Genomic DNA, 60948 nt, shown 5'->3' with positions numbered 1-60948 from the left:
TTTGTCAGGCATTAAAGCTAAACTGGTCAAACTAAACTAAGACATTTTTGAAGACACTCTGTAAGTCAGTCTAATTTAAATGAATTAGGAAATGGGGGGAAAAAAGTGCCAGAGATTTTAATGAGCTTTGGATAAGGCACAAATGCCTCAAGGGAAAGATGTAAACTTGACTGAATGCAGGAAGGCAAACCCCGAGCTTCTCGAAACCACTGGAGAAGCGTAACACATCTGTCACTTTACAATAGGCATCGCACTGTGGAAAGAACCCTTTGCATCTGATCAGCAAGCAGATACAGAGGGCTCATAAGCAAAGACAGAAAACACCCTCCCACAATTCCAACTAGTATCAAATTTTCAGAACAATACATAAAGCAATAAAGTGACCACACACAGAATGATTTACGACCCATTGAGAAAACTATTGTTTATTTAGAAAAAAGGTTACACTGGTAGAATTCAGCAGATAAAAAATTTTTTTTTTTTTTTAAAAATGTCATTGTGAAACTTTTCAGATTAAAGTTCAGCAATACAAAGCTCCTGTAGCTGTAATTGAAACTTCATTTATTTCAGTTTTGAAGAGAGCATTTCCAATCAATCTAAAAACAACATGACAAACAAAAGGTGTGGCAAGGGACAACTGAGCACAGGTTTAGGTTGGGATGGAAGGGACAGGGTTCATTCTTTTGTTTCTTTAAACAAGTCAACGTTGTACACAATATACAAATAATCCCTAAGCCTTGCATGAAAACAGTGCTCCCACTTGACTTTTTTTTTTTAGTCACGGATATTAAAAACAGGCCAAGTAATAAATAAAAACTGAGTTTAAATGAGGTAAATCCAAAAAGGTTCAATAACTGTTTATTCATGTTTTTCAAACATCTAAAAGAATGCATTTCAGATTGAAAGAATTACTAAACTCAGGCAGTATTTTCGACAACCTAAAGTGGAACTCTGTACACATGAAACCTCATTTGCACTATGGCAACTGTTTGTTTGCAGCACATTGTGCTAAAATATGGAATAGGTAACACTTTCAGCCAGGTACTGAAAATAAATGTGTAAGAAACTAAGCAACAAGTTAAAATACAGTAATGTACAACTCAACAATTAAATCCTCAGCATGGGGAAATAAAGCAGAGAACTGAATAATTTAAGGAGATGCAGATGGGTCCTCTTCATTCACAAATTTCTGTGCAATCTATACTCTGGAAAATACATTTCTGGTCACAGCTGGATATCTTCCCATTTCAATCTCACCTACAACAAAGGCATACATAATTGGAATTAGATGTTGTTCAAATGAACACTGATCTCACAACCTAGCATTTTATTCCATTCACAATTCAAAGAATGAGGGGGAAAATAAAACGATTTTCATCAGTCAGTCATTCCCTCACTCTAGCTTAATCCACAGAACTATATTAATGTGAGCACAGCATTGTAAGTAGTGAAACACTAATTTAAAGATACAAATAAGAAACAAGTAGTCACTTGTGAAGGTAAAAACTCTTTTAGAAGTACAACTCCCTCAAAATATTACTATCTCTAAATGAGGCAAGAAATAAATGCAGTCAATCAGATGTTGTACATTAGGAAGAATGTTATAAAAGACTTAAACCGGAACACAGGATTACATTCCACAACCATGTTGCTACGAAAAGCATTTTTTCATACTTCACTATGCAAATGATAGGGTGTTGTCAGTATCCTAGGCCAGATGCTTCAGTTTGGCCCATTACACAGCTGGATGTGACTTTTACTGTGCAACTGACATTTACCTAAGCACTCGTTGCTTAAATCACAATGTAATCATAAAAACAGTTGTGCTTTTTCAATTGATGACAATCCTCACTTTATATTGCATTGTTGGTCAAGATAAAACTTCACACTTCATTATTAAAGAATCTGCAAGTCCTGAGTAGTGAATTTCATCTACCAAGATGCCTTTTTTTTTTTTCCTCTCAAACATAACATTTAAAGAAATGGGGAAAAAAACCCTGGGATGCATCCTCAGCGATCAGACAGTAACGGCTATGAAGGACAAAGAGTTAAAAAAATTCCATGATATTCCTTCCAAAGAGTGCTCATAATTTTCAGTTTGGAAGCTATTCACAGAAGCATCTTTTATTATTTCCAGAAGATAAAACAAACAAAAAAATAGTTCTAAGAAGCAATAACCTGAACTCCTACCCTTGTTTTCCCCACCAACACTCTCCAAAGAACACATGGTATCAGCATGAGCTTTGTTACCCAAAACCCCTCCACACATCTGCCCTCAGCTTCAGTGGCTGAACAAGCAATGTCACCAAATGAAATTCGAGATCCTTTTTCCAATAATCCCCGCTATGCTCTGTGAGGGCACAGTCCACGCGTGGAGACTTTTTTCAGGAGACACTTCTAGATGACTGGAAGATTTCAGAATTCAAATTCTGGGTTTTGCTTGTTTTGTTGGACCCTCATCGAAACACTCCTCTGTAAGTGTTATACAAGCCATCCTATAATCCTTAGGCCTCTCGGAAAAGAATTCCCAACAGCAAAGCATCTACACCTTTCAGATTTGGTCTCCATTGGTTTAGTTAGACAGAGACAAACAGAAGAACTTGGGACTATGTCAAGGTCTTTCTCTGACACCTAAAGTAGGAACAGCCACTACAAAGAACAAAGTTAAATTCAGAGTCTACAGCCAATAAATCTCTCCAGTAAGTTTTGCTATATAATATCACCTTAAGTATTCCCAAACATGATACCCATATAATTGAATTTCCAAAAAAATTACATTGGAAGGGACCTCTGAAAACTATGCAGTCCAACACCCTTGCACCAAAAGCAGAATTAACTAAGAGCAGGTTGCTCAGGATTGTGGCCTGCCAAGGTAAGTTTTGAACACCCTAAGGATGGCAGCTCTGCCACCTCTCTAGGCAAACTCTTACAGTTTTTGACCACTCACAGTAAAAAGATTCCCCCCTGGCTCAAATCTTTAAATGGAATTCACAACAAATCATGTTTGTGAAAGGTAGCATCACTTTCTAGACCAGCCAAGACAGTCATGAAAACAAGACAAATTTTCAGCCTCATCAATCCTTCTTCAAAATCTGAAACAAAGGACTTGCGCATTTAAAAACGTTGTCTTCCCCCTCTCTGTAACAGTATCAGTTTGATAGATAGTGGGATAGAACTAAAAAAAAAAACCCCAAAAACCCCCAAAACCCCCACCATACAAACAAAAAGACAACCACTCCCAAAAAATCCCCTCAAAACAACCAAAAACCCACCCTAGGTAATTTCAGCCCTTTCATACTCAGGCTGTTTTGTTTGTATATCCTTTACCAGTCAGAAGCCGCCACAGGAGGTATCGAGCCAAATGGAGTAAATCATAAAAATTTTTACCTTGACTGGAACAATCTTCATTATCTGTGCTTGTCTGAAGATTTATGAGTAGATTCAGCGTTAAGGAAAAAATATATTTTACTACATATAATAAAAAGGAAGCTCACTTTCTGTATTTTTCTGAAATGTTAATGTGCAAAAGGATATTGTTTCTTTTCTTCTTTCCCTCCAGTACTGTCTCGTTTTTCTTTCTTTTCTGGTTTTTCTTTATCATGTCTTGATTCCTTTAAAAAATACACATACAGGAAATACTTTATTATAGTATACATTGTACAGTCTGATTAGAAGGATTATACATATTTAAAGTTATAACTGGCTACAGCTAAAAAAAATCATCAGTCAGAATGACAGTAATTAGCTTCCATGATTTCTGAGGTTATTCTAACTTTGTCTTACAGTTCTATGATAACCACTAAAGAATTACAACTGGGAACTATTGTTTGATGTTTTACAACTATGACTACAACATACTTACCTGTTTTCACCAAAAAAAAGCTGTGATGACACATGCACTTGAAAATCTGAATACAAGCAGACTAGTTTATATGTGAATCAAAGCTGCTTTCACATACATTTTCACCAAACCAGTCTGCAAATATTCTAGATTATTCAAAACGTAAAGTATAAGTTCTGAATTTTCCTGGCTACTGCCAAAATGAACTATTCCTCCAATTTATCCTGCCAGGAGTGCCTCCTGAAATATTTAGAGCCACATGATACCGGAATTTCCAGAATAATTTTCCTACACATTCACAGCATATCTTTTTAACTTAGGCCATGAAGCAGCAATAAAATTTATGAAAAAAGAATTGGCTTGTTCTGTCGACAACAACAAAAATCAAATCAACAAAGTGCGAATAGCTAATTTTACCTTTTTGCTGCCAGAAGAGCTCTTCTCCATCTTTTCTGCTTTAATTGAATCACCTTTCTCTTTTCCTGAAGATTTTGATTTGTTCTTCTCCTTCTCCTTTTCATTTAAGCGAGGGGAATCAGAAGGACTTTCGCTTTTACTATGTTTTGAAGAACCAGCTAAAAACACAACAGAAAGTTGTAATTCACAACAAATAAAAGCCTAACACAGACACACACAAAATAAGATACATACTTGTCCCATTTTCCTCTTTGCGTCGTTTAGTTGAATCCTGTGGTACTTCTCGGTCACTGTTTGAATGATCCTGGCACCAAATACAATTATGCAGATGTTAGCAGACTAAAACATACTCCTGAAGTAGCACCTGCTTATAATGTTATTTTGGAAAACTAATTTTTGAATACTTAAAATGCAACTGAGTTATTACATCTTGCATAAAGTTTCTTGAGATCAGTTTCAAAGGGAAATTTTGAATACATTACTGTAAACTGACCTTTGAAAAAGTAACAGAGCAAAAGAAAAACAACCCTGATATGGATCACTTCTGCTTGAATAGGCCGTACAACCAGTTAATACTGCAAGGACTTTGAACAGAAAGCTTTCCAAGTATATACCAACTTTCTAAACTAGTTCATAAAAATTTCACCAACCCTTTTTCGATCTTTCCTGTCCTTTTCATCTTTCTTCTCTCTCTCTCTGGATCTTTCCCTTGACTTGTCCAAATCTTTCTTGTCCACTTCTCTCTCCTTACTCTTGGACAGTGTTGGAGTAGTGTGGTTAATGTAGTGCTGTTAAATTAAGGCAATATCACCAAATATTAATATGTATTTCTAGATGTGTAAATAAAAAGTCTTACTCTAATATAACAGATCTAGCTCAAAGAGCAAAATTAAACATTAGTACTTTACTAGCAAAAAAAAAAGTGATTGAAGACACTTTCAAACTTGTCATCTGTAATTTAACTTATAGCTTGGTTTTCTCAACTCCAGAAATGCAGGAACACTTTCTCTTAACTTAAACACTTACATTAAATACACACAGCCTTGTTCACCAGTATTGTTTGATACATTAAAACAAATCAGATGTCAGTACTATTGACGCAGGACATACAGTACTATTGAAACAGGATAAGCGGATTCCTGGAGTGACTTAACACTTGCAATCTTGCCTGGAACAAGTGAATGGAATCAGCTGCTTAAACAGGTTCTAGTTAATTTCTGGAGAATAATCTTAATCCACAAAGTATTTAAGCCAATACTTTGAATAATGTGTTTTTTCATCTAAAGTAATATAAAACTCCACCTTAAGCCTAAACTTCAAATGATAAAAGCAGATGAACATAGAAAAGAGTTATTTTTACTCTGTAATGTGTTCTAGATTGTTACTCCACTCTCTCTTCTAACCCATTTTGATAAGCTCTGTAAAACATACTAGTTTCACAAAGCTGAATATTTTTAATATAAACTGGGGTCCCAGGGGAGGAGAACAGAAAATCAGTCACAGTAATGTCAGGTGTAATACTTGACAAAGTTTAAATGCTAGTGTGTGTGTGTACACATATAAGGTAGGTAGCACACGTATCTCATAAATACCAATGCATTACAGCAAGTAATTCTGCCTTTTAAAATACAATTATATAGTTAGATCCAAGAAATATTTTTCATAAAATACCAATAAGAGCACATTTTAAATTAAAAACACCTTTTCTTGGTATTTTATATATTTAAGTTACAGCAACACACAGATTTAAATTAGTATATTTCAATCTTTCCCAGTTCCATAAGCTATCCATTTTATTTGGGAAAAAAATTAATATCTTTTAATTAAAATGTTCTCTGTATTTCTTTTTAGAGAGCCATCTTACTTAAAAGGACACCAAAGAAGGAGGTAAGTGGAAGATTAGTTTAGAACAATCTAGAAATCACTTGAACCAAATCAAGTGTTGTTTCAAATAATTTTATTCTTTTAATTAAATTAATCCTGTCCTTTTCCAGTTCTGGTAAATGTTTAACCTACCAAAACTTGATGTTACTGGGCCTATGTTAAAAGTCACATTGACAACAGTAGGTCTCTTTTCCTTTTGTTACTTAACTGGAATTTTTTTATCCTTCTATGCCAGAGACTGAACCTTCAATACTCCTTTCACTAGGTAATTTTCTTTCTGCTCTTTCTTGTTCCATTTCATACACTGCCATTGCACAAGTAAATTTACCCTTGCTCCCTTTTTTGATGCCAACACTTAACAGTGACTTGCAAATACATTTTTACTACACAGCCCCATTCAGTTGTCTCCCAGAGATGATTTCCATGTGAGAAAGCAAACACGTAGCTTTGCTTTCTCCTATTCCATTTCTTAAGTTCGCATGGCTGTTCATGACAGATTCCACTGCTCTTCCACCATCCCAATGCAGAGTTTTGGAAAACTGCATCCCTTCTACCCCACTTTACAAGAAAAGGCTGGATTTAGCTCATCAGGCTTTATCAACTTGCTTCTAGAAATGCTGCTAACTGAAACCACATCAAATTTTGGGCACTGTTTTATGTTGTGTAACTTGGGCAGAGGCCAAAGCCAGAATGAACACAAACCTAACTCAAATCTGGCACCATTTATTTTATAACCTGCAATGTAAACCAACGTTTCAATGGTCGGGACCCAGAAACTGGGTAAAGTCAGGCATAAAGAAAGCCTGTAAGTGTACAACAGCACTAGACTTCTACCGACTTTCAGTGGAAGATGAACTCCTAAATCTTACAGGCTTCTGAATATCCCATCCTTTCCCCAAACAAGCACATGGCAGTAAAGAAGAGCATTTAACTCGTCTTACACCATGTATAGGGAACACTGTCAAGAAGTGCCTTAAGTCTGTTAGAATGGCACTGAAGAATGAAAATTAGTTCATTAAGTGAGAAAGAATAGAAAACAGCATTTAGAAGAGGAACGAAAGGGTTGGACACCGCCCATCCCCTGAGCACTTAGACAAATCCATGAAAAAGTCACACAACTCAATATACTTCCAGCTAAGTCTATACAAACACATTATAGTTAATTCTAAAATTTAACTTCTCAAATTGACTAGAAAAATAAAGCCATTCACTCATCATTTAATTGCAAACAGCTTTGCTTGATTACCACATCAACATGTTAATAAGTAAAAGAAACAGTTTTAAATAAAAATTTAGCTTAACTAATGAAAACTTGAGTGAAGTTTCAATTAACCAGTTTAACCTCGACTAATACAGTAAGGGAGGGAAAAGTGAGATTATACAGACTACCATATACCACACTTCAGATAGATGTGAGCTCAAGACAAATATTATAGTCTTATTTCAAAAAACTTAAATATACAAGATACCATGACAATGAATTATAGATAATTTTTTGAAAGTATATGGATCCAATCTATAGACACTAATTTCATCAACTGTAAGAATCAAAGGATGCTTCCTATGCACACTTTCCCTATAAGCAGGTATGGTTGGTACTGGAAAGATTCAATTAAAAAAACCCATCAGCAAGTGTCCATTATAAAGTCAGAGCTATTTTGAATTAAAACATATAAAGTGTTCTGAACACTTTGTTTATACAAAGAGAGCTACAAGTAAAACAACAGTGTAAGTATAGAATAGGAAGTGATAATTCATTATGCACTTTTAAATTAAGTGAATATAAGTAATCCTAGATAAACCTGTTAAGTTATCCAGAAAGTTCAAATGGTCAGCATTTTCCAAGTGATAAACATTTGTGCTATTTAGTTACACATTAATACTGACTGCATAATCGAAAATCTTAATAGCAACTTTAAAAGATCCATTTCCTATTAGCCACATACCCTAATATATTAGCACATTTACAGTATTTGCGACTGTTTCTATGCAAGTGGTTGAGTTTTAAAAAAGCAACAGAATAGCTGCAGAATCTGTCTAAAATACAATATTCCAAAATGTCATTCAACTCATATCCCACTCTATTCAGCACTTGTCAGGCCACACCTGGAATGCTGTGTTCAGTTTTGGTCCCCACTATACAAAAAAAGATGGGGCCAGGCTGGAGAGGGTCCAGAAAAGTGTCACAAAGATGATCAAAGGACTGGGAAACCTGCTGTATGAGGAAAGGCTGAGAGAACTGGGTTTGTTCAGCCTTAGGAAAAAAAGACTGAGGGAAGAACTTATCACCACTTTCCAGTATTTTAAGGGGGGCTACAAAGAATATGTAAAAAGGGGGTGTCCAAGGGATGACATGGAAAAGACAAGGGGTAATGGGTACAAGTTACTCCTGGAGAGATTTCAATTGGACACCAGAGAACAATTTTTCACAATGAGAACAACCAGCCATTAGAATCATCTCCCCAGGAAGTGGTAGATTCCCCAACATCGGACACTTTTAAGATTAGATTCAGCTGGAGAGGGTGCTGGGCCATCTTGTCTAGACCATGCTTTTGCCAAGAAAGGTTGGACCAGGCGATCCTTGAGGTCCCTTCCAACCTGGTATTCTATGAACTCTTGAAAGCATTCTTTAACATACATTCTCCTGAGATACTGAATCTCAATTGCATTTGCAGGAAGCAAAAGCACAAAGATGATCATTTAGGAGGTTGTCTGTGATGCTCAGAAATAATAGCACTAAAACATCAGTACAACAGCAGTAAGAGGAAAGAGTACTGATACTCCGAGATAACGTCTCAAATATTTTTGGTTTTATATAACTTTTAAATGTTTTTTAATTGGTATCAAAAAAAGAACTAACTCTTCTAAGAACTATTTTAAGTATTCTATTACCTCTTCAGCCAAATAAATTGCTTTATCATAAGGACATTTCTACAAGTGTACAAGTTTCAGAGAGGACCAGAAAAGGTCTGACCCATTAAATCTCTTAAAAATATTGACAGAATGGTAAATTTCAGGGGATTTTCATTATGTTGCTTCCACATAACTAACCCTCTCTCCCATACAGAGCTGCTATATAGCAGACTGAAAAAATCCCTCCGTTACTACACTAGCATTTACAGGAATGGAATTTGAATTTTTCTGATGGGTTTTGCCACAAAACCAAAAGTTAAATTCTCTCTGCAACAAAACATGAAAGTAAACTTTGGTGGTGTCTAAAAGATTCAAACCTTTGCTGAAGATTCCTTGAGTTCGTTGAGGTTGTCCTGTAGAAAATGAATGGAGATGACACGTAAGCTGGAATAGTTTTCAGAAACCAGAGGAACTTTGGGAAGCATGGCCGTACCCTTGAAACAAAAAACAGCTACTCCTTCTGGAATAAATCTTATGTTAATACTGTACACTGAATAAAGCTAGGAACTGAAATATTTCTTAAAAAGAAAGAAGGAGAGAAAAAAAAAAAAAAGAGACAGTCAAATCTATTCTCTAGACCCAACTATTAAGTAAACTACAAAATGTGTTCATATCTAATTCTTCATAAAACACTGAAAAAAACACTCTCCCGCCAAGACAAAATATAAAGAAAAAATAGTCTTAACTCTAAATACAGATGAACCACAGGTGAAACAGGTTTAAAACGTTTCTAAACCTGTATCTTCTCCACTTTCAGTTAAATGTGGTAGAAGCCACTCCTGAATGACTTTACACTGCCATTTACAAAAAAACAGGCAAGAAAAACTTCATAATTTTGAGTAGTTATCCCTGTCACCTGCTTCCTCAAAACTAGTAACAGCTACTTGAGTTCTCCAAAATTAGCCTAAATCTTTCAAGCAAATCTTACATAGAAAAAGATGTACTCTTTGAAAAACCAGAAAAAAAGAAAAGCTTGTTCTAAAGTTGGTAAGATGGTGAAGTTTAAAGGCCCACATAATCCATCACAGTGCTCTTGATGAAGTATTAGTAACTTACAGTTTTAAATGTTCAACGTACTGCAAATTCAAAGATTCCATGAATATAGATGGTTTAGAAATAAAATAAATATGGAGCAAGGAATGGCTACCCTGAGTCTTCAAGTAGGCTACGCCCATGGTTTTGTGCTGCGCTTGAATGCTTGGGGTTTCTCTTTGCTGGGTAGTAGGCTTGGTTGCCACATCTGGTTTTATCGTAACGCAGGGCTCAACATGGTGGGAACCCATTGGAAATAAACAAACCTCGAAGGGAAGGTACAACAGAAGCTGCATGCGCACTGAATATACACAACTACAGGAGAACTGATCACCAAGGAGACTTTAAAATGGAACTCCTTTCAAGACTCCTCCTTAGAAGGCACATATCGGTATGATGCTCATCAAGAAGCCTGATGAATTCAGAGGTATCGTACATCCCGTATCATCCAGGAATCTTCAGTGCTATAGATTCTTCAATAGAAGTGCAGAAAAATATGCTCCACTCTGCTGCAAAGACTCATTTGCTTGTAGCTACCATTGCACTCCAAAAAAACTCACTGCTTAAAACAATGAGGCACTTCTGTGTAAAAATTCTCTTGCAATTTCCAAACACTATTTACAAAATTTGTGCTAGGTCCTTGAAGCATTATTTTGGTTAATTAAAAATATTTTTATAGAAAAAAAGACAGTCCGCCAATAAAGAAAAGGAATGCATTTTCTAATGCAACATAAAACCTCCAGTGGTTCCAGTGTATACTTGGCACAAAACTTGAAGGAAGTCGAACATTGGCATCCCAAACTTGTGAGCCTAACATGGGTGCTGCCTTCCTCAGGCTATACTAACCTTTACTGTTGAGGAATGTGATGGAGAAGAATGTGTATCAACTTTGCGGCGTTTTTGTTCTGAGGAAAGAAAAGAACAATAGCATTACTAAAACACATCTAAAGGAGGATAATGTAATAATATGGCTTTCTCAAGTACCAAAATAATTTAAGCTAGAATTCAAGTTTTACCACTACGTAAATTTTGTTTTTCTTGAGCTATCTAGAGTTACCAGCATTCCTTGACCATCTTTATGAAAGTTTGCAGGAAAAGTGTAATGTGAACAAACTGCTGCAAAATTATGCTAATTTCAAACTTCCACTTTATGTAAGTCTGTATCTGAATTTCAGAATTGCTATGAAGACCCTGAAAAGGTGAACTCAATGAAAAGCATTGCAACCCTTCTCTACCTGGTTTGCCTTCAGCAGTGCAAGTATAAAACTCAACACTGGCCTCAGACTATAAGAACTTAAAATATGAACATTAAGGATTTGTTAACCCCTAACGTAAGGAACTGATAAAGCTTACTGTGTCCTTCTGAAGGACACAAAGGTCTACATCTTCCATACCGTCCATCTTTCTATGCAAAGGTATGATGAAGCTCTCCGAGTACACTCTTGGGGTTTTTGCATTAAATCTTTGCAAAACTTGCAAGGCCACAGCTATACAAGTACATTTTAATAAAAGCCCATTAAGACTTACACTAGAAAAATAATAGGCCTTATGAAAATGACCACTCACTGAAGACATGTGAAGTTCACACATTCACACAGTTTGCCTTTTGGAGATATCCTGACTACCTACTTTAGGCACTAACTGTATTTAAAAGCCAATGCCAAAATGCTAGCTATTATGTAGCAATACTTTCTCACCATCTCTAGCATTTTTTGACACTCACTGATTTTCCAGTGACACATTTTATTTTTCTAGACAAGAACAGAAATTAAATATACAAACTTACCCCTTTCAGATTCTGATGTTTCTGATCGGGGAACAGGTGACTTCAAGGACCCAGCTACTGGCACCTTTTCTCCTCCTTTAGCATTTTCCTTGGATTTCATTTCCTTCGCTACATCTCTTTCTCTGGACGGCTCCTTCTCTCTCTCCTTTTCTGCAGTAGACTTTGACTCAATGATGGTAACGACTGTCTTGGATTTTTCTTCTTTTGAAGCTTTTTCTTCTTTCTTCACTTTTTCCTTCTCTTTGTCAGATTTTGGCGTTTTCTCCTTGATCTCTCTTGCTTTATCATCTTTGTTTGCCCGTTCTTCCTTTGGTTTATCTTTCCCATCTTTCCCAAGTGCCTTCATCTCTGGAGTGACAGCTGGAGTCTTGTCTTTTTTTTCTTTATCTTTTTCCTTCCCGCTTTTTTCTTTATCATCTTTCTCTTTAGTAATTTTGCTGCATCAAAAATAAAAAGGCCAATTAGCACGTATACAAAACCAGCTCTAGTTTTATCACGAAAGTTTTACTTCTGATGTTTTGATAGAACCTCCCGAAGCAGTCACTGTTAAATTTCAGATTAGCTGTCTCTTTATCAGAACACCAACAAGCAAATGCTCTCATTTGTTTTATTTTTATTTAGCTAAAATGGAATGCATTTAACAACAGTGTCAGATCAGCATAGCTGTACATTTTAGAAGAAATAATCTCGTTTATTAAACTTTGAAGAAATGGAAACTATTTATATAGAACCTGAAAGTAAAAGAGAAAAGGCAGGTCAGTTTCAAGTGTAATTCTATCCTTTGGAAGGAAGAAAATACAGAATGTCAAAAAGTAGTTTTTCCCACCTATTAGAAGCACTGTTTCCATTGCTTGTTGTCACCTTCGGTGTAGCGTTGACAGCTTTATTAATAACTTTCACCACACCCTGAGACTTCTCCTTTAATTTATCTGTTTAAAAAAGAAAACAGCTTTATTTCAACAAGTTAATATACACCCTACTGGTTAAAATAAAACAAGTACCCCAGCACATTCATGTAAGACCATGTGTAGCTAGCAGTTAAAATAGGTAATTAACTGCAGAACACCCTCTTCCAAAACCAACTAAAAATAAAGAACACGCACTGACCCTATTTAGCATCACATTTAGATATTTTTTTTCCTCTTTTCAGTTTAATGAGCCGAATTTTGAGAGTAGCCTGTAACATCAGAAGAACTCTACTCAAAAAAAAAAAAAAAAAAAAAAAAAAAAAAGGTTTGTTTACCAGTCTCCTCGGTAGTGCCTTCTTCCAGTCTAACTGTATTTATTGTGAGAGATGTAGGCATCCCAGCACCACCTGGCCCATTTTGCACTGTTGCAGCTACAGCATTCCTGGCAGGTGGGTCTTTGTGGTGGAATTCATTTTCAGGTATCATGAAAGGCTTCCTACTTTTCAACTGCCCAGAATAGCTGCAAGTCGCACAGATTGTTAAATATGCACAAACATAAAGCAAAACATGGGTTGAATCTTAAATGAGGATCTAATCTAACAGTTCATATGTTATTTATTTCACAGTTTTTCCCAACTGATATGCAGCTTCTTCCCCTTTTATCGATGAGCTCAAAAGAAGGAGGGAGGGGGAGGGAACAAACAACCCACAACAAACAAAAAAAAAAAAAAAAGAAAACCAAAAACAACCCACTAGACACAGAAGAAGCCCTACCTCCACACCCTCTTCACCACCACCACACACACACCTGACAAACACACAGAAGAAACAGTCTACTGACAAAACTTAAAACTGTTAGGGAAACCTGAATTGCCCCTCAAGCATACGTGGATGATTCTGCATTCATCACAGAGAGATGTAAAACATAACTAAGTATTGTAGTTTAGCATTTTAGAATCTTGCATCAATAGCCCTTGGCTGTCTTCATTTTACTCTCCCTCTTATCTACTTGCTGCTATATTACTTCTCTAAAATTAAGCTATGCTCCTGTGAGTGGAAATCTTTACTATTTAAAGTGTTTTACTAGAGTCTTGTAATGGAAATTAGTGATCATCCAGCACAAAATGAAAGTTTTCATTCACACTGCCAGCCCTGAGATGCAGGATAGCGAAATCTTCTGTGATAAGGTAAAAATCAAATGTTAGGACTGTAACAGTTCCGAGTCTTTAGAAGCTTTTCATGATCCACTTTTAACCACTTTCTTAAAGTAAGGTGTTGTTACCCCATAGCCAATGCATATAGATCAGGTCTCTTCTCTTTCTCTTCCTGACATATCTTATGTACTCTTCTTTCCAAGGCTTGGCCCAGGTTCAGCACTTTTGGATACCATGGAAGGATTTTGGTCAGCACAATCAGGATATTTCTGATATGTGTATATTCACCTGTTTCAAGGCAGTGCACAGAAGCCTACAAGACAAATTAAATCTAATGAAGTTGGTTTGTTTTTTTAAAGCTTCCAAGAACCTAATTTTTTCAGTTTCTTTATTTACCTTAGTTAATTTATAGTGCCATTTGTGTACCACATGTCTAAAATTCTCATAATCCAATTGATCAGCTTTATTTCCACCATCAAATCCAGTTGCCCGTAATATAGTTAGGAAGCCTGGATAGTTGCCACACTCCTACATGCACATAAAAAAAAAAAGAAAAAAAGAAAAAAGAAAAAATCATTGTTGGGAAGCATAAAAACAGTCATTTGCAAAAGTTAATGATAACTGAAGCACCTTTTCACTGATTCTGCTAAAGACTAAGACATGATCACATTTTAGAAGACTTGCGCACTTTTTTTTTTTTTAAAAGCTTATTTATGTTTGAATCTTAGTTGTGGGTGAGAGAAAAGATTATTTGTAATTTAACTAGCTCTTGCAAGGAGTTTTGTGAGAGTTTCCATATGCTGCCTAAATTATCTTCAAGACAAGCTATGAAAAAATAAGAAATATAATTTTTTTTCACCACTGTATTGTTTTGACACTACACGAAATTCTGTTAAAACTATGTGAATTGCAGAAACTCAATTCTAAGATTACGCCATCAGAAAAATTCAATCACACGGTGTGTTTAAATCTAACTGATGATTTTGCTAAACCCATTTTTATTGGGCTGAATTACACAAGTGGCCACTATACATTCTTATGAGCAAACTCATTTTAATAACTTCACATACCTTTTCATATATGACTCTGTCACTATGCCATCTAGTCACAGTCTCCAGCATACAGCATAAAAACCTGCCGTATCTACTAGCTTCATTTTCAGTGCAACTTGCAACTGTATATATAATATCAGAGAAAACCTGTGAATAGCAGTAACAAAAAGTTACAGTGACTTTACTGAATTACAAAAGGAACAAGAACAAACAAGAATTTCAAATTTCTCTCATCTAAACCACCATTAAGCTGGATTCTAAGTTTAAAGGAGATCTCTTATAAAATATTCTGTTTGTTTTCAAGACTTTATTACCCAGCTGCTGGTCCTTCACACTTAGCCCAGAGCCTAAGCACCGCATATAGCAGCTGCTGACACACAGTTTTCCATAGTTAAAGTGTGTCTTCATTGGCATATAACTGTTTTGTTTTCAAATTAGTAACTTATTTAAGCAGGTAGAAGTAAACACCTAGCCAAGCTGATGCGAAAGGATTTTTTTTCCTGGACTGCACAGGTTCATCAGATAGGGCTCGTGCAATTGCCTACTTTTGTCACCTAGAACATGGACTGAGTATCTGAGTAAGAATGCTCTTTGGAACCCATGAAATCAAAGCAGATGCCCACTTCAAATCTCTCATCCAAAAGGAAACCAGACAATCTTAATTGAATGTTCATATGAAAACAATCTTCAACATGATTTTTTTACAATGTAGCCCCATACACATCCTTTTAATCAAAGCTCATAGTCAAATCTGTTATAACTGTAGAGATGATGCACTAACTTAATAATTTGATTTCTTATAGCAGTAAGTGCCAGAACAGTTCTGATACTCCAAACAGTACAGTCACAGCTGGTACTGTTGGAGCTGAATGCATCCCGCAAGATTCTTCCATCTACGTTCTCCACATTTTTCCTCCACAGGAGGAAAAAGAATGGCTATATGAACAGTGAGAACAGCCTGAACTAATGCCTCCTCCAACTGCTCTGTTTGACCCAGAAAGTCAGGCTGCTACTACTATCAAAAGTACTCCCCATGTCGCCACGGGAGTCCCAGCAGTGATACAAATTAGTCCAATGTCTGTAGTACCATTCGCCAGGGTCAGAAGGGTCCTAAGGATGCTGCTGGGGGCGGGGGGGGGCCAAGTATAAGCAAGTTGATACTACAGCAGTATGGCGCACACAGCTAAAATGGGAGGGTTAGATGAGACCATAGAAACACAGACCACTGGAAGGTTGCAAAACCTGAATGCAACTCCTATGACTGCTAATGACTTTGCTCTGAAACTCTAGTCTCATTAGGATAAATCAAAAACAAAATTTCTTGAAAATAAACCCCTGAAGCTCTAGGAAAACGTGGTTTGTAGAATCCAAAGTACAGAAGGGAACTTTGACCTGTCACAGATTCTAGAATTAAACATAGGTAATGATTTTGTTTACCTATTTTGGGAGGCAGGTGGGATACTAGTTCTGCATGCTCATAATAGTAATTAAGTACATACACACACACACAGTTCTAGCTACTTACTCTGTCATAGCAGAGAAGTGTGGAGAAGTTGGGTGTTTTCTGCTGATGCACAAGTTCTACAAAGTGAGCACAATAAACTGCATCGATTGCCGAAAAAATGCATCGAGGAAATATACATAACTGCAAAAATTTTGTGATAGTCTCATTTTTGGTAGACTCTTCAAAAACAAAGAAATTAAGAGAAAAAAAGAAAGAGAGATAGAAAGTTAATGGGTTAACACTCAACTACTCTCTTCCCAAGAAGTTCAGTATCACACATCCATATTCTTGAGTTTGTACATTAGGCAGCTTGTATTCCAGACATATCTTCAGCACTGCTCAGAAAAAGTAAAAATAAGCTTAACTGTTTGAGGATGCAGGGGGAGGGCAGGAGAGTGCTTGTAGAAAATCTTTATTTGTTATTGGGAAAATTCTTCTGTTACACAATGGGGGAAAAACTGGCTCAGAAAAAACTTTGGTAAACTTCTACAACTGCTCAGATTCTGCACACTAGTGAAAGGAACACCATCTGCTACAACACTTGTTTTCTCCCTTCTAGATGGGCCTGACTTTCAGCTCAGTTTCCTTAGAAATGGACAAACATGCTGTCTATATACAATCCCTTAACAATCACTCTTCCTATCAACCAAACAATCATAGGCATTTAAATAGAGGAACAGTCAGTCTTCAGTAAACCATCATCCCAAAACGCACACATTTTGTGAAAGTTTCATTCTACCACTAAGTAAAAGACTGCACTGTATGCTCAACCTGTTCCATTTGACCAACCACTGGTTGGTCAACACAACAGCCAAACACATACCCAAACCGGTCCCATGGCAGCTCTTGCCCAGTTAACAAGGAGCGTAAAAACAAGCTGGGAGGGATGTACAGCACAAAAGGAAGGCAGGAAGAAAACAAACATATGGATGAAAGCACAGAACTGAAGACTGCAAATGGATGCCTTCAGAAGAAGAACAGTCATGATCCTCATGAGGGCAACTGGTGTTTTTGCACTGGGATTCTTGCACAGGCTGCAGGGCACAAGTCATAAAACCCAGGATTACCTGCTTCGATTCTGTGATGCTCATAGAATAAAGCTTGTTCAATAAAGGACTGTCAGCTTTTACTTAACTAAAAATTTTACGTTGATCTTATTTAATCTTACTATCTACCCCTCAAAGGTTATAACAAGCCTTTGACACTTTAAGAAAAGTCAACCAGGAGAATCACAGCTCATAGAACAATCAAGTGTGTAAGTTTTACTTCAAAAGTGTAAAAGTAAAGCAAGTAAGCAGCCAGCCAGAATAGCTAGTTTCCGATTGCTAAAACTACCAACCTACTTATTCTGCCAAAAATTAACCTACTCTTAATGATATAAACACTTTATCAAAAGTATCTACACAAGAAGAAAGTCTTTTTTAAAAAATTAAGTATCAGTAATTTTTAAAAGTAACAATTAAAAATACACTACAGTAGATGTGCTGTTCAATTTCCTCATACAGCACAATTACAGATAATTTCTTTCAATGGGAAAACTGCTGAAAAAGTTAAGTTCATCTCCTGATGCAATGCGGGGAAACTTCTTGCAGTTGAAGCCTGAGTACTCAAGAGCCAACAATAAGCCATTCCCCCCACCCCACAAATGCGTGTATTAAGAGTACACGTTTATATACTGATCATATCTACACAAACAATTTTCTACATGCCTTTGGGTGCCTCCTTAAGCGAATTTATCAATCAGCTCTAGACTAAGCTTCAGTCAGGTAGTAATTTTTCAACGAGTAATTTCATGTAGCTACTTAGCTGTCCGTACCAGTACATTAAATATTTATAGGCAATAATCGTTCTTAATTTAACTGTCAATGTTTCTTCATTAAATCAGTTGCGTGTATCTTACATGAGTCGGACAATAAAACGCTTTTCCACTGGATTATGCTAGGCTTCTTGGGACAGACGAACAACTACTTCCAGTTACAAACTGAAAGTTCTTCCAGAGAAAACTGACCAGAGAAAAACATTTCAGATTAACCACACTAGCAGAGTTCACAATCAATATGAAACATTGCAGAGGCTTTGTCAGAGAAAAAAGTTTGTTCTGCCTCCTGCATATCTGCCATATGAAACATTTGCATGCTGTTTCATTTCATGGTGCTGTTAGGCTGGCACATTACTTATCTTGTCATTAGAACAGGGTTTATGTTACCCCCCAAATACTGGCCTTTTGCTCCTAATCGATTACAGGACTCAAAGTAAGTTAACTCAAACCACTCATTGAAAGTTTACATGCCTATTTCTTGCAATGTAGCAATTATCCTAACTTAGCAGCATCCTAACTGCAGTAAATAAGCGCAAGCCATCTTGTAATTACAACTTTCCACTGAATTGGTCAATCTCTTATTTATTTTCTAAATTAGTGCAATATTTAAAAGGTCCTGACATTGCAAGAAACAAAGAAAACATCTCCCTGAAAACCAACTACTTGGTATTTGCAGCAAAGACACATTACCTTCTAATTAAAAGTTTACCTTGCTAACAGACCTCAACATGTGGAGATCAAATTTTAAAAACAACATTAAGAGTATTAGTGCAAGCTGAACTTTTAGTTCTGGGGACAGTGATGACTACAAAAACATCCAGAGTGTTTCCTCTACACACACTTACTTGCCAGAAGCCAGTTATCCTTCTCTAGTTTCAGTCTCTGTAGAACCCTCTGCACATGCTCCAACTGCTTCTTCTCCTCTTCAAGGAGCTTGTCCTGAAGAGCTGTGCAACGTTCTTTTTCTTTTTTCTTTTTATTTGGAGGCTAGAAAATGTCAATACAACAACACTTAGTATTATGCTAACACTTGCTACAGGTAGAGCAATTAAATTCCTGATAATGCTAAAGAATACTTGAAAAACTTTCTATTTCACTAAATAATGTTCTGCTCTAGAAATAAACTGATTTTATGAACACTGGCTGACTCAGCTTAAAAGAAAAGTGAACAGCTAAACCACAGATACAGGTGTCAAAGACTGCTTTCTGAAACACAGATTTTCCAGTAATTTTCACTCAGTGAAGTCACTGATACTTTTAATGTGGGAATTATAAGGATGAGTCAGTCTAAATGATATGAATGTGACAAATCAGAATGGATGAATCAGGTGACAAAACATTGCAGATCTAAGTGACCTTAATATAAGATTTCACAAAGAAAAAAGTCTTTCAAGGTTAGAAAGTTTAAACCAGACCATAAAATTATATAAACATACCATTTCCTGATTGTCATCTATGGCTTTCATCTGGACTTTAAGTTTATTGACTTCTCTGTCATAGCTACTATGTGGGACGGCAAGGTCATACATTGTCAAAGACCAGAATGTAGCATAAAACTGAGGGCTGATGTCGTCCCAAACCTTGGGAAGGTGCAGAGAAATTACAGCATCATGAACAGGAGCCATCACCAGCTCACACGATGTAATGTATTTGTGAACCTTGTGCTGCTGTTTATTTCCCTTCTCAGCTTTTTTTAGTTCATCATACTTAGACTGTGGATTAAAAAAAAAAAAAAAAAAGAGAGATTTGTAATCTTTGTACAGAAAAAATATAATTTAACTTTCACAATATAATTTAACTTTTCTCAAAAACCTGTCTAAAACATTTACACACATGAAATGTCATTTATGTACACAAACCACTGAAGAATACCATACAGAACTTTTAGTATTCATCCATATTGGACAGATTTACCTTCCTTCACTGATGCTGCTACCTGTTGTTATCATAACATGTTATACTACACCGAGTAAGAATTGCTCGTGATATTTAACGTTTTAGATGCAGGGATAAATTTATTGCTGACACTTCCTGAGATACCACACCTTTTGGCAGCTGCAGCATTCTCCTCCACAGCAAATATCCATCTAAAACATCTGCAGAAGAACTTACACATTTGGGGGAAATAGGAAAGGAGAGAACTACTGATCACCCAAATCATCAGAAGAGATGACTTCATTAGCTACAACTTCTGTCAGTTGTGTGAAAGCTAACACATGGGCCGTACTTTCTATGAAGATAAAGGATAACCTGTTCCCAGCCCATAGCTGCTCTTTCTACCTCTACTCATAAAGCTTCTGTAAGTTTTATTTAGCAAACTTAAACTTTGGTTCCTGCTAGACGCATATATTGATAACATGTAATACAGCAGCACTAACAGCAGACAAACAGAAGAGTTCTACTTACAGAAATATGGTGTGCATACATGGGTCTTGAGAGGAAAAATGCAGCATCATGAGGTGTATGAAACTCATTACAGAGAACGTCAATAGAAGGCACTCGCTTAATGTAATCCTCTGTGCTTAGATTGGATGCTAAAAACCCACCAAATTGTACCAGGGTGTCATGGCACTACATGTGAAAGACAAAGAGATAGCAAACAGTATTATTTTGTTTAAAAGTGAGGTTAGGGAGAGATTGAAAGCTTTTTTTTTCTTTTTTAAAAAAGTTAACAATACATTGTAGAGCACGAATTTTCTCATGGTGGAAGAGATGCTAAATTTTCCATGGCACATACTTGTCACTCAGTGCTGACTCAAATCTATCTGCACCTAAAAAAACCCCCAAACAAACAAACAACTACCCTACAAAAGCCAGCAGAACTGTAAAAGCATTCTATTCTACCAGAATGAAATGAAACTAGTTCCTACTGCTTAAGGCAGCAAAAGAATTCAATTCAGGCTGCTGCTTTAAAAACAACAAAGAAGTTCCTCAAACAGAGTAAGATCAGAAAAAAATAATAGCTGACTTAAGAAATAAGAACTTAACTTTTTCTGACAAAGGATGTTTTAATCTTTCACTCAGAAGTCACTTGTCAATACAATATATATTTAATATACCCATATATTTTAATGAGATTACTGCAACTGATTTGGAAAATTCTTATATATTCATATTTATTGTGCTGAATTCTTATATGTTGTGCTGATACGCTAGAAGTTACCAAAGAAAAGGAGGGGTTCTTGTAAACACAAATGTTTTTACTTGCCTGATCATACAGTTTTCCCACCAGCTTCAGATGTTTTTCCCCTCCCTCTTGAAATATCACACCATTTCTCTGTTGAGCCATAAGCAAGCACAGTGGAAGGGCAAGATCATGGTCCAATAATGCATCTTTCAATCTCTGAGAAGATTTTTTTGTATTCCTGATTTGGCCAAAGTATCCTCCCTGCACAGAATAGAAAAAGTTACCCAAGTTTGGAAATAATGCATCACAAATGGAAACCATACATGCTTCTGACTGAGGAAATACTGATGAATTAATATCAATACAGTTTCTTGTCCATCAATAAAACTCTCTCTCTGGATCCTGTACTGCAACATAAGTACATAAGAATCAGAAACTAACTGGTCTTGCATCTTATTAATTACGTCTTTTATACAGTAAATGAAGAGCGACATTTCAGCTCAGACATCATGACACTGCATTTTAGACCTAGGTCTGCTGTGATCTGCTCAAAGTCTCTGTTCAGTATAGGAATTTCAGATTTTAGTTCCGATTATAGCTATTCAACTCCCTAGACAGCTGAGTCTAGGTCAGACTCAACTAGGTCTTTGACACCAAGGCTGCAACGGTTTTAGCTGTTAAAATGGTTTAAGATATTACTCTACACAACAGGGAGCTACTACCCCCAGAGTGGGGCTAAAACAGCAGGACTGCACAACGTACAAGCTCACTGGCTGCTATAATTCGTGGGTCTGTCATGTAACACTGGATAATGAAGGCTGCTTTCATTAATATGGGATGCTGTGAAGCACAACAATTAAGGCTCATGTATACATTGTCTTGGCTGCCTGTCTGCAAGGCCTGTAAAGCTCAATGGAGTGGGAAGCTCTCTGATGAAAGCAGTAATACCTTTCTCAGCTGTGCTGCCAGAATTCATGAATCAGTCTTTAGAACAACCATTAATAAGCAATAGCTATTATAAATTTAACACGAACACACCTCAGCTTTTAGTTGTTCTCCACCAGTCATGGCTTCCAATTGTTCCATTGTCATTTCCTCTGTAATTTCTATCCCTGCCATTTTCTGTACTACCTCTTTTAAAATAAGCAAATCAAAGCTGCACAGAAAACAGAAAAGTGGAGTAAAAACAAGAAAATTTGTTTAAGAAATGGAAGCTATAACATTCAATACACAGTACAAAGCAACACTATGACGCACATTAAAACAAGTTACATTTTAATTCTTTTTTGAAAAAGAAACTAGTATGCTGAGTGCACAAGGATTTCTTTATGACAAGTAAAAAGTTAGTACTTAAAAGTAATGCAGGCATTCAACAAGCTGGATTTCAGAACACCCCTTCAGAACAGTTTCATTGTTTTTGAAAATAATAGTGACTGTGGTGCTATTAACTTTTAAATATCAACAAATTAATCATAAAGTTTATTGCTCCCTTTTGTTGTTTACATACTTCAAGCCATATCTATACAGTTATTTCATGAACATAGAATATTCTAAACTCTATTAAAAATTTCTAGAATGGTACACAGCCTTAGAAATTTACTGGCAAAATTAGTCTGAAGAGGACATTTGGAACATGGAAAACGTTTTTTTAGATGAAACACAGAATATACAAAACACTCCGATAATCATCCGGTTCAGAGACTAGGCTTTACTTCCTGCTCCGAATTCTGTAAGGGCAATGACTTTTCCTCAACAGACATATAGTAAACTATATCATGATCATTCAAATCAGCAATATTTTCCAGTAACTTCTGAAATTTGTGTGACCTACTTATAAAAAGCGTTGACCCATGCCCTCCAAAACAGAGTTTTATATTTAAATAATTTACATTGTTTATATTTTTGTTTGCTTTTGCAACCCTAAGTATGTTTTCTGTCTAGTAACTATGCAACACCAGCATATACTCCAATTCAAATACTTGAATGCTCCAGTCCTATGGAACTGTCACAGTGGTAAATCCATTTTATTTCTACAACCCTAAATACTAAACTGAATATTAAAAACAATTTGATTTTTTTTTTCCAGAAGTCTTAATACTTAATTCTGGGCAAAGACAAGAAACATTACTTACCCTTCCTCTGTAGCTCAGTGTGATTGTACCATCATCAGAATACAAAACAAATTGGGGACAGGGGAGCACATGAGACTGAGTGTCTACATTGCAGGGAAGGGAAAAAACTAGATTTCTCAACATAAATACCCTAAAATAACATGCTGCGTTAACTCCACGGATAAGCTGTCTTTCAGTAAGCATATGGGGAGTCATAATAGAAAAAAGATGATACTCACCTATGTGATAAAAATAACACATTAAAATTAAATAAATAAATGAAACAATAATATTAAGTGATAATGATGGAACGACAAAAGGGAAAGGAAGATTTAAGTTGCAAACCTTGTTTAAAAAAGTTTTTTTGAGTTATGATTAACATTGATGTATCAAGAAGCAATTCAACTGCCATTAAATAAATTGAACAAAGTATTTAAAATAATATTATAATGTTAAGAGCCATCCCTACAGAGAAGACATTCTGAGAAAGAAAAAACTAAATCTGTAACAGTCACATCCTTTTATATCACGGATACCTATTTTTTAAATAAGGTATAATAATTTCCATGACAGTATTACAGACCAGCAGGGTTTTTTCCCTGTCTGGGTAGTTATTAAGAAAACTGTATTAAAGTAAGTTACAGATCAAAAATCAGTACTTCAAAAATAATGTGTCACAGTTAAACAATTAAAGGAAAAATAACATACTAAAGAGGATATTATTCTTTCTGCTATTTAAATTTCTTAACCTTCCTGGTATTATGAAAGGAGTTTTACCACTACTAGACTAATTACTACATCAAGCACCCATGTATCAGCAAACACCAAAATAATACATTATAAAAATTGAGTTTATAAAGACCAGTTGTGCAAGACTTGCCTTTTCCCAGCTTTCAGTTGGTTGGCTACATATTGAAGTAGACCAGCAAGTTCAATTGGGTATTTTCGGAAAACTGCACCACAAAAGCTAGCCAGACCTAAAGCAAGGAGAAACAGCTGTGACTGCACGTCATGAGATACTAATTGGTAAATAAGCATTAACGAAGTACACACACAAACACAATTTATTTTTGTAATACAAATAAAAAAATATTTTCCTATTTATTAAATTTGCCAGCTCTCTGCCTTGGATCTACCAGCTAATTCTTTAAACAAGTGAAATATTGATCATGATGATCAATAGTATGGTAGATCATAGGGAGGATGAAGTATTTTATTTATTACATTAGTGTTTAAAACAACAATACTAACTCTGCAGCCAGCTTGAGATCGTAGTGTCATCATGCTTCATTCTCTCCTTTTCAGGGTTTGCCAGAGCTTCAATGATACAGTCTTTAGTAGAATTAAAGAGAATATTTTTCCTCAATTTGTAAAAACAAAAGTTACACAGACCTGTTTTTCCAGCTCCACAATTTGTAATGTATGAACATAATATGCAAGTATAGCAAGCATAATATAAGGGATCCACTAACATAGTTACGGTATAAAAAAATAAAATCATGAAAGAAATCGTAACTTAAAAAGCAGTATTTACCTCACTATTTACAGGATGATCATGCCTTCAAGAATAGAGTGAAAGTAGTAAAAAACCCTTCAAAATAAAGTATAATTTTCATAGTGTGAAACAACAAATAGAGAGGGTTCTGTAACCCACTAAGAGGGCAAAGGTATTTGCAAACTTCACTGAAGTTTCCAGCAAAAAGCAGCAAGAATAGAAAACAATAGAAGGTAATATTTACTCACAGACAACAGGTTTCATCTGGCTACAGCTGCAGCTTTATCAGTAACTAGATATATTGACTTACATAAAAGGATACATGCCAAAACATCGTAGTTCAGTGAAGTGAGGTATTTCAGTGAATCAACAACTGGAGTTATTAAGTTATCGTATTTTTGTATTTGTGATAAAATCTGAAAGTTACAAAAGACATTCAGCTGAACAGGAACAGTATTTCTTATCTTTCACATAATAAATCAAAATCAAAACTGTTTAACAATGCTCGTCTTAAAAACCAACACAAAACATCCTTTGAAATCAATTTTTCAGAAGGTCCTAAACCACTTTCAAAGTAATAGGTAATCTCATTAATTTATCTAGTACCTTCGAGATATCAGTGAAACATGTCTCTAACATGTAAAACAATTCTGTATAATTATTTTTCTTCTCAATTATCAGAAAATAAAATCACGGAAACATTTCACACCCCCCCCCCCCCAAGATTTCTTAAAAATCCTAAACCTTAGCAGTAAGAGTTTCTGTTGCTACTTATAATAATAAAAAACTATTTTTAAAAAATGAACCTAGGTCATGAAAGAATACAAAGTAAACTGCATTAATAAAGTTTTAGAATGTTCTCTTTGGTACATGACCCACACGCATATGTGTGTGTGTATTACAGTATTAATCTCTTCAAGTAAAGTCTAAAAACTGGTAGATCAATAATCACAAATCACATTTGTGAGTAAGGTGGAGGTCCATCAACATACTTTACAGCTCTCAAGCATTCTGTAGCACCAAGTAATCTCCAACTTCATAGGTGTATTTCAGACTTCAAAGCTTTATGTTTTCTCTAAATGACCCTGATGTACCTTCATCACACACACATACAGCTGCCCAGAGCAACCTAACTTGAATTTGCATTCGGCATAACCTGATCAGCACATCCTTGTACCTTCGAGACCCACCTCAGCCATCTCAAATCAAATACTTCACTCCTATAAATAAGTGGATTTCATTTTCTGTGCAGTTGTGGTTGTTCAAGAGCTATTGTCGTATTAAATATCTCAGACCTGTGCACTACGAACAAGTAATCATATTTTAAAATTTGCATCAAAAGTAAAAAAATAATGAAATTACAACTGTCCTCTCCCTAAGACAGCAGGTCCTTTCCTATACTTTAATATCTATTGCTAGGATGAAATAGTATTCAAATACATGTAGATACACACATAATCAAATAAAATTGTAGGATTGCTGTGGCTGAGCTTCCCAATTTGCCTTCCAGAGGGTTTCACATTTTCCTTAGTTAAACGCCTGTAAAAGAGAACATATTTTATTGCAACAGACAAGCTAAAAGAATACTAAAACAACAGGTTAGTTCCAGTAAAGAAACACCTTTATTAGTTGCAGAAATTAAATTCTCACTAGCAGATGTGTTTTTAAGAAACCTGATCATAAGAAATATTACTCCTCTGGGAATCTGAAATTTGTAATCCTGTAACATACACAGAGTACAAACAAAACTAGTTGTCCCCGTATTACTATGGACTGTATTCTAGTTTCAACTTTGAGCACTTTGCATTTGGAAGTTGTCAGCGAGACCTATACTACATATAAATATAGCATGTGATGCTGTTGATATCTCCTGCAAATTTAATTTAGCCACAGATCAGTCATTTTACATTTGCTGCATTCTGCTCACTGAAAAACAATATTAATTTCATAGTTTTACACTTCTGCAGCATTCCCTACTGAAGATATGAACTTAACATGAAACCTGAAGTTGATACACAAAGTAAATTGCACACATAGCAATCTCAACAACTGACAGCATTGTGGCTCATCTGTATGATTGAATCTACTATACAAGAGAAGGGATGTGAAGTTTTACAGTCTATGCCAGCTATGCAGCAAGGCAGAAAAGAATCAAAATCACTGTTTCTAGCTTTCACAGCTGCATGTCCAAAGTCTTTTACCCAGTAACAATTATTCTGTCTTGCCTACATAGAAAGGTTCTAATTATCCACATTATAAAACCACAGCATTTGCTTTTGGCAGCAGCAAATGGAGAACCCAAATCCCTGACAGTGATGTCAGAGACATTAAATTTGAGGTAAATCTGAAATTTTTTGTGAGCCCACTTGAAGATTAGAATTAATCTTAGAATTAATCATCCCATTCAATTCAACTTACTGTCCTACTTTCAAACTTACAGAAACAGAAACGGTGACAAGATTTTTGAGACTCTTTGGATTAAATAGTCTCCATACCTAGAGGAAATATGTTGCACATTGACACTTCCATAAGCAAAGCAATTTATCAAACAGCATACCCATGGAAAAGGTTTTAAATAATTTAATGGGACATTTTTCACAGATGAAATACCCTTGTTGGTGACAAATTTGTCTGTACCCTTGCTTATTTGACAGTTTTTAATCACAGTACATTAAATACTTCATGAACAAGGATAATCAGTGCAATTACCAAGTCATTAGAAAAGGAATGTATTTGTCAAGTTTTTTTTCTCCAGTTAGTGACACGCAATACACTGTACCACAGTTTATTATTTATGGAATTAGAGAACTTACTTCATGATATATTTGGCTCGGTCTATGGTTTGAGCTTTAACTTTCACTAGAAGTGGGTGACTATTGTATGTTTCATTCTTCCACTGCCCATAAAGACGGTACCTTGAGAGATTAAAAAGGAAAACTATTTTTAGTACTGACAATTCAAGAGACCACTTCCAAAGAATGGAAACAAATTACTCTACTCACCGGTACTGGTATGGAAAAGTCTTGAACATTCCCCATAATTCTTCAGACATGCATGCGTTGCAGTCCATCAGAGAAAGAGATGGCAGTAAGACTTGATCGGTAATACTCAACAAACAGCTAAACAGTATCTCCTGAGATAAAGACAAAAAACTCGAGGTAACTACCAAGTAAGTACATCAGAAGCAATGCTATGCATGCTATGCAGATATGCACGAATTGCACATCTTAGTAGACTGATAAAAAACAAGTTTGCCACAAGATTAAGACTTCCTAACCAAAACCAACTAACCAAAAAAAAAAAATCTACAAAGGACTTAAAAGTATCTCCCATCATAAATGTTTTTATTAGATAAGTTATGGACCATATATACTGTCAATATTTTATTTGACTACATAAGGTATTTGAGCAAAGCTGCTGAAGTTTTCGGCAAGTTGCACTCATATTTTCAAATCAAATAAATCATTTAAAAATTAATATACTGTGGACATGCACGAAGTGCAGCAGGAGAAAATAGATTTTGGCACCTACTTTCAATCTATTAAGGTATTCTTTGACACTTCCATTTTCAAAATTCCAAATTAAACCCCGAAGCCATTATACATTTTCCCAAAGCACAGTACCAATTTCCATGTTATCAGTATCCTATCCTCCCGCTTTCTTAAACATTTCTCTTTCCCACTGAGCTGTTAGAATAACCATAGCAGAAAAAAACCAAACACACACACACACCCCAAAACCCCTGCAAACAAAACAAACAAACAAAACAAAACACAACCAACCATGCAACAAAAAAAAGCCAGAAGAGACTAATTTTCTCTGCAATGATTGAGGAAGTCAGGAAATCATGACAAGTAAGAAAGAGGAGGAGTAATAAATAAAAATGAAAGTAAAAATGAAAACTGCAAACTTCATACTGAAAACTTGCTTGTGGATTAAAAAAATTCATTGTGATCAATCTTGATAATTCAATAATTTAGAAAATTTAGAAAGAAATAAGTTAGCCAATAAAGAAAAATTAGCCATTGTACTATTAAACACCTCCCCTACTTGTAACTTCTCTTTTTCTCTATGCTTTTGCCCATCTTTAAGATACAAGGGGCCACCATGAAAAGTGTATTTACAGAAAAAAAAGCTGGAGGTACTCCAGCTGATTCCAAGCAAATAAGAAGTAGCATGCACTAGACTAAAAGAACAAGATTAAGTTTGAGGAATGCAGGAAAGAAAAAAAAAAATAGAGGACCAGAATACAAAAAAACCCCCTGTGACTGGCTCAAACTTGCCCATAAAAATCAAGACAAGTCTATAGCATACATTAGTTAAAGCATAAAACTCTACAGAGAAAGAAGAGTTGTACAGTCGTTAAACATTTGGTCTCAATTACAATCTTACATAAAAACACCTTCCTCCAAAATAAACTCACCATTTTCTCTTTATCTTCTTGTTTGCTTCCATCAGACTGAAACTATAACAAAGACAATCATGTTAATTGCAGCATAATTAATGGAACAGTTTCAGAACAAGGCTACCTGAGCAAAAGCATGAACCTGAAGGGTCACATGCCTAGTAAATGTTTAATTTTCCAGATCTGTCAGCGTTAAAACATTTTTGAACAGAAATCCAAATGCACAGATGAAAAGTATTGCTTACACATATAGGGGCTTATTACCTCTTTTTGAACAAAAGCGTACAAACTAAAGTATCAGAGATACTTACTATTGTAGATGAACTACTGAATTTTCTTACTGGCAAGAGGAAAAAAAAATGCCCTAAGCATTCACCTTCTACCTAAAAAAACAAAGCCAGGACTTCCAACCCAATTATCAACAGCCATAGATTATTTTCCCCATCTTTCCTCTCACAATAATTACCTCTTAAGCTTTTAGTCTTCATTAAGTTACTTACTTTTCTCTCTTCTTGTTCCACTCACCATCAAAAGCATATTAAGCTATCACACCAGTAAGTGCACAATTATTTTAAAGGTACACTTGAGCATGAAAGCTGCAGTGCAATGTTAGTAGTCTAACTTTTAAACTACTGTATGGGTTAACTTACAGTCAAATCACCTCCAGTTATAAGTATTTCTACTGTGTGTTAAATGTAGTTTCATAACTAGAACATGCTGATGGCAATAGTGCATTAAAAATAACTTTCCCTATGTTACCTTAACCACTCTGTCACTGACGAATTTCTTCATAGTTCCAACCTAGAGCAAATAGCTAAAATGTTGCTCATTCTTGTCAGAAACACATTAAACTATTATATTCATATATTCACAGTAAAACTGCACACGAGATTCCTATAACCAAGTAATCTCCATTCCACTGTACATAGCCACAAAGAAACAAGGGCTTTCTCACAAACCTTCAATACTTGAACTTAATTACGAAGTAGTCCTAATAGTCTAATGACAGCAGTAAAATGGATTACTCCCTTGAAATTACAATTTCCAAATTAACTGCATTGTCAGGGGAACATAGCGTTATCACTCACACACCAATCTTCTCACAGGCCAGCAAGAAATAAGCACGCTATAAAGCAAAAACATTAACCACTGGGAAATCTTATCATTCTGGATGAGAAGATGCTGAGAAATCATCCCTCCTACAAAGATATGGAAATAGGGGAAGATAGACATGCTTGAATTTACCATGATTTTATTACAAAGACATCTTGGAACCCAAACTTAGTGCAGTTTCCATCACCCTATCATTGCATCTTGGAACCTGATGAGGGCAAACTCTCTTGCCCAAATCTGTTAGGTTAGACAAAAAGATCAATCCCAATAATTATCTGTGTTCTTAGCTCTGCATCATCAAGTACAGCTGGACATGAAAGCTTCCCCTCAGGTGGTACGTAAATTTTGAACCTTCCAGTACTTGTTAGTTGTAGTTGAAATAAAAAATACTTCCAAGAAAAAAAGTTATAAAACTGCAAATCTCCCCTCCAGTACCATTTAGATCAACCAAACCTCTCCAACTTTCAGTTTTAAGGTAAAATAACAAGCTAAGTAACAAAACCAGTGATTTTTAAGTTTGGGGGTTTTGTTTGTTTGTTTTGAATAATAACAATAATAACAACAATAATTTTTTAAATTATTTCCAAAACTTTTAATTGCAAAGTTTCTCTGAGCTGCTATTTAAAAATAATTTTAAAGGCCTCTTTTGTTGACTTGAAAATAAAACAAAAACTGCTAGTCAAATAAGCAATTGCCAGAGAAGTAGCAAAAGAAATCACTAGCCTCAGTCTAAGCTACTGAGTACATTCCAAGGGAGTTCAGAATATAAATTCAACTTGCAGCCTTTTAAAACAGGTCATACCACCACTCTTTCAATATATACATGGTAAAGATATGGTCAAAAGACAACAACAAATCTCAAGGCCATTTTATTTCTGAAGTTGGCGACTTAAGGCTTTATAAGGTGTTTTAGATCTCCCCATTGAAATCATCCTTAGTGGCATCCAGAGATTTGTCACCAACACAAGTTCAAGAGCAGCAGCATTTTAACTGGCATAACAGGGACACCCCACTAATTAAAAAGATGCAACATCACCTACTTCCCATGTAACCTAACAGGTGGAATAGAAAGTACTATCTTAAGTACTGAATGTGTATTAGGTTATTGTTCCCCATTGTCTACACTGTCGCTCTAATAATGTAAAAGCTTCCATGCAATTAGTATCATATGTCCATTTTGTTTGTGGGGTTTTGGTTTTGTTTTGTTGGGTTTTTTTTTTCCCCAATAACCATACACAATGTTTTAAAAGATGAAGACTGTAATGAGAAATCAGTTATCACTAAATACTCCTGGTTATAAACTTAAAGTGTCTTAAGCTGTTCATAAAAATGTTTGTTATGTTTATTGATCATAGAAATGATCAAGAATTAAAATAAGATTCTCCAAATTTGTCCTTAGTCAAAGAATTTTTTTTATGTTTCAGTATCTGAATGTATACACAATTAGTAAGAATTGAGCATTTTTTGACATCAGCAGAACTAGTATTTGACAAGCTGTTCTGTCATACCAACCTCTTTCATAAATGCTTTTCCAAGGCGTACCACTTTTGCAAATAAAATGGGATCATGGGACAGATGTGGACCAAGGTAACAAAGCATGTTGAACACTTCCTTTCTCAAGTCCTCGAAGCTGTCTGCTTGTTTTGGTGCTCTCTTGTTTGGCAAAGAAGAAATTGGTGACCCTTTAGCTCCTTTAGGTACACCAACCCTGAAAAATAAGATGTGCAGCATTTCACATGAAACAGAAGTGAAGATTTTAGAAGTGTACCAATACAGTTGGGCTTATTATTGAATTGATGGTTATAAATAAATACTAGTTTTCCCCTAGGTAGCAACAGAATTCTACTTTTCACTTTACCTGCGGTACAGAGGTTCAATTGTCACATGTACAAGCTGGCAAAGGGCAATAGCAATAGACTTGTGTGAAGTAGCATAGAACGGAGGCATCTGATCCATAATACTTTGTGCATGCTGCCAATCGCCAATTTTTAATAAAGCTTCCAATAAACCAAGCTTCTGATTATCAGGAGGCTGCAAGATAACAAACAATTAATGAAAATGTGTATTCATAAAGTCTTCTTAATTTTTCTCCTTAAGCAGCATGCAGCTATAATCCACAGCTAGAAAAAAAACCCTAGTATTTCAACTACATAATAAAAAAAAATACAGAAAATAAAACTCACCTAGGCATTTAGACAATAAGCACACTTCAAAAGCAATAATAAAGCAATCCATGCATAATCTAACATCCAGATCAAAGAAAAAAGTTAAAAATAAAGTTAAAAATAGAAGTTTATAAAGTTGTCTGACATGTCTGTTAGTGTACTTTTCAAAATGTCACAATCTATAGCAGCTTATTTCTTTACATGACATTTTAAGAACAACGCATTTAAGAATCCTTTGCGTTGTGTGTTGTTCTGGATTTAAAAGCACTGCCAAAGTTTCTCTTGCAAAATCGGATTATTAAAAACAAAAACAAAACAACCAACACCAAACCAAACCCAAAACCTTTACTGGTCTCTTAGTTTGCCAGTATCATAAGTTTCACATTAGCATCTACTCTAGGAGAGTCTAGTTTTAAGTGCAAGTCTACAGGAAGTTTTCCAAATATCCCATTCTGCAATATAGGCATAAGAGGAAATAGGAATTTACAATTAAGATCATGCCTTGAAGCATTTTTACATGGGCATGGTAATGATATATTTTATTGTTATAAGTTGGTTTTCCCTGGTCCTCAAGGTAAAAGTCTATTAGTAAACGACTAATGATAAAGAATAGTGACTGCAAACTAGCTGTAACTACAAGCCTAAGATGATGTTTACACCAAGGGAGGGAAGATGACAAGTCTAGGACAAAACAGTTAAGCATTTTAAGGCAAAAGGCCAGTTTTACTTAAATCATGCGTTTAGACAAGGCAGACTGACAAGAACAAAAATTATTACAAAGCAGACGCTTCTGTGGTTCTATAGCTTGCATGGATTTTTTTAAATTTTTTTTTTCCTTTTAAAACTTCTTTGTAACACCGGCAACTATTTTTCTGATAGTTTTGAAAACAGAAAACAGTCTACTACAAAGTAACATGCAGAGGAAAGTTTCAGAACAAAATAGTTTTGAAAACAGAAAACAGTCTACTACAAAGTAACATGCAGAGAAAAGTTTCAGAACAAAACAAAGTGCACAGATCTATTCTATATTCATGTAGAACTTATGTAGCAATGAAATTTTAGCCTTTCCTTCACGCGGGGGGGGGGGGGGGGGGGGAATATCTGCACATCAGAACAAAATGAGCCACTGAAAGATGAAAAACATACATCTGCAATTAGAAATGCACACACTGATGTTATTTTACCACGCAACTACTTCAAGTTCCTTTGATGCCAAGGATTCTCTTTTTTAGCTAATATATACTATTGTAACAAAAGGGTACACTGATACTTTACTGAAGTGTTTAAAGGCTTTACTTGTGCAGTGTATGCAGGAAGGTTGAAATCCATGTTCAATACAATTCTTAAATTACAAGTCATGTTATTACAAAAAAAAGTCATAAAACAGTTATTTAATGGGTATGAACATACCTGTTAAAGTTCAATACTAGACACCATATTTTTGGCAATTTGGGTTTTTGGGGTGATTACTAACTGTATCAGAAACTGTGTTTTTTACTCACACAGTCTTTCTAGGCGTTACATGTTAGTATGGTATTTCATTTCCAAAGCAGTCACTGCTCACACACACGCATGCTGCTTGACTGGGTCTCTCTTTAGGTAAGCAAGCTCTTCTGAAACATGCTCTCCAAAAGCAAAAGCATGCATGGCACAGAGAAGAGTCAGTCTGGAATTGCTGTCAAATCTAGTCATACTGCTGAGTTCTGTGACCTCTCAAGTATCTCCCTATTATTCAGTTAGGTCAAATGCATCTTAAGAGGCAAAAGTAGGTAATGCATTTACAAATATTAAATTATTCATATTAGAGTCATGAGACAATAATAAATTTTAACCATGCAAAATAAGCACTTTGTAGATTTAAAAGAAAAGTTAAGTCAGTAATTGTTAAACATTATTTTCCTTATCCAGGCATTTATTCCATGGTACCATATCAAAAGTTGTATCCAGTATGCAGTTCTAATGTACAAAGTACTCAAATTTAGACTGTCAACAGCTTTCACATGTTGTTACTCTACTAATTGCTATGAAATGCACAGCTAATCACATACAAAAATACTAACACAGAAACAAGCTCTTCACGAAACAGCATGCATTGCATAACTGTGTGAAGTGTCACAGAAATTGTTTTTAAGTACAGCTCACCATTTTCCTATCACACAGGCTCAGATTTTGTTATTTGTCATTGTAATCCTTTAGAAAAATGTTGCAGTTTCTGCCACAGCTTAAAATTCCCTAGTACTTAATTCTAAAGCTTAGCCATAAAAACTGTCTTAATTCTTCTGACATTACTTGCAATACATACACTCCCCACATCCCATCAAGAGTTTAGTTTCCCATCAGAACGTGGTGACATGCATGCTTCAAAGAATACCAGTCTGTCTGCAGAGAAGGTGGACCAAAGCAATGTGGTATAATCAAAAGGGATATTGAAATAATGAGTGAGAGAGAGGTCAGAAACTTAAAGCTAGTGAAAGGAATCAGTTTAAGCAGCAGATGTGGCTGCAGTTGAGAGCCAGAGAGCAGTGACTATATCAGCTGCCTGAAGGAAGAAATTGAAATTAGCTTTTTCAGGCTAGGCAAGAAAAATGGAAGGAGAAAGGAAGGTCAGAGAAGTACAGAATCAAGGTGGGGTAGAACAAATGGGAGTAAGTAGACAAAACAAATCAACATAATGAATCCAGGAGGATACAGAAAGTTAAGAACAGAAACTGGGAAAACTGATGGACCCCTCCCTGCTCTCCAGTACGCCACTTAGAAAAAGCAAATATCAAGCTTTCATTTTACTTTTTTTGTTTTAAAAAAGATGTTTGAGCAGTACTTAGACACTCAAATGAAGATGACAACAGAAAGGCTGCTAAGAGATTAAATAATTTTGGTTTTAAAGTAAAGCTTGGACACACTGAAACAAATTAGACCTAGGGCAACATGAACAATACATGATGTCATAGCACCTTAAATAAAGAGTATACTTTCACACATATGAAGATACAGATCTAATGGAAAGCACAGCAGATAGTTACAATTAGAAGTGTTCAGTTAAAACCTTTTTCTACAATGCAGGATAACTATACCAGCATTCATAACTCTGGCAGTTCTATACGTCCTAATTCTTGATTGAGAGAAATAAAGAATAAATTCTTACTAATGTCCTTATTTTTAAGAAATCCACTAGGATTATACTATCACAGGTCCTAGAAAACACAGATGTTAAAGACTGAAGTATATCAATGCTGGGTCATACCTATTCGAGCTGATACAGAAAAATGAAAAGGGGGGGGAGGAAAGAAATTAATTAGCCCTTTAATCAAGAACATTAAACCTCGAGAAATCCAGAACAAACCCCAAACCATGCATTTTTGCACTTGTTATCTTGAATGTGCAATCAGAGATAGATAGAAGCCTTCCAAGTACATAACTGTCTATGTTTCAAAAAAATACAAAAATGTTTTCGTAACAATTATTATGTTTAGTTTAAAATAATTTAAAATCATTTTCTTGGGCAGGAAACTATTCAAAGGCACACACCTTTTCGGTTTTCTCCTCCTCTTTTTCTTTTTCCTTCTCCTTTTCCTCAGTCTTTTCAGAGGATAAGACAACCATCGTAAGTTTTCTGACAATTTGCTTAGCTTCCACTATCTCTCGCTTGTGCTCCTCAATGATGGCATTATCCCCCGGAAGAAGCTAAAAAAAAAAAGAACAAACATTACATCTGAAAATTCAAGTGACCTATTGCTACTTTTGATCACTTGAGCTTGAAGCAGAAGTTTGTCCTTCCTTGCTACTAATCAGATAAACTTACTCCCCGAAACATTCCTTTCCTTGCTACCATCATCCCATCAACAGACTATTCTGAAATCAAGGATTCATGCAAAATAATACTGTTCTACTTCCTCACAACCATTAGTTGTATAAGCTTCACTTCCCCTCTCCAATTTACCAGTCAGCTGTAGCTATGTGACAATTATGCACATACTTGATAACATTTAGAGAATTCAGGTCTTAAAGTGAATATTCAAAAGCATAAATTTACTTGGTCATCTAAAGGAAAAAAACTTTCATCACAGAAAGCCAGGTTACCTACTTAAACACACATTTTGATTGCACTTTATTTTAAAGGAATACCATTTAAAGCTTACCAAATTTCCCATTTATCAGCAATGTGGGTTAAACATATGTAACATCTGTTCCTTGAAAACCATGTTACATTAAGAGATACCCAGTACGATAAAACCTTAGCACAGTCTTGTACTTGAGAACTATCAGAGTGAGGAATATAAACGTACACTCAAAAATTAAAAGGGCAAGTTGTGAGACAGAACAAAAGCTCTTTTTCTGACAAAGCCAAACTTCATTTTGATTCCCAAAATCATGCTCAAACTTTAACTGCAAATAAGTAACCAAAACTTGCTGTAGAGTCATGAGCTCTTTGATACAGTAATCTTTACTTCTGTTGTTTTTAACAGGGGAAGATTTTTACTGTTTTTTCTCCTCCCAAACTGACAGCAGAAGAAGGAAAGACTAAGCATCACCTTCTTCAGAGAAAAGACAGTAGAATTCCTCAATTTCATAGAAATTTGGGCTAGAAAGAATCCCACTTGAGGAGGTAAAAAGGTTTAAAGAGCTCACTCTTCTCATTTGAAATCCCAGGTAACCTACTGACATTCACCAAGAAATACCTAGTGTGGAATTTCAAGGGTTAAATCACATCTTTTAGGATGCAATACATATTATATATGGTTGTGTGTATATATACACAAACAGAAACCAGTTCTTACAGTCTTGTAAGGGGAAGGGAGGGCAGGGCAGAGGTGGGGAGAACATTCTTGATATGAATGATAATCCTGACAGCTGCTATTATATGCAAGCTGCACAATATATACCACTTAAGTCTCAACACCTACACGCTAATTATTTTCTTGAAACTCCCATAGCAAGTTAAATTAAGCCTGAACTGAAAATAGGAAAAAAATGCCATCCTAAACACGCAAAGACAGACAGAAAGACTGGCAGAGAGATTCCGGAATCAAAGTAGATCAAAAGTGAGACTGAGAATCAACATGACAAAGGTGAACAGTATAAATAAATGCAGGGACCGTTCTAGGTGTAAGACTGTCAGAAAACATGCCCATACCTATATAGGTCTGAGCTGAGATTGCACAGGTCACTGTAATTCTGAGTCTGAGCATTTGTTTGTAGGCTTACAAACATTTCTTAACAAACTAGCATTATTATCATGCATTGTTCCCTCCCCACCAATTATCCAAGACACACACTGCTCCTCTTGCTCCACCTGACACACTTTTAGCCAAAACACTCCTATGAAGCCAGAGACAGCTTTTGACAAGTCAGATTGTGACTAAGGCTATTAACTGCCACACAAATTAATGGCAAGACTACATTCCAAAATTTCCATAGCTCTAACTAGAGCTCATTTCCTTGATTCCAGTGGAAGAGTTAAGAGTCTTAAAATATCTATGGATATTCTAAAATTAAAAATTGGTGTATAATGTAAAATTATTTTGATAACTGTAACATCCTGTTTACCATCTGCCAAACTGGTATGTTGGTTGGCTTCTAAGACTGTCAGACTGGAGAGGGTAAGTCTCTCTGATTAAATCTGAACAAGCAACTCCATTTTCCTCTTTCAACCTAACAAATGGTGAGAATTCTTATAGATGGAATGAGAGGCCTGTTCAGGAATACGTAAGAGTTTAAAAAAAAAATCCTACTATTAAACTAAACAAAGAACGCTAAGAGCTGATCATCCTACCACTTTTTTCAAAAATTTTTTTTCAAAAATCTTGTGAAGCAAGACGCTTAAAGGGTCTAGACCTTAAAGAACTTTACTTGGGCATTTAAAGCATATTCAGGCATTTACCCCCTACCTCCTATTCAGGCAGGAGGTAAACAATCTGGAGGATGCTACACATTATTCAAAGAAAGGGTATCAGCATTTGTATTTCACTGTGTGTTGATTTGAATATGCGGCATTAGAAAGTGCTGGAAATTTTAAAAGACATTAAACATGCACATATGCAGGTATTACACAGTATGTCCTGAATCTGAAGCTTTAGGAATAGGGTAAAATATCTGGCTTGCTTTTTAAAATTTTCTTAGTTTTGGCATTTGACAGAGTAGCACTGTCACTTACATGAACATAAAGATCTTCCAAATCTATGAGATTATGTTGCAAAAGGACAGCAGCAACTCTGTATAAGGAGGAAGGTGTCTCACCACTTGGATCCTAAAAAGGACAAAATTGCAAGTTTAAGAAAAAATGCAGACCACTGCAGAAGGTCATGAAACAGAAAAGAAACTACTCAAAGTTCAGATGAAACATATTAATCCACAGTTCTCCTTGTTATCGTGTTATTTAACTGCTGTTACTCCAAAGCCACTAGACTTAACTGCAATACATGATCAGAATTTTCAGAAACAAAAACAATTATCTTCACACCTTATGGTGCTTGTATGCAATTCCTAATCGTACATTTAAAACAACCTTTAATATTTTAACAAATATGAAAAATGACTCCCTTGCAAACACGCTCTTCGCTCCTGAAGTCTTCTGTTCATAAGGTACAATCTCTTCTTTAATTCAAGTCTTTATATACCTTTACAAGTTCAAAGTGAAGGTGTCAAGACTGTTTTCAGCTGTCTTGGAGAATGCTAAGCACTATCCTCTAAAATAAATTAGCGACTTCCACTCAACTCATGAAATTACTGCTTTTAATACTGGAATTTTACAACTTGGAAATTAATTTCTATGTAAAAAAAATCTGCAGCAACACTGAGTAGAACCAACCACCGAAAAAAAAAAAAAAAAAAAATGGAAATACATTACCTGATAAAATTTGAATTTGAACCCAAGGATATGGCATAGAGTTTGAGGTTCACACATGTACATATAAGACTCTATCAGTGGTACAAAGAAGTCATCATACTCAGGCCTGCACTCATAGACTTCTAGGATAATATCCAAAACTCTGTTAGGATCAAGGTTAAAACATCCTAGTGGAGAAGAACAGAGTAGAAAAGCTTAACATTGCTACTTTTCATCTTCATTCTGTTACTAAACCACAAATGCATTAGTTTTTAAAGTTAATTCTTTTCAGTTAAAATTGAGCCTGGATTTATCTACAGCAAAACAATCTGTATCATCTGTCAATACAGCATCAATTGTTTTGACTTGTGTGGAATATTGAATTAGGCAAAGATACTAAACAGGACTTTCAATTCAGATTACAGAAAAACTAGAAATTACCACCTTAAGGTGAACATTTAATAAGTAAAACCCCAACCTCACTAATACCACAGTGCCAGCAAAAGGCATGGGCTGCTTCCTCTCCCCTTGTGTTGGCACACATTCATGCAGTCGCACAAATCAGCCAGCTAGAAATCATTTTACACCCCAAAAATTGTTCTGGTTTGAGCTAGACCCTGATCCACCTGGTTGTACTGTCCTGTCAATTCAGTATCACTGCTAGCATTAGGGAGAATGGTTTGTTTATTTTGAGGGGAGCAAGAGGAATGGTACAGATCAGCTTAAGCCAATGTTGTAATCATACCTGTACTTTACTACATTAACATTTCCACCAAAACTCCAGGAGACATGCTTGAGACAGAAATATTACTTGTATCAAAAGAATCCACATCTAGACTATTTTCTTCACTGTGCCATGGGAAGTTTTATCCAGGCACATCCACTATGCAGACAGATAATTGCGTCAGTCTTTCCTCCCCAAAAGCCATTTCCACTACACCAGGACCTACTGCAAGTCAGTACTTTGAAAGAATTGACAATTTATAGGAAGTCTATTTGCAACTCCTAAAATTCCAGAAGACAAGAAAATGTTTTGTTATAGAATTCCTCAAACTGAGTGTATATTTTTTACAGTAATCACTAGCAAAACCATCCTCTTCTCTAGCTCTCGTCCAAAACAAGTATTACTATTACAGGTATTTGACAGTCTCAGGTAAAAATCTGTGATAGATGAAAAATTATCTTTTATAAAATAGTAACATAGCCTTTTGACTATTACTGCACTGGTACCACATGAAACAGGCACTGATGATATTGTATAAAACTCTTCATTCAAAAAGGAAGTGTAAAACATGGGGAATTAAAGATACTTCCTGTTTTTAATGTATTTTGCACTTTGACTGCGACACTCTCACCAACACTCAACTTAGAAATATGGACAAATCACAATCAGAACTAGATAAAGGAAGAACATTTACTACTTATTTCTTTTCAGAAGGAATCACTTGTTCAACTGCTTTAAGACTAAAATAATATTCATGCATTGAATTGAGAACCTTAAAATAGCAAAAAGCGTTACTTTGTTATGCTCCAACCTGCTTGCTAAAAGATGACAAGCACATCCTCAAAAAACACTGCCGAAATGAATCAAAATCACTGCATGCATATTTGAGGCTGTACTGTAAATTCAGTATCTAAATTATGTTTAACTACACAACATTCTCCAAATTAATTTTGCCACAGAAGCAGGAACTTCCAAATGTCATGATTCTATCCAAGGTGATCTACCAATACGTGTTACTATCACACTACACGCCTGCATGACGTATTATTTGATCCACAGATGATTTCAAACAGTAGTCTATATTCACTCTCCGTAGTCGTAAGACCATGTAGGAAGACCAGTGCCCATATTCCTTCAAACTCCTTACCTATTAAAGATTTGATATTTTCAAGGATTAAATCACTAGTGATATTTCCAGATAAGTCTTGCCCCAGTTCTGCAATGAGCTTTGCATAACCTTCATTCTCCTCTCTTAACAAATTAAACTTCTGTTGCTTATAACTGCAAATAAACAGAAATTAAACACTATTGTGTAACGCATGTCCACAGTGAAGCTTATTTATGCTCTTACCAATATTAAATGTTATACAAAATGGTAATTTTGAACACATTTTTAAGAACTTGTAATTTACTTGAGCTATTGCAAAAATTACAGAATGCAGTACAATGAATACCTGCGAGGTAGCAAGCATTCTCCAAACAAATCCAGCTCTTCTTTATTTCAAATGCAGACTATTTAAAAGCAAGATTATGCTTATACTTAAGAGTAAAGCTTGTTCTTACACACTATATTGCAGAACTGCTCTGTAACAGTCTGTGCTTAAGGACCTATTCTAGTTTCAAGTGGTGTTCTTGGAGATCGAGACTGAAACATTGGATGCAGAGAAAAAAAACAAACATACACCCACAAAAATATATCCTGTGTTGCCAAAACTAACGTAATTACATTTGCTTATTTATGAAAACAAATGCGTATGCTTAACTGATGCAACAACAATAATTAATTTTCTTATACTGTAAGTTCACATTTGTCACAAATAAAATTAAATACTAAGTATTTAATCTGCACATATGGAATTGCTGTAGCAAAAGCCGTAGCAATAGGTGACATTAAAAAAAGATTTTACACTTCTCAAGAGTTTGAAAACTAAGAGGGGTAACAAGGTTCTTTTGTCAATGACAAGTTAAAGTGCAAACCACATTTCCTAAAGAAAATTGAGTATTTTATTAAAAGAAACATTACTCATTGTTAGAAAACATTGTTACCAGACTAATTACCACTGTCCCTCCCCACCCACTCCCCAAATAACCCTTGCCCCAAAACTTACAACAGTTTTGTCTTTATTTTAACAGATTTCTGATTGAACTGTTGAGACTGCTTTATAAGTCCTAATGACTCCAGTGTCTCTGGATCTAAGCGCTCCTTTAGGACAGTGTCAGATACAAGATACTAAAACAAAAAAACACATCAAATTTGTCAATTACAAAGACCTAAAAAACATCTGATTATTACTTTAGGCTACATATGTGTTCTGACTATGAAAAAAAAGTTCAACTATCATGATATACCATGATACTAAATGCATTCTGCTTTGAAGACAGAAGTGGACAAAACTGAGAAACCATTTAACTGAAACTGAAATTCTACAGTGGTAGATTTTATATACAAAAGCACCTTGAAGAAACAAGCCCTAGAGACTAATTGCTGTTACAAAGTACACATTGCATAGCATCTAGGGATATTATTATCAAGAACTGTATTTACAAAGCTTATACCCATTCTCTCACATTCTGGGAGAAAAGCCTTGGTTTTGTATGCTGAATTTTCCTACAAATCAAGCTTATTCCATGTGGTTAGGAATGCCACTTCTACATTCAGAGGAGGTTGCATAAAGAAGTAGTCTAATTCAAAACATACTTCAGAAGCAAAATTTCCATTGAACTGACAGGAAAAGTTTCTCTCAATACTCTTAAAAGAATTCAAGGGACAACTATACTATATTACTCTACCATAACGCTTTGAAAATGCATTTTTAAGGTATTCAGGAATTTGTTAAAGCATTGTAATAGTCTTTTCCAGGGGGAGGTGCTTCAAAACTCTCTGATTTTTCTTGTCAGATTTTGGCATATACTTTTACCAAAAGACTTTCTAAGTACAACTTACCAAACAGGCTAATACCAGTTGGGTAAAATGATCCCTCTTACTTTTTTCTTCTAAACAACTTGTTTCAATATCTAGTATAAAGGAAGATGGAAAAAAAAAAAAGGAAAAAAGAAATCATTACTTGTGGAATTTATAAGACTTTCTTCCTTTTATACCTATTCCAACAAATTCTAACAATAACACAATGCAAAGCAGCTTGTTTATAACATGTGAGCTTCTTGCCACTTTCCAGCTACTCATCCACCTCAAGATCCACATAATATTTTGATGACAATTCTCACACATCCACAAATAGCATGAAAAGGTAAAACAGGAACCAGAGGAATGCCATAATAATTTTTCTTGCCCTTCTCTCTGTTGCAATAAGGTTTATGGCTAGCATTAAGAATCAATAATAAGCACGAAAGAAGAGAATTATGAATTGCTAAAAAGAACTCTGTGATCCTAGCCTTAATGTAATGTTCTAGTCTTTCTCCCTGTGTCTTCAGAGTAACTACCATTTACTGCCTGGTCTGCAGTCTTTTACTAGCTCTGCTTCTGTATTTCCATTCTTTTCTTTTGCATTGTCAATTACTGAATCCAATTCATAAATTCACTCCTGTGGGAAGACAGTCCATAAAACAATGGCCAAGGAAGCACACCTGTCTAAAGTAGTTTAAAAAAGCACATCATTACAGGAAGCAGGGAGCTGCAAAAGGAGTGGGAAACAATGAAAGAATGCAAGGCAGACGTTACCAAAAAAAAAAAACCCAAACAAAAAACCAACAAAACAAACCAACAACTTAACACCCCCCCCCGCCCCATACCCACAGAAAAACTAGACCCATAGAGAAAATATCAACAACAAAAATCTGAGAAAGAAGCTCCCAAACAGACTGAAAACCAATGATGTAGCACTGTGGCAGTGGAGGCAACAGACTTGCCAGATCAGTCTGGACCTAGCAACCAAGCCTCTCAGCCAAAGAAGAATCTGCTGAAAAAAAATCAGTCCAGGGAATGTGGATAAAGTTGATAAAATTCTCATATAATGACACACATTAACTATAAGATAGGGACATTAGGGTAAAAAAAATAATCCTGATAGTAGCAAATACTGGTTAGAGGGAAAAAGTGTTAGATGAAACTCATTAAAAACAAGCAAGAAATTGTCAAATGTCCTTTGTTCCAGAGTTTGAAACTTAGCTCCTCAGCCATACTATTTCTCTGCTACTAGTGGAGACATGGCATTTGGCTACATACTGATTTGAAGGGAAGGAGAGAGCAAAAAAAAGCGGGAAGAGCAAAAAAAGCGGGAAGAGCAAAAAAAGCGGGAAGAGCAAAAAAAGCGGGAAGAGCAAAAAAAGCGGGAAGAGCAAAAAAAGCGGGAAGAGCAAAAAAAGCGGGAAGAGCAAAAAAAGCGGGAAGAGCAAAAAAAGCGGGAAGAGCAAAAAAAGCGGGAAGAGCAAAAAAAGCGGGAAGAGCAAAAAAAGCGGGAAGAGCAAAAAAAGCGGGAAGAGCAAAAAAAGCGGGAAGAGCAAAAAAAGCAAACAGGCAGACAGTTACACTAGTTTCAGTTATTCCAGTAGTTCAAGAAGCAACTAATCTAAGTTTTCTAACCCAGCTTAAAAAACGAAAGGGTACCAGTGTAATCCTGCATTATAAAAGCTAATTATTACAAAAAGATTATACAAGTACACAGAATGAAACATTATGGAAAAACAAAAGTCGAAATTCGTCATTTAGATATTACAGAACTGAGGTTGCATATGGAAACTTAAGTAGGTGCCTCTGCACAGGCAGCCACAGCACTGAAGACACCACACTCCCTCAGTTTACAGAACAAACGAGGATCTGTGATGAGCAGACTGTCAAAAGAATTTGCTGAAATTTGTTGAAAAAACCATAAAGACATAGAACAAGATAGAAACTGCAAACAGTTAAAACTATGACCTGGAAAAAAGTATACAGGATTAAAATTTTAAAAGCATGAGAGAAACAGTTTGGGATTAACATTACAACATAAAAATCCAGAAGTTATTACCAGGATAAGAAGTACACATCTTTAAAGCCTGCTCGGTTGGCAGATAACAACTTGGCAAATTATGTCATTTGCCTTTAGACTTCTGGACAATTAGTACAAGCTCCACTTCACTAAGAGTGACTGTACAGACAAAAATATTTACAGAACATATTCTGAGAACAGAGGATCTACCCACCAGTAAGTTGACTTTTACTTAAAATACTTATAAGAATGATAACAACACTAAGTCACTGATTCCATTAGCTAACATCCAACAAGCTAGCTCCTTTAACTATTCTTGGCAGATCATTTTCCACTGCCTGTAATAGGTAAACTCCTGGAAACTGTAACAGAACAAAGCAGAATGAAAAAGACATTAACGACTGAGATACAGATACTCTGAGGAAAAATCAACACACATTTTGTAAAGAGAAGTCATGCTTTACAGATTTAATGAAATTTCCTGAAGCCAACAAGCAAACACAAAAAGCATGTTATTTCTCCAAATCTGTTGCAATGCGGAAAGGAAGGGAACGTAACTTACCTAATATGCAGAATACATCAGCTAGGATAGAAGGCATGTCTTCCCGAAATTCCTAAAAAGGAAAAAGACCACACTTACTGAATACAGAAACTGCAATAAGTACACCTAGAAAATTCTTATTCCATTACATAAAACAACACTTCATCATATAAGTTCAATAATAATAATAATCTGTGTTATTAATCTGATTATATTAATAATAATTAATAATTCAGATCAATTCATGAAGAGGCGGCTCCATTATTGACTAATATCTAACATAACTGCTGTACTAATTATTGATATGTAATGAAATAACATAACATTTTAATGTAATTTAAAAGATTATCTAGTGGCCATGGACAAAACCCTCTAGTTACTACCCCCAGTTCTCTAGTACAATGGAACTCCCTGTCTGAAGAACAGCACCAGCCTATACAGTAAACTATACTTTCTCAGGCACCAAGCAAATTATAATTTCCTACACTAACTAAAGATCAAACATTATCATGTTACCCCAACAGCAAGGTGCACTTCAGCCTTGACTACTCTCAAACCCAATGCAGAAGCTTAAAAATGTAAAAAAGTGATTCTATAATAGATTACTGCAAAAGGTATTTTTTCTTCATGGTCTATACGTGTCAAAACAGCAATCCAAGAACTCAAAAAGAATAAGAAATCATTTTTAGAAGATATTTCTTTTGTCTCTTTTTTTTTTTTTGAGAAACACCAACATTTGGTAACCTTAGAAGTTTAGAGGAAAATACCCTTTTCCCTGCTTTCTCTATTTATCCAAAGCATTTTAAGAAAAACTTCTTCAAACAAAAAACAAGTCTAATGCATTATTTTAAAGGCAGTCTTGGGACTTGAACATCTCAATAGTAAAATGGCAGATGCCCATTGTTACACTGCAAGAAAGATCTAAATTATAGAAACCAGTAGGTGGCATTACAGACATGCTGCATAAGCAAGCGAAATCTATTTTTAGCATTTATTAGAAACTTCAGTCTTCGTAGGCCCTTAAAAAATTATTTAATTTTTAATTTATGCTAAAATGAATACAGCTATTCCTCACCACAAAAAGTAGAAGAAAAAACAAAACCCTGACAGACTACATACATTTCAAGTGCACACAAATGAAGAAAATGGACTTGACAAGAATGACTTTTTAGACATGGAAAAAGAAGTCTGTTGAATTATTATCCTGCCTGATTTTCATTCTAACTTTTGTAACAAACTAAGAATTTAGTAGGTCTGCAATTATTACAAATCTATACTTACTATGACATCACCAAGAACATTAGAAGCTTGATCATGCTTTAAGTTTCCCCTGACAACATGGTATGCGACTTCATACAAAGCCTGTTGGATGTCTGTTGAAAGAAAACAGATGATTAAGAAACATATTAGGTAATCCTTGGTCTAACTTTTAAAGCAATGTTTACAGTAATGCTGTAGACTTCAGACACCCTGCAAGTAAAGAGGATATGCTTCTCTTATCAATGAGGGGGATTACTTTATTACTGCTGATACATTAAGTTTGAGCATCAATATATAAGACTTCACACAAGCAGATAGTAAGAGATGATCCACTTTCCCCAGAGAGTTTATGGAATAACAGTAAAATGGGATGAAAAACTAGCCCTGCATGTAATTACTTAAGTCTTGGCAGTTGGTTTAACAAAGACACCTTTAACTTATAATTCACATAAATATCATATTATACATATATACACACACATATATATAAAAATATAATACATAGAAAACATTCCAGTACTTTTTCTTAATCATATCTCATCACAGATATGCATTCAAAAACCAGTTCTCTACGAGAAAGTAAAATTTAATTGGGAGAAAAAAAATGCTTAACAAGGATTTTTTTTTTAATTTATCTTTTTAAGGAAAATCTCCCATAACTGAAGAATGCTGTTTTACAAAAGCTTATATTAAGCCAAAACACTAAACAGAGGTACTGCATTTGAGAAAAAACTTGCAATGTTAAACATGGCAGTTGCAAAAACAGCTATGGTAAACTAATAAGGAATTGTTTCTTAAGTAATACACCACAATGTTGCTATACTTTCTAGTATATGAAAAATAATAAAACCTCATGCTTTCACCCCGCACTTGTACCATGTGGTTTGCTCAATAAACAATATTCACAATGGGTATACAAGTTACAGATCTTAATGACTTAAACCAAGTACTCAATAACTTTGTGACTGCAGACCACTGTAGCTGCATTAGAAGCAGATTGATTTATTTTTTAAATGGACAAGTTAATTTTACCTATCACAGTGCTTTTGGCAAAGAACACTAATTGCTAAACACTTGAATATAGCAGGATTGGTTTAGACATCAATTCTCCATAAAACATAACTCTACTACTTTGAAGGCCAATTCAAGAGGACAGTTGGGTGCAGTACCCAATTTAATAACTTATGATGAACCCAAACCAGCCATAAGCATAGCCTCAGACATGCCTCTGCAAGTGGCTCCCCACATTGTGGAGAATTTGGTGCACAGGTACACAACCAAATCTGGCCTGTCTCTAAGTTTGTGGTTGGTACATCAGATTTCAATTAATGTCTTTCTGGAACTAAAAGGCAGAAATGCAAGTGCCAGTGCAGTTTGCAGAACTGGATCCAGGTCACAGGGACTGAAACAAATACTCAGCAGTCAGCGTCTCACTCCAGATTATCCATATTTTCACATTTTTTCCATCACCAGAAGGACTTCAACTATTTCTACTGTCTATTAGTTCCTCCAATATAGCCAGTGCATGAATCTACCTAGTCATTCCCACTGCATCTTTTAGATCCTGACAGCAAGAACAAAGAAAAAGAAAACAGCATATAGAAATTGTCAACCTCTCTCTAGAACAGAGAACATCTGGTGGCCTTTCTTCAAAAACTTTAGGAACAGTGATTTTGCTTTGTTGAACAATAAATTCTTCTTACTTATAATTTACATTGAAATGTTTTGGTTTATCTTTTCTGCTATTACAATTGCCCATTATGACTATTTTAGCAACAACCCAAAGCACCATCAAAACAGCATAGCACATTTGTGGTCTTAGTAATATGAAGGCTTTTCTTTCAACAGATTCTGCAAAACAAACAAAAATTTAATTTTTCTTTAAAGATTTCTTAAAGTGCAAATTTAAAACTTAAAGACAGCTGTGTCTTTCACTAACAAAGGAGAAAATGCCTAACTCTGGTACTGTTGTAAAAATTACTTTCTGCAGTATACAATCGCACTTGCATACATTAGTGTTCATAAATTTAACTTTCAGAATAAAATCTAGTTGTATGTTGAGTTTGCAAAATGGAATTCCATTTTCTATAGCACAGGCCAAGTACTGAACTACCCCACCACCATTTACTACTGCCTAAGAAATCTCTCACCTGGACATCTGAAGACAGACCTAGCTGTGGATGTTTGTATTGCCCTACTATTTGTAGTATTCGCCTTTAGCGTGCGTTAATGGTCACCATATATGAATGTTCCAAGCAGATACATGCAGGCGTACCAGGATCAACTGTTTCCAGGCTTTTATTTAATTAAAAATAACCAAACCCCCACAAAACTTACCTCTGAAACCCATATTATCATGGCTTTTGTTTTCACTGAGAGTGCGACATAGTTGCACGCTGAAATAAAAGAAATATATAAAAAATGAGAAACCACACAAATAGTTAGATATTAGCATACACACAGGAACATTTTGGGGCTCTTTTTTTGTTGCTGTTCTGGCTGAAATAACTTCACATTTGGGCCGTTTAAATAGCTGACTACATTTTAATTTTCAAAGAGTAAACACTAATTCACAGAAGTTCCACAGCAAGGAAATACAAGACTCCCAACAGTTCTCATACACATATCTATCACATACTTAAAAAAATGTTCTTCCCAACATTATACATGCTTACACACAGAAAAGGGAGAGTACAAGGCAATTTTAGTATGTGAAAGGAACCATGGAAGTGCTAGCATTAACCTACTACTGTTAACCAATGAGGAAATGCTTCTCATAGAAATACTATGACTATGATCATTTTCAAACTCTGACCTGTAAAAAATTTTTAACATTAAACTATGTGCATGATTTCCTGATGCAATGTTTTAGCAATGGTAAAACAGAATTTTACCTGTTCTGGTCACTAAGAGAATCCACTATAGGACGTAAAGACCTGTCACATTATGTTGTCTTCAGTCACTCTGAAAGCTCCCTCAAATTAGCCATATGTAAAAAGTACACTAAATACTGTACAGACTGTTCCATGAAATAAAATAATAGTTGTGTGCACTATAAAATAAACGCTTAAGGAGCAGGCTTCTCCACTACGCTGACAGCTTAGAAATGGACATGCTTCCAAGCTATAAAGATTTTCCCTCTCCTCTACCACTATTGTCACCCCAGCATGAGGCTTCAAAAGCAGTTTCACATTTAGAAGCAACAGTATTTTAAAAAAGGTAGTGATTTACCTATAACAGACACCAATGAATATCTTAAGCATTTTCTTCACACTTGCAAATTTTCAACCAAAAGTTTCACATATTTTTCATCAAAAAGCCTTTCATGTGCAGAAACTGAAGACAGTATCAGAGCTACATCATATTCCTGCATAAGATGGCAAGACTACAATTTCCTGTGGGAGCAATTTTAAGCATGTGCTCAAATAAGGCATGTACGTACAATTATTGCAGAGGCTTACAATGAAAAATAAACAGTAAAGAAGGATTCTGTAGCAATTCGTTACTCATTCTATTTGCATCCTATACAGATTATTACCTCTGTAGCAGGACTAAGCAGCTGTTTCAGCAATCAAAGGATTATAATTAGCAAATACAAGGTATATGTACCCTTTAAAGACAACTGGAAAACAGGCAGTTTCACATATAATCAGCAGAAACATGCAAGCTCAGTAAAAAGCAATGGTATGGCTAAGATGTTCTAAATGCTATTGAAGAGAATGCAATATATTTGGAAATAACCAGGAAGAGACAGCAAAATAGGGGAATAGGTAATTTATTTTATTTTTCATGAATAGTAAGTGCACTTTTTTTTTAAAGAAGCAATAATTTTTTTCCCAGCTGTCCCCAAAGAGTGTATCAATTTGATCTAAGTCAGATTTTCTTAAATTTTAATTACTATTCCTCCATAAAGAAGTTACCCTATAAGTACTCATTTCTAAGCTCTGTATACAAATAACAGTAAAGTGAAACATCTAATTCAAAAAACAATTGTCTACTGAGATGCACACTTTGACCCCAATGTCACAAGGTAATATCATCAACCACATTACATGAGCAACAACCCTGTCTGCTTGGACTGAAGAGTTCACTTAAGTATATCTTAATACAAAATAAGAGTTTTAACCTCTTCCAATTGCCTTTCCAGCAATACCAAAACAATACTACTATAAACCTCACATTACTTTAAGACACAAATCTGTTTGATCAATGTAACAAGATCAGTTGTATCTGTATTTAAATACAGTTGTATCTATTTAAGATCAGTCTGTAAAACAGCTTGCTTTATAGTTTTAATTAAAACCCAATTAATTATTAAATTGGAAAAAATAAATTTTTTTTTTGGTGAAAGTCTACATGGGAAAATTTTGGTAGTAGAAAAAAAAGATGTTGGTATTACTCTTTGGATCTAAATTAATAATTGTGCTTATATTCTTTTATACAGCTACTCCGTCTCCAAAGGAGGATGACCTTTTCTGAAGGTGCTGTCAGGCAGTACAGCTGAGCTGATTTAATGGCTTGTTGCTGCAGAAATGGACACATTCACTGCTACTTCCTCCCTTCTTGGCCACACAATTCTAGCCCTCATGTCAGTTAAATCAGTTAAACTGACAAACCTGGCAGAAAACCGGTCAGAAAAGAAGTCTTCTGCCAACTTTGCAAGTTGAAGCAGCTTACCAGGAGATCAGGTAAGCACCAGAGTAGAAAGAGCCCTGGTGAATGGAGACAAGGCAGAAGCCCTCCCTTCCAGTACCGACAAGCTGTGAGATTAGTTCATCTAGTCTCAGTTGAGTGCATCATAAATTAAAATCAAAATACTTGCACATTCACAGGAATAAAAATGTCAGTATTAGTACAATTAATCAACTCAGAAAAAGGACACATCAATAATTCCCCACTTACACAATGCCCAGTACAATGGAAATTTATCAGGTCCACTCTTCAGTTCAACAGACCCAAACTGTCTGTTGTCTGTTAGGAGTACTCTAATCTTGTAGTTCATTGCTGCAAGCTAGGATGGAGAACTTCCCTACTCTACTAAAACCTACATTCCTTCATCCAAAGGTAAAACTGTGTAGTACATGTAAAATACAATTAAAAAATAGGATAACCTAGAAAGTAAACATAACAACAACAACAACGACGACAAGAAATCACAGAATCACTTCTGAAACCAATGTTTCCAATTTGTTTTGGACTAAGCTGGGATAGATTTGCTTAAATAACAAATTCTGAAGCAATGGTGAGCGCTTACCGAACAAGTTTGCATGGCAGAGCCAGCAACTGCACCTAAGCCTCTCAATTCATACACAACGTCCTATATCCTCAATTACACTCCCACACATAGTATATGGCAGTAATTATCACAAAGTGCATGTGCCTGCAGACATTTAAGTATATGCATAATTTAACTGATGCGGGTAGTTCTCTAGTTGAGATAAAGTACAATCAACTGCATTTTGCAGTCAGGATGGCAAAACCACAACTAAACTCTGTTTTCCTGACTCTCAGCCCTCTAACTCAACACTGTGACATTCCTCATGCAAGTAAAGTAACAAACGTGTTGCCAGTGCTTGAAAGATCGAGTCTCAAGATTTAGCATTCACAGAATGTTAAGCTGCTTCAGTTTATCTTGAGGCTTAACACACTGCATAAACTGCCAGCCAAGTACATTATTAAAGCCATACTTCCCCACTAAAGGGTCCTCCATGTGTTTAATCTATCACAAAACAAGGTAAGCTATGAGCCTAATAGTAAGTGCTTGCCATTGTATGCGTATTCTAAACGTCCATATGGGCTACAGTCATAGACCAGCATCTTATTGTGAAAGACACTATACAACACAACACAATTTCACTACAAAGGACAGTATACATCCACACAAACAGGTCTACAAGGAGTCCAGACTGATCAGCATAATAAGCAGTCACACACAGATTCCAACTCAATCTCTACACAATACCTGACAGTAGCAAAACAAATGCACATAATTTAATAAATTGTATTTAGACTGTGAAGGGTCTGAACAAAATAGAAAGTGACAGATAAGATAACCACATCCTGACCAACTTATAATTCAGGCAGGAAAACACTCAAAACTACCACATGATGTACATTGATGTATTTGTATTACATATTATTATACATCAGTAGCTGGATTAATTAAATTCAAAGCATGTACAGTTTTGAACAAGGTCTCTGAACAATTTGTAGGAAGTGAATGGCCATTGCTATCTAAGCTCTATGATGCTGCCTTACTAATTAACATTACGACACTCTAAGACACATACAAAATCCTTACCTTCTGGTTTTTGGATATAACTGTTAGATCATGACAAACTGATCACATCAGCAGAAATAACAAAGTTCATTATTTTTCACAGTAAGAGGTAAGTCAGTTTAAAACTGATTTCCTTACTGAATTTATTTAAAACATCCCTATATTTTGTTTTCTTTATAAAACAATCAAACTTTTTCTTTTTCTTTTGTAATAGCAATATTACAAATCCTGTATGTTTTCAAGCATTGGCAGACTACCACCACACCACTCAGAAAGAAAACATAAGAAAACATACAGCGATCATCTTAAGCATCCATTATTCATCACAGTAGAAGTTAAAATGCAAAATAAAATCATTCACTTCTCTCAATACAGTTTCATGTCACCCCAAAATACAAAACTGTGTTTTTATTTAGGTAACAAGTAACTGCCAAAATACTACCTTGAGCTGATCTAGTCAGATCATGTAAGCCATTTCATGCTCCCGCCAATAAATATTTTTTTCCATAAGACCTAATCTTTTCTTTCTGCTAATTATGGGGGCAGGGGGTGTCCTGTAATCCTCACTTTTCAACAAAGTTGGTATTTGTCTCCCTGTGAATAAGCCCACCACTTTGCTTAAAAACAAAACAAACCCCTCCATACAGGAGTGAATGTCTTCTGACTTCATGCATGGGCTGAATTAGACCAGGCTTCCATCGAGTTTTAAAAAAAAAAAAAAAAAAAAAAAAAAAAACCAACAAGAAAACCCACCCACAAAAAAAAACTTCTAAAATTTTTGCAAATCCTGTATTTGCTAGAAATGTCAGTTTTGTCCTTTTGCAGTATCCTTCCCCTCCACACTTTTCTAACTTGTTTAGCAACATAATGCATTGCCTTAACTTTGAACCACAAACCCTGAGACTAGAATTGTGGCCTAGTCTTAGGCATAGACCCAATTAATATTTTTGGGCACATTTATATGAGATAAATAATTCAATAAAATAAGAAGTATCACTACATTTACTCCCCTCTTAATTTAAATTAATGTTTAAAAATACTCCATGTGTATAATTTTGGAATGAGAGCATCATAATTTTATTTTTTCTCCAGTAAAACAGGAGATAGGAAGTTTTGGAAAAAAGAAACACAAAGTTACACACTGAAGATCCCCCCCAAAAAGTCAGCTTCCTAAAAAGTTCTCTAGATATTGGCTACAGATACATTCTTTTGCTTCCAGAAAGTAAGTTCATACATATTCCACATGCTTATAAAGCTATCCCTGCAAAACCTCACAACTGTTATCCAGACACAATCACACTTCTTTTAAAACATATGGCCTCTTTTGCAAACTACTCTTTAAATCATGCCTGGAACTGCATTTAAGCAGTATTCCAAATGAACTGCAAATGCCACAAATTCAGGAATTTAGCCTATCATTTTGTTTTATTGGTCCCACAGCAGATTAACACTTCCCTCCCGTCATGGTTAAGTAGTACTGCTCTAGGGGGAGGGGAGAATCATAAAAGGTTTTATCATGGTCAAAAGCTAAGGTAACTTGCCTCTTATACAGTTAAAAGTTCGGTGACTTCAATGCGAACAATGCAGTTACCATTACATGATCAACTATGAAATTTCTGTCGTCATGCAAACTCCATACAATCTCAGTGATCATAACAGGGTAAGTTACAAAAATCATAATCACATGCGACTTCTTCAGGCAAAAATGACTTAACGACCATTACAGAAAAGCTAGCAAGTGCATTTACATGTATATGTTATGTACAAAAAGGCAATCTATTATAGTCATTTGTGCATTTCTGAAAGGTATCAGTACACGTTTTATTCTTTATTATTCATATAGAGGTTTCTAAACACTGAAGTTCAATGAAAAGGTCTCTGTGCTTATTGCGTAAGTATTGCCATGATGGACGCAAATTCTGCTACTGACATAAAATCTTAAGCAGGAGATTTAAAAAGCAATGCAAACCTCTGCATTGTTTTGGGGCTCCTGAATACTTTTATTATTGTTGGAAATGCAGGTACAGAAGAGATTTTCATTGGCCTTGTATCATTCACATCAGCATGTAAGTTTCACATGTTCTAACCCGGCAATGGTTCTAGCACAATTCAAAGCCAAAAATGACATGCCTATGAAGGGGGGCCCCTCCATTACAAAATGGAGGGTCTGGGGAGAACGGTGTTTTGTGCAGGGAGCCTCCATGTCCTCTATACTCTACCCCACTACCTTTTTTTCATGCACAGGAATGATTATTACAATAGCTGCACAACCTTTTAAAATAAACGAACAAAAGACAGTAATAAAAAGAGTAAGTATCAAGAAGCATTTCTCAAAGTGATCCCCCAAACACCCACATTTGAAACTGTAGGGATTTTTTGTTACAACAAAAAACAGAAGAGCACGGAAGAATTCAAACAAGGGCATTTAAAAACATATATGGTTAGTACACAGGACACCCTTGTCCAAGCTAACATAGTAACATGAAATGGACAAACTGATGAATGGCCCCCTTGAACAGAGATGTACTCCTGAAACACAGCACGCAGCATCGTTAGTGAGCCTGCCAAGCTAAGACTGCTTAAAACAGATACACAGAAGGCCCTGAAAGGGAAAGCTCCTAGCACACCTGGATTGATTTGGGAAGCTGCAACCAGACCCCTCGGCGCACAAAGGTTACCTTGTAGGATAAATAGGAATGACTAGCCGATCCTACCTTGCCCGACTCGAAGAACACAGCGCTAGTCACCCCGGAATAGGTAGAAAGGTGGGAACGGGGGCCGAGATCTCTGCCAGAAAGGTCGACATCGCGGAGCCAGCGAAACAAGAACGCTTCAGGCTCCATATTACCCCGGGGGGGCGGCTGAAGAGGAGCCCGACACCCGATAAATCTGACCCAGAGGCAGGAAGGGGGCGCTCGGGGCGCGGGCAACGGGCGCCAGGAGAGAGCTAGGCCCAGCTACGGGGGACGGGTGTCGGCGGAGGTCGTCACCAACCCACAAAGGAGGCCGAGCCGGAGAGGAAGGCGGCCCGGGCCCTCCGCCCGACCAGGGTTTCTTCCCTAAGCCCCGGCAGCAAGGACGCAGCCCCGAGCGACGTCCTCCCCGCCCGCTCCCACCTCTCCGCCGCCCCCCCCACCCCTCAGTCTCCCTCGGCCGCTGAGGCCCGGGCGCCCCCCCCCCCCTCCCTCCCGCAGACCGGCGGCCTGCAGCGCCCCACCGCCTTCCCGCGTCAAGACCCCGCACTCACAACTCGCTCTTGCCCCCTTTCTCCCAGTTCTTTATCCACTCGGCAGGGAGCAGCGCCGCCATCTTCCCCGTGTGGCGCCGAGAGCCCGGATGGTGGAGCAACGAGCCCGGGTCAGAGGGGACGCAACGGCCCGCGAGGAACGACGGGACGCGGACGCGCCGTACCCTGGGAGACGGCGCGCGGCCTGACATCGCGCCTGCGCTTTAGCCCCCCTCAGCCCGGCCGCGCGCTCAACGGTCGCCGCCCTCAAGTACCGCGGCGGCGGCTCTGCCGAGTCTCTGAGCGGCCGCGCCGAGCCCCTCAGCGGCCCCGGCTTCCTCCAGGCCCTTTCCTGGACCCGGAGGACACCTCACACACACGCACAGCCCCCCCCGGGTGAGCCCAGCCCGCGGTTAAAATCCTGTGGGTTGGGGGAACCTCCTGGTGACTTGTAGGGGGAGATGGAGCGCCGAGACGCGTGTGATCTCGTCAGGTAGCTCGCTTTGCCAGATCCGTAAAAATACTGCGAGCGAGCGTTTTTACAAACACGAAAAGATCGTTCAGGAAACAGAGATAGCTGGAGGGTGTCAGATGCGTTTAATGCGTGTGTGGCATGAAACATCGTTCATGAATTACATAGCTGTGAATTTGATTTCAATCCATTACAAGAACGTTGGCAGTTAAGAACGGTTAAAAACCACACTGTTACTTTTAAAATCTTGAGCTCGCCATTCAGATTCCAGCATCACCAATTGAAGGCAGCAAAGCTTTTTTCTTAAAAAAAAAGCAGATTCCATAATGGGAATAAAGCTCTGCTCTTTCCCAAAACCTTGTGCTGCTTTGCATCGCTGTTCCCCAAAAAAACTGCAAACCTGTCAAAAAACTGCAAACCTGTCACCTGCGTGTAGCTCCATGGCTGAAGAGACTCCGTTTAAGGGCGAGAGTCAACAGGGAGCACAAGCAGACAGCACACACGTATCCTCTGTCGATCCACCACCCCTCTAATAAAGCAAAGCTGAAAGCACATAAACTCTTTTTGGATGGTTCCTTCCCATGTAAGCAACTTCCTCCTCGAATTCACAGTGGCCCAAAGCAAGGCAGCGTGTAAGTAGCACGTAATTTCGTCCTGATGCGTGAGCAACCACCCCGCAAGCAGCAGAGCCAATGTTAGACTGAACAACAGAGAGCTAACACACCAAACTAGACCTTAAAGAAGGGAATTTAAGAGAAATAAAGATGGTATGATTTTCAGAACATCATGCACCAGAAGCTCAGGTGGCCCTCAAATAGTCCTTAAGGGTTTTTTTTTGTTACTCATGTTCTGCAGATTTGGAAAGCATTGAGCAAAACAGTGCGTGGCAGGGTGGGGAGTGCACACACACATTGTTCTAAGTATCTGGAAGTGTGAAAAATACAACCCTAGTCATTCAAAATTCAGAGACCCCTGTCCAGGATGATTAACTACCTCAGCATCCCTTGTGAACCATGTTGCAAGATGAAGAGGTTTTATCTTTCAAAATAAAAAGCAGATTTTCTTTTATCTTTTGTCACAACATTTTTACCAATAAATTATACAATTATTTCTTCAATTGCAAAGTAGGTAATATTTTGAAAATTATAACATTTTTCATTGTGCCCTGACAAGTTAGTATTATTTTAATAAATTGTTATTTATTAAATTAATTAAGTTAGTACATTTCATAAATTCAGTAAATTCTTTTAATGAAAATTGTAAAAAAAAGTTTTCTGTAAAAATTATTATGAAAAATCCAAACTCTCTGTAATTATGTGTTAATCTTTCTTGGAGATTTTGAACACAGTCACACACTAATGTAACATCTCAGTGAGGTGATTTTTTATGAAATAAGATAGAGTATTGAACTCTAAACTTCGAAGTACATATTAATTGGTTATATCACATTATTTATTCTGTTGCAGCCTCCAATAGAAATTCAGAGTATCGCCAGTACATTGTACTATGTTTGAAACCTCATCTTTTGGGGGATGGTACATCCTCTTGATTACGGGTATAAACACTTATGACAAACAACTATATGGATGTCATCTTCTGATTATCATCCCTAATACATGTGCCCATCTTATTGCATGTTATTCATCCATGTAAGTCCCCCCAAGCTGTTCTTAATTTTCTTCGGTTGCTAATCAGGATATATGAGTTAAGAAATACTTCATTTGGTCAGGCAGCACATGTGTTTAGTCTTTCCAGAAATTCCTCTTGCCTGTCAAGAAGTCTTTTTTTCATCTGCCTTCTCAGTCTTGTACATGCTTCCTCCTCTATTGAAGCGTAAATCATTTCACAAATATGATGAAACTGAAGAACATTGAGAATTTGAAATAATTAAAAAAAAAAAAAAAAAGAGGCCTAAGTGCACTTGTGCCAATCTCGGTGCTTGCACTGCTCTGGTTTCTCTGCTGCATGCTGTATTCTCCACATTTAACAGAAACTTACAGCTTGCATGCACTTTGTGCGAAAGTGTTGTTCTACTTTGAAAAGAGCCCTGATCAGAAAGTCTGTAGAATTTCAGCAAATCCATATAACTGCTGACTGAGAGAGGGAATAGTGTTGTTTTAATTATTATTCACAGCCAGTCCCTGTGCAAGCTGTATACTAGACAGAATGCTGTTGTTCTTGATCTGTATGTACAACACCTACTACAGAGGGACCCATTAAAGCCCCTAAACTCTGCAGTAACACAAGTAATAAAGACGGAGGCAGATTCTCTGCCTCCTGTACTTAGATTTTAAATTAGACACAAACTACGTTTCAGGCATATAGTATGCAGTGTGCTAAAAGATAACTACAGTTTAAAAGTGCCTAATGTATTTCTGATGGGTTATTTTTAAAAATTGCATTAAATAAATATATTTAAAACAGAAGTGTGAATGGTAAGAGGCACAGAATTGCAAACCTAAGGAATAACATGAGAAGGTATTACAAACGAATGCAAAAGGTGTTTTTAGAAGATAAGCCCAAGAGACGCATAAACAGAAAACAAGAAGCTAGCAAAAGGTATTAGGAACAAGGATTTATGTAGGTGTAGAGCTATGCAAGGTCTGAATGTAAAAGTGAAATTCTGCCTTCATGATGAGGATGAAAAGACACTTATGGAGAAATACAGAAGAATAAAGCCATCAAGTCATTGCATCTAACCAAAAGGTTAGATCCCAAGTTTATTCAAGGAAACTAAACCACTTCTTTTGTGAAGTATATTGGTAACAGACTGGAACAGGCTGAAGATAAAAGGAGCTATTACATGCAGCGTAGAAATATATGTGACAGAAACAATTTGAAAATCTAACTGAGCATAGCCTAATAATAAATAATGGCTATCAGATCTATGACAAGCATGTACTTTTGTTTGCTATGTTTCTTGCTAAAAGACAATCACTTCAATATAAAGGCTTATGAGTTCTAAGTGTAGGAAAAGTCATTTCAGGTCAATATAGCAACTTTATGTTTCTTTTCATTTTAACACAGGGATATTTGTATCTTTATATGCTAATGCAAACCACACAATGGTAATGTCATAACTATAAATTGCAAAACTCCAACTTCTCTTTTACTTGGATTTTGTAATTCAACAATGGAACAACCTAACAGAGAAAAATTAAAAGTACTGTAAACTGAAATGTGGACTTACATAATTGAATTTGGTTTTAAAGTGGACAAGTTACTCAGCTGTAGAAAAGAGACAAATGTTCAGTGTTGCACCTTCTTGCAAAATACTGACTGCTTCTGCAAGTGCATAGATTCCTCGACCATCATTGAGAGCAATTTCACTAAAAATGCTGTCTTCCTTCTCTCTTGGCCAGAGCTATGAAGCTCTTTTTAAAGAACCTTTATGCATTTTTTTAAAATGTTGACTTCATACCATGCCAATACAGTGCAATGCCAATTTTTACTGTTTCAGAGTGTAGATTTTTGTAGCAAATGCCTGTGGTCTGGGTCTGTGACAGCAGTAGAGTGCCATGTAGCCCTAATAAAGAAGTAGTATTCTATAACATTCACATTTTAGTTACCAACCACAATAATTAATGACATGAAAGCAGATTTTCAAAGGTGTTCAAGATGCAGTTGGGACCATAAAAAGATTTTGCAGAAGTAGGTGAGATGCTGTAGTGGTTTAACCCCAGCCAGCAACCAAGCACCACGCAGCCGCTCACTCACTTCCCACCACCCAGTGGGATGGGGGAGAGATTTGGGAAAAGAAGTAAAACTTGTGGGTTGAGATAAGAATGGTTTAATATAACAGAAAAGAAGAAACTAATAATGATAACAATAACACTATAAAATGACAATAGTAATAGTGAAAGGATAGGAATATACAAGTGATGCACAATGCAATTGCTCACCACCCGCCGACCGACGCCCAGTTAGTCCCCAAGCGGCGATCCCCCCACCCCCACTCCCCCCCAGTTTAT

The 60948-nt window shown here is 36.2% G+C and overlaps 1 protein-coding gene across 2 annotated transcripts; it reads right to left on the bottom strand.

Annotated features, from left to right (window-relative positions):
- Window positions 1–844: 844 nt before the first annotated feature.
- On the bottom strand, window positions 845–56690 carry THOC2 (THO complex subunit 2). Of its 2 annotated transcripts, XM_075054268.1 has the most exons (40): window positions 56527–56690; window positions 49337–49395; window positions 47021–47112; window positions 45761–45812; window positions 43218–43288; window positions 42382–42503; window positions 41421–41554; window positions 39571–39737; window positions 38878–38970; window positions 36252–36407; window positions 32420–32592; window positions 32074–32269; window positions 30208–30249; window positions 29467–29508; window positions 28046–28176; window positions 27857–27958; window positions 26498–26582; window positions 25366–25459; window positions 24800–24880; window positions 24429–24525; window positions 22476–22593; window positions 21519–21698; window positions 20717–20881; window positions 19747–20022; window positions 19156–19297; window positions 16513–16670; window positions 15006–15134; window positions 14332–14463; window positions 14064–14248; window positions 13117–13301; window positions 12700–12802; window positions 11874–12310; window positions 10934–10992; window positions 9373–9408; window positions 4909–5046; window positions 4493–4562; window positions 4259–4416; window positions 3535–3611; window positions 3388–3435; window positions 845–1257 (listed from the first exon to the last, which is right to left on the bottom strand). In XM_075054268.1, exons 1-39 carry the CDS (start codon window positions 56586–56588, stop codon window positions 3408–3410), a joined length of 4827 nt encoding a protein of 1608 aa, XP_074910369.1. In that variant the 5' UTR covers window positions 56589–56690; the 3' UTR covers window positions 845–1257; window positions 3388–3407. The 2 variants fall into 2 exon arrangements, with proteins under 2 accessions (XP_074910369.1, XP_074910370.1); XM_075054269.1 differs by lacking the exon at window positions 30208–30249.
- Window positions 56691–60948: the final 4258 nt, after the last annotated feature.

This window comes from Buteo buteo, chromosome 22 (assembly GCF_964188355.1).
Source record: "Buteo buteo chromosome 22, bButBut1.hap1.1, whole genome shotgun sequence".
Taxonomy (NCBI): domain Eukaryota; kingdom Metazoa; phylum Chordata; class Aves; order Accipitriformes; family Accipitridae; genus Buteo; species Buteo buteo.
Note: the sequence above shows the minus strand (reverse complement) of the source record. Positions and strands in the feature narration are given on the sequence as shown.

Excerpts from the sequence above, each read along its gene's own strand:
- THOC2 (XM_075054268.1), bottom strand. The coding sequence starts at position 56,588 with ATGGCGGCGCTGCTCCCTGCCGAGTGGATAAAGAACTGGGAGAAAGGG. Across the intron at positions 27,959-28,045 it reads ACTTTTCCATACCAGTACCG|GTACCGTCTTTATGGGCAGT; the intron begins GTGAGTAGAGTA and ends TAATCTCTCAAG. Across the intron at positions 3,612-4,258 it reads GCTCTTCTGGCAGCAAAAAG|GAATCAAGACATGATAAAGA; the intron begins GTAAAATTAGCT and ends TATTTTTTAAAG.